This window comes from Zeugodacus cucurbitae, chromosome 3 (genome assembly GCF_028554725.1).
Source record: "Zeugodacus cucurbitae isolate PBARC_wt_2022May chromosome 3, idZeuCucr1.2, whole genome shotgun sequence".
Taxonomy (NCBI): Eukaryota; Metazoa; Arthropoda; class Insecta; order Diptera; family Tephritidae; genus Zeugodacus; species Zeugodacus cucurbitae.
Window position 1 is genome coordinate 44,815,668 of NC_071668.1, and position 72,089 is coordinate 44,887,756.

The window sequence follows — 72,089 nt, forward strand, 5'->3', positions numbered from 1 at the left end:
AGACGCTAAGTGTGTAGGGTAGATATGTACATATGTATATGTTGTGTGCATCTACATATGTACATTAAATACATATTAAAAATTATTTGATGTGAATTTTTGATCATATTGTTTTAGAAATTGTGGTCCTGAAAAGGACCGTTTTGGGTATTTATTTGATTTAATACAATTAAGCACGTTCTCCACGAATACGTCTGGCCAATTGGATATCTTTTGGCATAATTGTTACACGTTTTGCATGAATGGCACACAAATTGGTATCCTCAAACAGTCCAACCAAATATGCTTCACTAGCTTCTTGTAGAGCCATAACAGCTGAACTTTGGAAACGTAAATCAGTTTTGAAATCTTGAGCAATTTCTCGAACTAATCGTTGGAATGGCAATTTGCGGATTAATAATTCGGTACTTTTTTGATAACGACGAATTTCACGCAATGCCACTGTACCAGGACGATAACGATGAGGCTTCTTAACACCACCAGTTGCCGGAGCACTCTTACGTGCTGCTTTTGTTGCCAATTGTTTACGAGGTGCTTTACCACCGGTCGACTTACGGGCTGTTTGCTTTGTACGAGCCATTTTTCTCACTGCACTATATTTTACTATTTAACACTCACTTTACTACACTATTCACTGCACTTATATTTCCATGCAAAATAAACGCTTAAGTAAGAAAATGCCTAAAATTGTTCCATAAGTTCATAAAATCGTGGTGTGTGTTAGAAAGAGATAAAAATCATTGATTGCTGTAGATTTTTTGTATAAATACACGTGCGTTCGCTAGAGCACAACACAGTGAATAGTGAACAGTGAGTGAGTGAACATACTTGGTGCAAACAAAAAAATAAGTGAATAAAAATGACTGGTCGCGGCAAAGGTGGAAAAGGCTTGGGTAAAGGTGGTGCTAAGCGTCATCGTAAGGTTTTACGTGATAACATCCAGGGTATCACTAAACCAGCTATTCGGCGTTTGGCACGTCGTGGAGGTGTAAAACGTATATCTGGCTTGATATATGAAGAAACTCGTGGTGTTTTAAAAGTATTTTTGGAGAATGTTATTCGTGATGCAGTTACTTATACTGAACACGCCAAAAGGAAAACAGTTACAGCAATGGATGTTGTATATGCTTTGAAGAGACAGGGACGTACCTTGTATGGATTCGGCGGTTAAACAATTTTTACTAACATATGTATGTACGTGTACAGCATAAACAAAACGGTCCTTTTCAGGACCACGATATACATTCAACGAAGATTCAAAATAATTTTGATTTAACATATATGTATTATATATATATATATATAATTTAAAAATTTTTGCGTATACTTATGTAATATTATATCTTTAAAATTCTTAATTTGACAGTAATTGACATTCAATCAAATGATAAATATTAATTTTTAACGATATTCTATTTTAATATATATTTCTATTTTATTATACTTTAATAATTTAAAATAATGAATGACGGAAAAAAACCAAAACCACTATATTAAGTACGTATATGCACATATAAGATGGGGTTAAATTTTTTCATGCGCCAGTAATTAGCATTATATCCAATTGAATATTAGTTATTAAATATGTAAATACTCGAATACGTTAATCATTTTCATAATTTTTCGTCGTTTATACCTAACCTAACCCTGATTATACGAAATTAGGTTTCAAATTAATGAAATATTAGTTGATATACAAATTTCATCATATATACACACATGCATATGTATGTATGTATGTATATATGTATTTAATAATTTACTATAAATATATTATTTTGGTATACATTTATGCAATAATATATATATAAATTGTATATTTAACTAGTAATCATTATAGTCTTATTATTATTTTCATTTTGTGTTGAAAATTTGAGTCTATCGACTGTATACACTTCATAGTTAATGAATAACAGCAAAATGGCCCCAGTGATATTTATTTCTTAAAAAAATCTTGTTGTAACTTGTTTAGATCATTAATTATATGAATTATTTATAATTTGTAAAATAATATTAGGAATTAATTTGAAAATTCTTGAGAAAATCGAAATTTAAGAGGAAATTTTTGACTTTTAGAGCACAAAGTTTGGACAAAATCTCATTTTACATGAAAAATATATATTGCAAAGAAAAATGTGTAATAGATTATCAAAGCAACACATTTAGGCTATATAATTACATTTAAAACATTTTGATAAATTCAATATTCGATTTTTAGTCAATTAAATAAACTTCAAAGTTTGTCATATTGAGATGTTAATTTGCACTGGATCAGAAATTTTTGTCACACATCTTTTCTACTGGCGTCTCAAATTTTAAAGGGATAACAATTTTAAGATGTACATGGAAATTTTAGTGCTTAAAGTGTGTATATTATTATAACATCAATATCAATAAAGTGAAAATGTCTGATACAATTGCTGTTGCGAGTGTTGGTTCTCCGGTAGCGGGCTCCTCTGCTATTTCTGAGAAAAAAGTTCCTGCCAAAAAGGTAGTTAAGCCAAAAAAGCCTTCCGTTGCTCCTACTCATCCGCCGACACAACAAATGGTCGATGCATCAATTAAGAACTTAAAGGAACGTGGTGGCTCATCACTTTTGGCAATTAAGAAATACATCAGTGCTACATACAAATGTGATGCCCAAAAATTAGCACCATTCATCAAGCGGTATTTGAAGTCGGCTGTTACTAGTGGTAAATTGATTCAAACTAAAGGAAAGGGCGCATCCGGTTCTTTCAAACTATCAGTGGCGGCTAGTAAATCCAGTAAATCTGGAGAAGGTAAATCAAAGGCACAACAGAAAGCAGTGAAATCCACCGAGAAGAAGCCCAAAAAGAAATTGGCGAAATCGGCAGATGGTGTGGTGTCAAAGAAGAAGGCAGCGGTTGGTGGTAAGAAAGTTAGTGGCGAGAAAAAAGTGAAGAAAGCTGTTGCCAGTAAGAAAACAGCGGAGAAGAAGAAAAGTGAAAAGGTTAAAGCGAAAGATGCGAAAAAGACTGGATCAGTTAAAGCCAAACCAGCTAAAGCTAAATCGACTCCAAGCAAATCAAAGGCATTAAAAGCGAAAACGCCTAGTGTGAAAACCAAGAAAGCCGCGGCCAATAAAAAACCAGTCGCCAAGAAAGCGCCAGCTAAAAAGTAAACTATACAAAACAAAACTAAAGTGGCGTATAAGAAGTAAATAAGCCCTTTTCAGGGCTACAAAAAACCTTAACATATCGATCAAAAAATTATATTTAACAAAATCATTCGAAAAATTATATATATTTTAGAAATCCAATTAATTCATAATGTTCAAATTGTATTTTGCGCTCTCCACATATCACATCACCTATATATATGTACATATATGTATATTATATGTTATTAAATTATATCGCTATACGTAACAGTCATTCCATTCATTCATAATATGTACATATATAGGTATTGTATAATAAATTAGCTATATCTCTTTGTTGATTTATATATTGTGGCCCTGAAAAGGGCCTTTTTGCCATTCGTTACAAAATCTTTTGGATAAATTACTTGGAACTTGTGTATTTAGTGACAGCTTTGGTGCCTTCGCTCACAGCATGCTTGGCCAATTCACCGGGCAAAAGTAGACGTACAGCTGTTTGGATTTCCCGACTAGTGATAGTTGAACGTTTGTTGTAGTGAGCTAAACGCGATGCTTCGGCAGCAATACGTTCAAAAATATCATTTACGAAACTGTTCATGATACTCATGGCTTTTGATGAAATACCAGTATCGGGATGTACTTGCTTCAATACTTTATAAATGTAAATTGCATAACTTTCCTTCCTCTTGCGCTTCTTCTTCTTGTCATTTTTGGTAATATTCTTCTGGGCCTTACCAGCCTTCTTCGCTGCTTTTCCACTAGTTTTAGGAGGCATTTTTTTTTTCACTATTTATTTTCCTTCACTTTGCACACTTCACACTTCACACTTCACTTGATTATAATATAGTGTAAAAGTGACACGCTTAAGTACTATTTTGCTGGCAAAGAGTTCGTTTATTCGGTCAATTAGGCACGAAGCGCCATCGGCCCGAGTGTGCGCAGCTGTCTGTACAACAAAAAAGTATATATACAGCGACTGTGTTAGCATGAATGGCATATAGTGCTAGTGTGCAGTGCAGTTCATAGTGTAATATTCTTTGTGTGAAATAATAATTGTGCTAAATCAAAAATGTCCGGTCGCGGTAAAGGTGGTAAAGTGAAGGGAAAGGCAAAGTCGCGGTCAAACCGTGCTGGTCTTCAATTTCCCGTCGGTCGTATACACCGTTTGTTGCGCAAAGGCAATTATGCCGAACGTGTTGGTGCCGGTGCTCCAGTATATTTAGCTGCTGTTATGGAATATTTGGCAGCTGAAGTTTTGGAATTGGCCGGTAATGCTGCCCGCGATAACAAAAAAACAAGAATTATTCCTCGTCACTTACAATTGGCCATCCGAAATGACGAAGAATTAAATAAATTATTGTCGGGAGTGACCATTGCTCAAGGTGGTGTTTTGCCCAACATTCAAGCTGTACTTTTACCAAAGAAGACGGAGAAGAAAGCATAAATACATATACATACACAGTATACATCGCTAAAGTAAAAAAGTGTAAATCGACAAAACCGTCCTTTTCAGGACGACAAAAGTTCCCATACAAAGAGGTTAATAATATTATTTTGTTAAAAATTTACAAAAATAAATATTTATTTGATGCATTATTAATACACAATATATATATGTATATATGTATATGTATGTGGGTTCCATACGTTTATATGTATGCAGATATGTATATATGTATAGAGGATACATATGAATGTACATGTATACTAGAAACAGTCATCTACGTACAGTACAGTTTGTAGACGCTAAGTGTGTAGGGTAGATATGTACATATGTATATGTTGTGTGCATCTACATATGTACATTAAATACATATTAAAAATTATTTGATGTGAATTTTTGATCATATTGTTTTAGAAATTGTGGTCCTGAAAAGGACCGTTTTGGGTATTTATTTGATTTAATACAATTAAGCACGTTCTCCACGAATACGTCTGGCCAATTGGATATCTTTTGGCATAATTGTTACACGTTTTGCATGAATGGCACACAAATTGGTATCCTCAAACAGTCCAACCAAATATGCTTCACTAGCTTCTTGTAGAGCCATAACAGCTGAACTTTGGAAACGTAAATCAGTTTTGAAATCTTGAGCAATTTCTCGAACTAATCGTTGGAATGGCAATTTGCGGATTAATAATTCGGTACTTTTTTGATAACGACGAATTTCACGCAATGCCACTGTACCAGGACGATAACGATGAGGCTTCTTAACACCACCAGTTGCCGGAGCACTCTTACGTGCTGCTTTTGTTGCCAATTGTTTACGAGGTGCTTTACCACCGGTCGACTTACGGGCTGTTTGCTTTGTACGAGCCATTTTTCTCACTGCACTATATTTTACTATTTAACACTCACTGTACTACACTATTCACTGCACTAATATTTCCATGCAAAATAAACGCTTAAGTAAGAAAATGCCTAAAATTGTTCCATAAGTTCATAAAATCGGGGTGTGTGTTAGAAAGAGATAAAAATCATTGATTGCTGTAGATTTTTTGTATAAATACACGTGCGTTCGCTAGAGCACAACACAGTGAATAGTGAACAGTGAGTGAGTGAACATACTTGGTGCAAACAAAAAAATAAGTGAATAAAAATGACTGGTCGCGGCAAAGGTGGAAAAGGCTTGGGTAAAGGTGGTGCTAAGCGTCATCGTAAGGTTTTACGTGATAACATCCAGGGTATCACTAAACCAGCTATTCGGCGTTTGGCACGTCGTGGAGGTGTAAAACGTATATCTGGCTTGATATATGAAGAAACTCGTGGTGTTTTAAAAGTACTTTTGGAGAATGTTATTCGTGATGCAGTTACTTATACTGAACACGCCAAAAGGAAAACAGTTACAGCAATGGATGTTGTATATGCTTTGAAGAGACAGGGACGTACCTTGTATGGATTCGGTGGTTAAACAATTTTTACTAACATATGTATGTACGTGTACAGCATAAACAAAACGGTCCTTTTCAGGACCACGATATACATTCAACGAAGATTCAAAATAATTTTGATTTAACATATATGTATTATATATATATATATATAATTTAAAAATTTTTGCGTATACTTATGTAATATTATATCTTTAAAATTCTTAATTTGACAGTAATTGACATTCAATCAAATGATAAATATTAATTTTTAACGATATTCTATTTTAATATATATTTCTATTTTATTATACTTTAATAATTTAAAATAATGAATGACGGAAAAAAACCAAAACCACTATATTAAGTACGTATATGCACATATAAGATGGGGTTAAATTTTTTCATGCGCCAGTAATTAGCATTATATCCAATTGAATATTAGTTATTAAATATGTAAATACTCGAATACGTTAATCATTTTCATAATTTTTCGTCGTTTATACCTAACCTAACCCTGATTATACGAAATTAGGTTTCAAATTAATGAAATATTAGTTGATATACAAATTTCATCATATATACACACATGCATATGTATGTATGTATGTATATATGTATTTAATAATTTACTATAAATATATTATTTTGGTATACATTTATGCAATAATATATATATAAATTGTATATTTAACTAGTAATCATTATAGTCTTATTATTATTTTCATTTTGTGTTGAAAATTTGAGTCTATCGACTGTATACACTTCATAGTTAATGAATAACAGCAAAATGGCCCCAGTGATAACCACTAGAAATTTATTAAATTTTATTTTTATTTATTTCTTAAAAAAATCTTGTTGTAACTTGTTTAGATCATTAATTATATGAATTATTTATAATTTGTAAAATAATATTAGGAATTAATTTGAAAATTCTTGAGAAAATCGAAATTTAAGAGGAAATTTTTGACTTTTAGAGCACAAAGTTTGGACAAAATCTCATTTTACATGAAAAATATATATTGCAAAGAAAAATGTGTAATAGATTATCAAAGCAACACATTTAGGCTATATAATTACATTTAAAACATTTTGATAAATTCAATATTCGATTTTTAGTCAATTAAATAAACTTCAAAGTTTGTCATATTGAGATGTTAATTTGCACTGGATCAGAAATTTTTGTCACACATCTTTTCTACTGGCGTCTCAAATTTTAAAGGGATAACAATTTTAAGATGTACATGGAAATTTTAGTGCTTAAAGTGTGTATATTATTATAACATCAATATCAATAAAGTGAAAATGTCTGATACAATTGCTGTTGCGAGTGTTGGTTCTCCGGTAGCGGGCTCCTCTGCTATTTCTGAGAAAAAAGTTCCTGCCAAAAAGGTAGTTAAGCCAAAAAAGCCTTCCGTTGCTCCTACTCATCCGCCGACACAACAAATGGTCGATGCATCAATTAAGAACTTAAAGGAACGTGGTGGCTCATCACTTTTGGCAATTAAGAAATACATCAGTGCTACATACAAATGTGATGCCCAAAAATTAGCACCATTCATCAAGCGGTATTTGAAGTCGGCTGTTACTAGTGGTAAATTGATTCAAACTAAAGGAAAGGGCGCATCCGGTTCTTTCAAACTATCAGTGGCGGCTAGTAAATCCAGTAAATCTGGAGAAGGTAAATCAAAGGCACAACAGAAAGCAGTGAAATCCACCGAGAAGAAGCCCAAAAAGAAATTGGCGAAATCGGCAGATGGTGTGGTGTCAAAGAAGAAGGCAGCGGTTGGTGGTAAGAAAGTTAGTGGCGAGAAAAAAGTGAAGAAAGCTGTTGCCAGTAAGAAAACAGCGGAGAAGAAGAAAAGTGAAAAGGTTAAAGCGAAAGATGCGAAAAAGACTGGATCAGTTAAAGCCAAACCAGCTAAAGCTAAATCGACTCCAAGCAAATCAAAGGCATTAAAAGCGAAAACGCCTAGTGTGAAAACCAAGAAAGCCGCGGCCAATAAAAAACCAGTCGCCAAGAAAGCGCCAGCTAAAAAGTAAACTATACAAAACAAAACTAAAGTGGCGTATAAGAAGTAAATAAGCCCTTTTCAGGGCTACAAAAAACCTTAACATATCGATCAAAAAATTATATTTAACAAAATCATTCGAAAAATTATATATATTTTAGAAATCCAATTAATTCATAATGTTCAAATTGTATTTTGCGCTCTCCACATATCACATCACCTATATATATGTACATATATGTATATTATATGTTATTAAATTATATCGCTATACGTAACAGTCATTCCATTCATTCATAATATGCACATATATAGGTATTGTATAATAAATTAGCTATATCTCTTTGTTGATTTATATATTGTGGCCCTGAAAAGGGCCTTTTTGCCATTCGTTACAAAATCTTTTGGATAAATTACTTGGAACTTGTGTATTTAGTGACAGCTTTGGTGCCTTCGCTCACAGCATGCTTGGCCAATTCACCGGGCAAAAGTAGACGTACAGCTGTTTGGATTTCCCGACTAGTGATAGTTGAACGTTTGTTGTAGTGAGCTAAACGCGATGCTTCGGCAGCAATACGTTCAAAAATATCATTTACGAAACTGTTCATGATACTCATGGCTTTTGATGAAATACCAGTATCGGGATGTACTTGCTTCAATACTTTATAAATGTAAATTGCATAACTTTCCTTCCTCTTGCGCTTCTTCTTCTTGTCATTTTTGGTAATATTCTTCTGGGCCTTACCAGCCTTCTTCGCTGCTTTTCCACTAGTTTTAGGAGGCATTTTTTTTTTCACTATTTATTTTCCTTCACTTTGCACACTTCACACTTCACTTGATTATAATATAGTGTAAAAGTGACACGCTTAAGTACTATTTTGCTGGCAAAGAGTTCGTTTATTCGGTCAATTAGGCACGAAGCGCCATCGGCCCGAGTGTGCGCAGCTGTCTGTACAACAAAAAAGTATATATACAGCGACTGTGTTAGCATGAATGGCATATAGTGCTAGTGTGCAGTGCAGTTCATAGTGTAATATTCTTTGTGTGAAATAATAATTGTGCTAAATCAAAAATGTCCGGTCGCGGTAAAGGTGGTAAAGTGAAGGGAAAGGCAAAGTCGCGGTCAAACCGTGCTGGTCTTCAATTTCCCGTCGGTCGTATACACCGTTTGTTGCGCAAAGGCAATTATGCCGAACGTGTTGGTGCCGGTGCTCCAGTATATTTAGCTGCTGTTATGGAATATTTGGCAGCTGAAGTTTTGGAATTGGCCGGTACCGGTCGTCACTTACAATTGGCCATCCGAAATGACGAAGAATTAAATAAATTATTGTCGGGAGTGACCATTGCTCAAGGTGGTGTTTTGCCCAACATTCAAGCTGTACTTTTACCAAAGAAGACTGAGAAGAAAGCATAAATACATATACATACACAGTATACATCGCTAAAGTAAAAAAGTGTAAATCGACAAAACCGTCCTTTTCAGGACGACAAAATTCCCATACAAAGAGGTTAATAATATTATTTTGTTAAAAATTTACAAAAATAAATATTTATTTGATGCATTATTAATACACAATATATATATGTATATATGTATATGTATGTGGGTTCCATACGTTTATATGTATGCAGATATGTATATATGTATAGAGGATACATATGAATGTACATGTATACTAGAAACAGTCATCTACGTACAGTACAGTTTGTAGACGCTAAGTGTGTAGGGTAGATATGTACATATGTATATGTTGTGTGCATCTACATATGTACATTAAATACATATTAAAAATTATTTGATGTGAATTTTTGATCATATTGTTTTAGAAATTGTGGTCCTGAAAAGGACCGTTTTGGGTATTTATTTGATTTAATACAATTAAGCACGTTCTCCACGAATACGTCTGGCCAATTGGATATCTTTTGGCATAATTGTTACACGTTTTGCATGAATGGCACACAAATTGGTATCCTCAAACAGTCCAACCAAATATGCTTCACTAGCTTCTTGTAGAGCCATAACAGCTGAACTTTGGAAACGTAAATCAGTTTTGAAATCTTGAGCAATTTCTCGAACTAATCGTTGGAATGGCAATTTGCGGATTAATAATTCGGTACTTTTTTGATAACGACGAATTTCACGCAATGCCACTGTACCAGGACGATAACGATGAGGCTTCTTAACACCACCAGTTGCCGGAGCACTCTTACGTGCTGCTTTTGTTGCCAATTGTTTACGAGGTGCTTTACCACCGGTCGACTTACGGGCTGTTTGCTTTGTACGAGCCATTTTTATATTTCCATGCAAAATAAACGCTTAAGTAAGAAAATGCCTAAAATTGTTCCATAAGTTCATAAAATCGGGGTGTGTGTTAGAAAGAGATAAAAATCATTGATTGCTGTAGATTTTTTGTATAAATACACGTGCGTTCGCTAGAGCACAACACAGTGAATAGTGAACAGTGAGTGAGTGAACATACTTGGTGCAAACAAAAAAATAAGTGAATAAAAATGACTGGTCGCGGCAAAGGTGGAAAAGGCTTGGGTAAAGGTGGTGCTAAGCGTCATCGTAAGGTTTTACGTGATAACATCCAGGGTATCACTAAACCAGCTATTCGGCGTTTGGCACGTCGTGGAGGTGTAAAACGTATATCTGGCTTGATATATGAAGAAACTCGTGGTGTTTTAAAAGTACTTTTGGAGAATGTTATTCGTGATGCAGTTACTTATACTGAACACGCCAAAAGGAAAACAGTTACAGCAATGGATGTTGTATATGCTTTGAAGAGACAGGGACGTACCTTGTATGGATTCGGTGGTTAAACAATTTTTACTAACATATGTATGTACGTGTACAGCATAAACAAAACGGTCCTTTTCAGGACCACGATATACATTCAACGAAGATTCAAAATAATTTTGATTTAACATATATGTATTATATATATATATATATAATTTAAAAATTTTTGCGTATACTTATGTAATATTATATCTTTAAAATTCTTAATTTGACAGTAATTGACATTCAATCAAATGATAAATATTAATTTTTAACGATATTCTATTTTAATATATATTTCTATTTTATTATACTTTAATAATTTAAAATAATGAATGACGGAAAAAAACCAAAACCACTATATTAAGTACGTATATGCACATATAAGATGGGGTTAAATTTTTTCATGCGCCAGTAATTAGCATTATATCCAATTGAATATTAGTTATTAAATATGTAAATACTCGAATACGTTAATCATTTTCATAATTTTTCGTCGTTTATACCTAACCTAACCCTGATTATACGAAATTAGGTTTCAAATTAATGAAATATTAGTTGATATACAAATTTCATCATATATACACACATGCATATGTATGTATGTATGTATATATGTATTTAATAATTTACTATAAATATATTATTTTGGTATACATTTATGCAATAATATATATATAAATTGTATATTTAACTAGTAATCATTATAGTCTTATTATTATTTTCATTTTGTGTTGAAAATTTGAGTCTATCGACTGTATACACTTCATAGTTAATGAATAACAGCAAAATGGCCCCAGTGATAACCACTAGAAATTTATTAAATTTTATTTTTATTTATTTCTTAAAAAAATCTTGTTGTAACTTGTTTAGATCATTAATTATATGAATTATTTATAATTTGTAAAATAATATTAGGAATTAATTTGAAAATTCTTGAGAAAATCGAAATTTAAGAGGAAATTTTTGACTTTTAGAGCACAAAGTTTGGACAAAATCTCATTTTACATGAAAAATATATATTGCAAAGAAAAATGTGTAATAGATTATCAAAGCAACACATTTAGGCTATATAATTACATTTAAAACATTTTGATAAATTCAATATTCGATTTTTAGTCAATTAAATAAACTTCAAAGTTTGTCATATTGAGATGTTAATTTGCACTGGATCAGAAATTTTTGTCACACATCTTTTCTACTGGCGTCTCAAATTTTAAAGGGATAACAATTTTAAGATGTACATGGAAATTTTAGTGCTTAAAGTGTGTATATTATTATAACATCAATATCAATAAAGTGAAAATGTCTGATACAATTGCTGTTGCGAGTGTTGGTTCTCCGGTAGCGGGCTCCTCTGCTATTTCTGAGAAAAAAGTTCCTGCCAAAAAGGTAGTTAAGCCAAAAAAGCCTTCCGTTGCTCCTACTCATCCGCCGACACAACAAATGGTCGATGCATCAATTAAGAACTTAAAGGAACGTGGTGGCTCATCACTTTTGGCAATTAAGAAATACATCAGTGCTACATACAAATGTGATGCCCAAAAATTAGCACCATTCATCAAGCGGTATTTGAAGTCGGCTGTTACTAGTGGTAAATTGATTCAAACTAAAGGAAAGGGCGCATCCGGTTCTTTCAAACTATCAGTGGCGGCTAGTAAATCCAGTAAATCTGGAGAAGGTAAATCAAAGGCACAACAGAAAGCAGTGAAATCCACCGAGAAGAAGCCCAAAAAGAAATTGGCGAAATCGGCAGATGGTGTGGTGTCAAAGAAGAAGGCAGCGGTTGGTGGTAAGAAAGTTAGTGGCGAGAAAAAAGTGAAGAAAGCTGTTGCCAGTAAGAAAACAGCGGAGAAGAAGAAAAGTGAAAAGGTTAAAGCGAAAGATGCGAAAAAGACTGGATCAGTTAAAGCCAAACCAGCTAAAGCTAAATCGACTCCAAGCAAATCAAAGGCATTAAAAGCGAAAACGCCTAGTGTGAAAACCAAGAAAGCCGCGGCCAATAAAAAACCAGTCGCCAAGAAAGCGCCAGCTAAAAAGTAAACTATACAAAACAAAACTAAAGTGGCGTATAAGAAGTAAATAAGCCCTTTTCAGGGCTACAAAAAACCTTAACATATCGATCAAAAAATTATATTTAACAAAATCATTCGAAAAATTATATATATTTTAGAAATCCAATTAATTCATAATGTTCAAATTGTATTTTGCGCTCTCCACATATCACATCACCTATATATATGTACATATATGTATATTATATGTTATTAAATTATATCGCTATACGTAACAGTCATTCCATTCATTCATAATATGCACATATATAGGTATTGTATAATAAATTAGCTATATCTCTTTGTTGATTTATATATTGTGGCCCTGAAAAGGGCCTTTTTGCCATTCGTTACAAAATCTTTTGGATAAATTACTTGGAACTTGTGTATTTAGTGACAGCTTTGGTGCCTTCGCTCACAGCATGCTTGGCCAATTCACCGGGCAAAAGTAGACGTACAGCTGTTTGGATTTCCCGACTAGTGATAGTTGAACGTTTGTTGTAGTGAGCTAAACGCGATGCTTCGGCAGCAATACGTTCAAAAATATCATTTACGAAACTGTTCATGATACTCATGGCTTTTGATGAAATACCAGTATCGGGATGTACTTGCTTCAATACTTTATAAATGTAAATTGCATAACTTTCCTTCCTCTTGCGCTTCTTCTTCTTGTCATTTTTGGTAATATTCTTCTGGGCCTTACCAGCCTTCTTCGCTGCTTTTCCACTAGTTTTAGGAGGCATTTTTTTTTTCACTATTTATTTTCCTTCACTTTGCACACTTCACACTTCACACTTCACTTGATTATAATATAGTGTAAAAGTGACACGCTTAAGTACTATTTTGCTGGCAAAGAGTTCGTTTATTCGGTCAATTAGGCACGAAGCGCCATCGGCCCGAGTGTGCGCAGCTGTCTGTACAACAAAAAAGTATATATACAGCGACTGTGTTAGCATGAATGGCATATAGTGCTAGTGTGCAGTGCAGTTCATAGTGTAATATTCTTTGTGTGAAATAATAATTGTGCTAAATCAAAAATGTCCGGTCGCGGTAAAGGTGGTAAAGTGAAGGGAAAGGCAAAGTCGCGGTCAAACCGTGCTGGTCTTCAATTTCCCGTCGGTCGTATACACCGTTTGTTGCGCAAAGGCAATTATGCCGAACGTGTTGGTGCCGGTGCTCCAGTATATTTAGCTGCTGTTATGGAATATTTGGCAGCTGAAGTTTTGGAATTGGCCGGTACCGGTCGTCACTTACAATTGGCCATCCGAAATGACGAAGAATTAAATAAATTATTGTCGGGAGTGACCATTGCTCAAGGTGGTGTTTTGCCCAACATTCAAGCTGTACTTTTACCAAAGAAGACTGAGAAGAAAGCATAAATACATATACATACACAGTATACATCGCTAAAGTAAAAAAGTGTAAATCGACAAAACCGTCCTTTTCAGGACGACAAAATTCCCATACAAAGAGGTTAATAATATTATTTTGTTAAAAATTTACAAAAATAAATATTTATTTGATGCATTATTAATACACAATATATATATGTATATATGTATATGTATGTGGGTTCCATACGTTTATATGTATGCAGATATGTATATATGTATAGAGGATACATATGAATGTACATGTATACTAGAAACAGTCATCTACGTACAGTACAGTTTGTAGACGCTAAGTGTGTAGGGTAGATATGTACATATGTATATGTTGTGTGCATCTACATATGTACATTAAATACATATTAAAAATTATTTGATGTGAATTTTTGATCATATTGTTTTAGAAATTGTGGTCCTGAAAAGGACCGTTTTGGGTATTTATTTGATTTAATACAATTAAGCACGTTCTCCACGAATACGTCTGGCCAATTGGATATCTTTTGGCATAATTGTTACACGTTTTGCATGAATGGCACACAAATTGGTATCCTCAAACAGTCCAACCAAATATGCTTCACTAGCTTCTTGTAGAGCCATAACAGCTGAACTTTGGAAACGTAAATCAGTTTTGAAATCTTGAGCAATTTCTCGAACTAATCGTTGGAATGGCAATTTGCGGATTAATAATTCGGTACTTTTTTGATAACGACGAATTTCACGCAATGCCACTGTACCAGGACGATAACGATGAGGCTTCTTAACACCACCAGTTGCCGGAGCACTCTTACGTGCTGCTTTTGTTGCCAATTGTTTACGAGGTGCTTTACCACCGGTCGACTTACGGGCTGTTTGCTTTGTACGAGCCATTTTTATATTTCCATGCAAAATAAACGCTTAAGTAAGAAAATGCCTAAAATTGTTCCATAAGTTCATAAAATCGGGGTGTGTGTTAGAAAGAGATAAAAATCATTGATTGCTGTAGATTTTTTGTATAAATACACGTGCGTTCGCTAGAGCACAACACAGTGAATAGTGAACAGTGAGTGAGTGAACATACTTGGTGCAAACAAAAAAATAAGTGAATAAAAATGACTGGTCGCGGCAAAGGTGGAAAAGGCTTGGGTAAAGGTGGTGCTAAGCGTCATCGTAAGGTTTTACGTGATAACATCCAGGGTATCACTAAACCAGCTATTCGGCGTTTGGCACGTCGTGGAGGTGTAAAACGTATATCTGGCTTGATATATGAAGAAACTCGTGGTGTTTTAAAAGTATTTTTGGAGAATGTTATTCGTGATGCAGTTACTTATACTGAACACGCCAAAAGGAAAACAGTTACAGCAATGGATGTTGTATATGCTTTGAAGAGACAGGGACGTACCTTGTATGGATTCGGTGGTTAAACAATTTTTACTAACATATGTATGTACGTGTACAGCATAAACAAAACGGTCCTTTTCAGGACCACGATATACATTCAACGAAGATTCAAAATAATTTTGATTTAACATATATGTATTATATATATATATATATAATTTAAAAATTTTTGCGTATACTTATGTAATATTATATCTTTAAAATTCTTAATTTGACAGTAATTGACATTCAATCAAATGATAAATATTAATTTTTAACGATATTCTATTTTAATATATATTTCTATTTTATTATACTTTAATAATTTAAAATAATGAATGACGGAAAAAAAACCAAAACCACTATATTAAGTACGTATATGCACATATAAGATGGGGTTAAATTTTTTCATGCGCCAGTAATTAGCATTATATCCAATTGAATATTAGTTATTAAATATGTAAATACTCGAATACGTTAATCATTTTCATAATTTTTCGTCGTTTATACCTAACCTAACCCTGATTATACGAAATTAGGTTTCAAATTAATGAAATATTAGTTGATATACAAATTTCATCATATATACACACATGCATATGTATGTATGTATGTATATATGTATTTAATAATTTACTATAAATATATTATTTTGGTATACATTTATGCAATAATATATATATAAATTGTATATTTAACTAGTAATCATTATAGTCTTATTATTATTTTCATTTTGTGTTGAAAATTTGACTCTATCGACTGTATACACTTCATAGTTAATGAATAACAGCAAAATGGCCCCAGTGATAACCACTAGAAATTTATTAAATTTTATTTTTATTTATTTCTTAAAAAAATCTTGTTGTAACTTGTTTAGATCATTAATTATATGAATTATTTATAATTTGTAAAATAATATTAGGAATTAATTTGAAAATTCTTGAGAAAATCGAAATTTAAGAGGAAATTTTTGACTTTTAGAGCACAAAGTTTGGACAAAATCTCATTTTACATGAAAAATATATATTGCAAAGAAAAATGTGTAATAGATTATCAAAGCAACACATTTAGGCTATATAATTACATTTAAAACATTTTGATAAATTCAATATTCGATTTTTAGTCAATTAAATAAACTTCAAAGTTTGTCATATTGAGATGTTAATTTGCACTGGATCAGAAATTTTTGTCACACATCTTTTCTACTGGCGTCTCAAATTTTAAAGGGATAACAATTTTAAGATGTACATGGAAATTTTAGTGCTTAAAGTGTGTATATTATTATAACATCAATATCAATAAAGTGAAAATGTCTGATACAATTGCTGTTGCGAGTGTTGGTTCTCCGGTAGCGGGCTCCTCTGCTATTTCTGAGAAAAAAGTTCCTGCCAAAAAGGTAGTTAAGCCAAAAAAGCCTTCCGTTGCTCCTACTCATCCGCCGACACAACAAATGGTCGATGCATCAATTAAGAACTTAAAGGAACGTGGTGGCTCATCACTTTTGGCAATTAAGAAATACATCAGTGCTACATACAAATGTGATGCCCAAAAATTAGCACCATTCATCAAGCGGTATTTGAAGTCGGCTGTTACTAGTGGTAAATTGATTCAAACTAAAGGAAAGGGCGCATCCGGTTCTTTCAAACTATCAGTGGCGGCTAGTAAATCCAGTAAATCTGGAGAAGGTAAATCAAAGGCACAACAGAAAGCAGTGAAATCCACCGAGAAGAAGCCCAAAAAGAAATTGGCGAAATCGGCAGATGGTGTGGTGTCAAAGAAGAAGGCAGCGGTTGGTGGTAAGAAAGTTAGTGGCGAGAAAAAAGTGAAGAAAGCTGTTGCCAGTAAGAAAACAGCGGAGAAGAAGAAAAGTGAAAAGGTTAAAGCGAAAGATGCGAAAAAGACTGGATCAGTTAAAGCCAAACCAGCTAAAGCTAAATCGACTCCAAGCAAATCAAAGGCATTAAAAGCGAAAACGCCTAGTGTGAAAACCAAGAAAGCCGCGGCCAATAAAAAACCAGTCGCCAAGAAAGCGCCAGCTAAAAAGTAAACTATACAAAACAAAACTAAAGTGGCGTATAAGAAGTAAATAAGCCCTTTTCAGGGCTACAAAAAACCTTAACATATCGATCAAAAAATTATATTTAACAAAATCATTCGAAAAATTATATATATTTTAGAAATCCAATTAATTCATAATGTTCAAATTGTATTTTGCGCTCTCCACATATCACATCACCTATATATATGTATATTATATGTTATTAAATTATATCGCTATACGTAACAGTCATTCCATTCATTCATAATATGTACATATATAGGTATTGTATAATAAATTAGCTATATCTCTTTGTTGATTTATATATTGTGGCCCTGAAAAGGGCCTTTTTGCCATTCGTTACAAAATCTTTTGGATAAATTACTTGGAACTTGTGTATTTAGTGACAGCTTTGGTGCCTTCGCTCACAGCATGCTTGGCCAATTCACCGGGCAAAAGTAGACGTACAGCTGTTTGGATTTCCCGACTAGTGATAGTTGAACGTTTGTTGTAGTGAGCTAAACGCGATGCTTCGGCAGCAATACGTTCAAAAATATCATTTACGAAACTGTTCATGATACTCATGGCTTTTGATGAAATACCAGTATCGGGATGTACTTGCTTCAATACTTTATAAATGTAAATTGCATAACTTTCCTTCCTCTTGCGCTTCTTCTTCTTGTCATTTTTGGTAATATTCTTCTGGGCCTTACCAGCCTTCTTCGCTGCTTTTCCACTAGTTTTAGGAGGCATTTTTTTTTTCACTATTTATTTTCCTTCACTTTGCACACTTCACTTGATTATAATATAGTGTAAAAGTGACACGCTTAAGTACTATTTTGCTGGCAAAGAGTTCGTTTATTCGGTCAATTAGGCACGAAGCGCCATCGGCCCGAGTGTGCGCAGCTGTCTGTACAACAAAAAAGTATATATACAGCGACTGTGTTAGCATGAATGGCATATAGTGCTAGTGTGCAGTGCAGTTCATAGTGTAATATTCTTTGTGTGAAATAATAATTGTGCTAAATCAAAAATGTCCGGTCGCGGTAAAGGTGGTAAAGTGAAGGGAAAGGCAAAGTCGCGGTCAAACCGTGCTGGTCTTCAATTTCCCGTCGGTCGTATACACCGTTTGTTGCGCAAAGGCAATTATGCCGAACGTGTTGGTGCCGGTGCTCCAGTATATTTAGCTGCTGTTATGGAATATTTGGCAGCTGAAGTTTTGGAATTGGCCGGTAATGCTGCCCGCGATAACAAAAAAACAAGAATTATTCCTCGTCACTTACAATTGGCCATCCGAAATGACGAAGAATTAAATAAATTATTGTCGGGAGTGACCATTGCTCAAGGTGGTGTTTTGCCCAACATTCAAGCTGTACTTTTACCAAAGAAGACGGAGAAGAAAGCATAAATACATATACATACACAGTATACATCGCTAAAGTAAAAAAGTGTAAATCGACAAAACCGTCCTTTTCAGGACGACAAAATTCCCATACAAAGAGGTTAATAATATTATTTTGTTAAAAATTTACAAAAATAAATATTTATTTGATGCATTATTAATACACAATATATATATGTATATATGTATATGTATGTGGGTTCCATACGTTTATATGTATGCAGATATGTATATATGTATAGAGGATACATATGAATGTACATGTATACTAGAAACAGTCATCTACGTACAGTACAGTTTGTAGACGCTAAGTGTGTAGGGTAGATATGTACATATGTATATGTTGTGTGCATCTACATATGTACATTAAATACATATTAAAAATTATTTGATGTGAATTTTTGATCATATTGTTTTAGAAATTGTGGTCCTGAAAAGGACCGTTTTGGGTATTTATTTGATTTAATACAATTAAGCACGTTCTCCACGAATACGTCTGGCCAATTGGATATCTTTTGGCATAATTGTTACACGTTTTGCATGAATGGCACACAAATTGGTATCCTCAAACAGTCCAACCAAATATGCTTCACTAGCTTCTTGTAGAGCCATAACAGCTGAACTTTGGAAACGTAAATCAGTTTTGAAATCTTGAGCAATTTCTCGAACTAATCGTTGGAATGGCAATTTGCGGATTAATAATTCGGTACTTTTTTGATAACGACGAATTTCACGCAATGCCACTGTACCAGGACGATAACGATGAGGCTTCTTAACACCACCAGTTGCCGGAGCACTCTTACGTGCTGCTTTTGTTGCCAATTGTTTACGAGGTGCTTTACCACCGGTCGACTTACGGGCTGTTTGCTTTGTACGAGCCATTTTTCTCACTGCACTATATTTTACTATTTAACACTCACTGTACTACACTATTCACTGCACTTATATTTCCATGCAAAATAAACGCTTAAGTAAGAAAATGCCTAAAATTGTTCCATAAGTTCATAAAATCGGGGTGTGTGTTAGAAAGAGATAAAAATCATTGATTGCTGTAGATTTTTTGTATAAATACACGTGCGTTCGCTAGAGCACAACACAGTGAATAGTGAACAGTGAGTGAGTGAACATACTTGGTGCAAACAAAAAAATAAGTGAATAAAAATGACTGGTCGCGGCAAAGGTGGAAAAGGCTTGGGTAAAGGTGGTGCTAAGCGTCATCGTAAGGTTTTACGTGATAACATCCAGGGTATCACTAAACCAGCTATTCGGCGTTTGGCACGTCGTGGAGGTGTAAAACGTATATCTGGCTTGATATATGAAGAAACTCGTGGTGTTTTAAAAGTATTTTTGGAGAATGTTATTCGTGATGCAGTTACTTATACTGAACACGCCAAAAGGAAAACAGTTACAGCAATGGATGTTGTATATGCTTTGAAGAGACAGGGACGTACCTTGTATGGATTCGGTGGTTAAACAATTTTTACTAACATATGTATGTACGTGTACAGCATAAACAAAACGGTCCTTTTCAGGACCACGATATACATTCAACGAAGATTCAAAATAATTTTGATTTAACATATATGTATTATATATATATATATATAATTTAAAAATTTTTGCGTATACTTATGTAATATTATATCTTTAAAATTCTTAATTTGACAGTAATTGACATTCAATCAAATGATAAATATTAATTTTTAACGATATTCTATTTTAATATATATTTCTATTTTATTATACTTTAATAATTTAAAATAATGAATGACGGAAAAAAAACCAAAACCACTATATTAAGTACGTATATGCACATATAAGATGGGGTTAAATTTTTTCATGCGCCAGTAATTAGCATTATATCCAATTGAATATTAGTTATTAAATATGTAAATACTCGAATACGTTAATCATTTTCATAATTTTTCGTCGTTTATACCTAACCTAACCCTGATTATACGAAATTAGGTTTCAAATTAATGAAATATTAGTTGATATACAAATTTCATCATATATACACACATGCATATGTATGTATGTATGTATATATGTATTTAATAATTTACTATAAATATATTATTTTGGTATACATTTATGCAATAATATATATATAAATTGTATATTTAACTAGTAATCATTATAGTCTTATTATTATTTTCATTTTGTGTTGAAAATTTGAGTCTATCGACTGTATACACTTCATAGTTAATGAATAACAGCAAAATGGCCCCAGTGATAACCACTAGAAATTTATTAAATTTTATTTTTATTTATTTCTTAAAAAAATCTTGTTGTAACTTGTTTAGATCATTAATTATATGAATTATTTATAATTTGTAAAATAATATTAGGAATTAATTTGAAAATTCTTGAGAAAATCGAAATTTAAGAGGAAATTTTTGACTTTTAGAGCACAAAGTTTGGACAAAATCTCATTTTACATGAAAAATATATATTGCAAAGAAAAATGTGTAATAGATTATCAAAGCAACACATTTAGGCTATATAATTACATTTAAAACATTTTGATAAATTCAATATTCGATTTTTAGTCAATTAAATAAACTTCAAAGTTTGTCATATTGAGATGTTAATTTGCACTGGATCAGAAATTTTTGTCACACATCTTTTCTACTGGCGTCTCAAATTTTAAAGGGATAACAATTTTAAGATGTACATGGAAATTTTAGTGCTTAAAGTGTGTATATTATTATAACATCAATATCAATAAAGTGAAAATGTCTGATACAATTGCTGTTGCGAGTGTTGGTTCTCCGGTAGCGGGCTCCTCTGCTATTTCTGAGAAAAAAGTTCCTGCCAAAAAGGTAGTTAAGCCAAAAAAGCCTTCCGTTGCTCCTACTCATCCGCCGACACAACAAATGGTCGATGCATCAATTAAGAACTTAAAGGAACGTGGTGGCTCATCACTTTTGGCAATTAAGAAATACATCAGTGCTACATACAAATGTGATGCCCAAAAATTAGCACCATTCATCAAGCGGTATTTGAAGTCGGCTGTTACTAGTGGTAAATTGATTCAAACTAAAGGAAAGGGCGCATCCGGTTCTTTCAAACTATCAGTGGCGGCTAGTAAATCCAGTAAATCTGGAGAAGGTAAATCAAAGGCACAACAGAAAGCAGTGAAATCCACCGAGAAGAAGCCCAAAAAGAAATTGGCGAAATCGGCAGATGGTGTGGTGTCAAAGAAGAAGGCAGCGGTTGGTGGTAAGAAAGTTAGTGGCGAGAAAAAAGTGAAGAAAGCTGTTGCCAGTAAGAAAACAGCGGAGAAGAAGAAAAGTGAAAAGGTTAAAGCGAAAGATGCGAAAAAGACTGGATCAGTTAAAGCCAAACCAGCTAAAGCTAAATCGACTCCAAGCAAATCAAAGGCATTAAAAGCGAAAACGCCTAGTGTGAAAACCAAGAAAGCCGCGGCCAATAAAAAACCAGTCGCCAAGAAAGCGCCAGCTAAAAAGTAAACTATACAAAACAAAACTAAAGTGGCGTATAAGAAGTAAATAAGCCCTTTTCAGGGCTACAAAAAACCTTAACATATCGATCAAAAAATTATATTTAACAAAATCATTCGAAAAATTATATATATTTTAGAAATCCAATTAATTCATAATGTTCAAATTGTATTTTGCGCTCTCCACATATCACATCACCTATATATATGTACATATATGTATATTATATGTTATTAAATTATATCGCTATACGTAACAGTCATTCCATTCATTCATAATATGCACATATATAGGTATTGTATAATAAATTAGCTATATCTCTTTGTTGATTTATATATTGTGGCCCTGAAAAGGGCCTTTTTGCCATTCGTTACAAAATCTTTTGGATAAATTACTTGGAACTTGTGTATTTAGTGACAGCTTTGGTGCCTTCGCTCACAGCATGCTTGGCCAATTCACCGGGCAAAAGTAGACGTACAGCTGTTTGGATTTCCCGACTAGTGATAGTTGAACGTTTGTTGTAGTGAGCTAAACGCGATGCTTCGGCAGCAATACGTTCAAAAATATCATTTACGAAACTGTTCATGATACTCATGGCTTTTGATGAAATACCAGTATCGGGATGTACTTGCTTCAATACTTTATAAATGTAAATTGCATAACTTTCCTTCCTCTTGCGCTTCTTCTTCTTGTCATTTTTGGTAATATTCTTCTGGGCCTTACCAGCCTTCTTCGCTGCTTTTCCACTAGTTTTAGGAGGCATTTTTTTTTTCACTATTTATTTTCCTTCACTTTGCACACTTCACACTTCACACTTCACTTGATTATAATATAGTGTAAAAGTGACACGCTTAAGTACTATTTTGCTGGCAAAGAGTTCGTTTATTCGGTCAATTAGGCACGAAGCGCCATCGGCCCGAGTGTGCGCAGCTGTCTGTACAACAAAAAAGTATATATACAGCGACTGTGTTAGCATGAATGGCATATAGTGCTAGTGTGCAGTGCAGTTCATAGTGTAATATTCTTTGTGTGAAATAATAATTGTGCTAAATCAAAAATGTCCGGTCGCGGTAAAGGTGGTAAAGTGAAGGGAAAGGCAAAGTCGCGGTCAAACCGTGCTGGTCTTCAATTTCCCGTCGGTCGTATACACCGTTTGTTGCGCAAAGGCAATTATGCCGAACGTGTTGGTGCCGGTGCTCCAGTATATTTAGCTGCTGTTATGGAATATTTGGCAGCTGAAGTTTTGGAATTGGCCGGTACCGGTCGTCACTTACAATTGGCCATCCGAAATGACGAAGAATTAAATAAATTATTGTCGGGAGTGACCATTGCTCAAGGTGGTGTTTTGCCCAACATTCAAGCTGTACTTTTACCAAAGAAGACTGAGAAGAAAGCATAAATACATATACATACACAGTATACATCGCTAAAGTAAAAAAGTGTAAATCGACAAAACCGTCCTTTTCAGGACGACAAAATTCCCATACAAAGAGGTTAATAATATTATTTTGTTAAAAATTTACAAAAATAAATATTTATTTGATGCATTATTAATACACAATATATATATGTATATATGTATATGTATGTGGGTTCCATACGTTTATATGTATGCAGATATGTATATATGTATAGAGGATACATATGAATGTACATGTATACTAGAAACAGTCATCTACGTACAGTACAGTTTGTAGACGCTAAGTGTGTAGGGTAGATATGTACATATGTATATGTTGTGTGCATCTACATATGTACATTAAATACATATTAAAAATTATTTGATGTGAATTTTTGATCATATTGTTTTAGAAATTGTGGTCCTGAAAAGGACCGTTTTGGGTATTTATTTGATTTAATACAATTAAGCACGTTCTCCACGAATACGTCTGGCCAATTGGATATCTTTTGGCATAATTGTTACACGTTTTGCATGAATGGCACACAAATTGGTATCCTCAAACAGTCCAACCAAATATGCTTCACTAGCTTCTTGTAGAGCCATAACAGCTGAACTTTGGAAACGTAAATCAGTTTTGAAATCTTGAGCAATTTCTCGAACTAATCGTTGGAATGGCAATTTGCGGATTAATAATTCGGTACTTTTTTGATAACGACGAATTTCACGCAATGCCACTGTACCAGGACGATAACGATGAGGCTTCTTAACACCACCAGTTGCCGGAGCACTCTTACGTGCTGCTTTTGTTGCCAATTGTTTACGAGGTGCTTTACCACCGGTCGACTTACGGGCTGTTTGCTTTGTACGAGCCATTTTTATATTTCCATGCAAAATAAACGCTTAAGTAAGAAAATGCCTAAAATTGTTCCATAAGTTCATAAAATCGGGGTGTGTGTTAGAAAGAGATAAAAATCATTGATTGCTGTAGATTTTTTGTATAAATACACGTGCGTTCGCTAGAGCACAACACAGTGAATAGTGAACAGTGAGTGAGTGAACATACTTGGTGCAAACAAAAAAATAAGTGAATAAAAATGACTGGTCGCGGCAAAGGTGGAAAAGGCTTGGGTAAAGGTGGTGCTAAGCGTCATCGTAAGGTTTTACGTGATAACATCCAGGGTATCACTAAACCAGCTATTCGGCGTTTGGCACGTCGTGGAGGTGTAAAACGTATATCTGGCTTGATATATGAAGAAACTCGTGGTGTTTTAAAAGTATTTTTGGAGAATGTTATTCGTGATGCAGTTACTTATACTGAACACGCCAAAAGGAAAACAGTTACAGCAATGGATGTTGTATATGCTTTGAAGAGACAGGGACGTACCTTGTATGGATTCGGTGGTTAAACAATTTTTACTAACATATGTATGTACGTGTACAGCATAAACAAAACGGTCCTTTTCAGGACCACGATATACATTCAACGAAGATTCAAAATAATTTTGATTTAACATATATGTATTATATATATATATATATAATTTAAAAATTTTTGCGTATACTTATGTAATATTATATCTTTAAAATTCTTAATTTGACAGTAATTGACATTCAATCAAATGATAAATATTAATTTTTAACGATATTCTATTTTAATATATATTTCTATTTTATTATACTTTAATAATTTAAAATAATGAATGACGGAAAAAAAACCAAAACCACTATATTAAGTACGTATATGCACATATAAGATGGGGTTAAATTTTTTCATGCGCCAGTAATTAGCATTATATCCAATTGAATATTAGTTATTAAATATGTAAATACTCGAATACGTTAATCATTTTCATAATTTTTCGTCGTTTATACCTAACCTAACCCTGATTATACGAAATTAGGTTTCAAATTAATGAAATATTAGTTGATATACAAATTTCATCATATATACACACATGCATATGTATGTATGTATGTATATATGTATTTAATAATTTACTATAAATATATTATTTTGGTATACATTTATGCAATAATATATATATAAATTGTATATTTAACTAGTAATCATTATAGTCTTATTATTATTTTCATTTTGTGTTGAAAATTTGACTCTATCGACTGTATACACTTCATAGTTAATGAATAACAGCAAAATGGCCCCAGTGATAACCACTAGAAATTTATTAAATTTTATTTTTATTTATTTCTTAAAAAAATCTTGTTGTAACTTGTTTAGATCATTAATTATATGAATTATTTATAATTTGTAAAATAATATTAGGAATTAATTTGAAAATTCTTGAGAAAATCGAAATTTAAGAGGAAATTTTTGACTTTTAGAGCACAAAGTTTGGACAAAATCTCATTTTACATGAAAAATATATATTGCAAAGAAAAATGTGTAATAGATTATCAAAGCAACACATTTAGGCTATATAATTACATTTAAAACATTTTGATAAATTCAATATTCGATTTTTAGTCAATTAAATAAACTTCAAAGTTTGTCATATTGAGATGTTAATTTGCACTGGATCAGAAATTTTTGTCACACATCTTTTCTACTGGCGTCTCAAATTTTAAAGGGATAACAATTTTAAGATGTACATGGAAATTTTAGTGCTTAAAGTGTGTATATTATTATAACATCAATATCAATAAAGTGAAAATGTCTGATACAATTGCTGTTGCGAGTGTTGGTTCTCCGGTAGCGGGCTCCTCTGCTATTTCTGAGAAAAAAGTTCCTGCCAAAAAGGTAGTTAAGCCAAAAAAGCCTTCCGTTGCTCCTACTCATCCGCCGACACAACAAATGGTCGATGCATCAATTAAGAACTTAAAGGAACGTGGTGGCTCATCACTTTTGGCAATTAAGAAATACATCAGTGCTACATACAAATGTGATGCCCAAAAATTAGCACCATTCATCAAGCGGTATTTGAAGTCGGCTGTTACTAGTGGTAAATTGATTCAAACTAAAGGAAAGGGCGCATCCGGTTCTTTCAAACTATCAGTGGCGGCTAGTAAATCCAGTAAATCTGGAGAAGGTAAATCAAAGGCACAACAGAAAGCAGTGAAATCCACCGAGAAGAAGCCCAAAAAGAAATTGGCGAAATCGGCAGATGGTGTGGTGTCAAAGAAGAAGGCAGCGGTTGGTGGTAAGAAAGTTAGTGGCGAGAAAAAAGTGAAGAAAGCTGTTGCCAGTAAGAAAACAGCGGAGAAGAAGAAAAGTGAAAAGGTTAAAGCGAAAGATGCGAAAAAGACTGGATCAGTTAAAGCCAAACCAGCTAAAGCTAAATCGACTCCAAGCAAATCAAAGGCATTAAAAGCGAAAACGCCTAGTGTGAAAACCAAGAAAGCCGCGGCCAATAAAAAACCAGTCGCCAAGAAAGCGCCAGCTAAAAAGTAAACTATACAAAACAAAACTAAAGTGGCGTATAAGAAGTAAATAAGCCCTTTTCAGGGCTACAAAAAACCTTAACATATCGATCAAAAAATTATATTTAACAAAATCATTCGAAAAATTATATATATTTTAGAAATCCAATTAATTCATAATGTTCAAATTGTATTTTGCGCTCTCCACATATCACATCACCTATATATATGTATATTATATGTTATTAAATTATATCGCTATACGTAACAGTCATTCCATTCATTCATAATATGTACATATATAGGTATTGTATAATAAATTAGCTATATCTCTTTGTTGATTTATATATTGTGGCCCTGAAAAGGGCCTTTTTGCCATTCGTTACAAAATCTTTTGGATAAATTACTTGGAACTTGTGTATTTAGTGACAGCTTTGGTGCCTTCGCTCACAGCATGCTTGGCCAATTCACCGGGCAAAAGTAGACGTACAGCTGTTTGGATTTCCCGACTAGTGATAGTTGAACGTTTGTTGTAGTGAGCTAAACGCGATGCTTCGGCAGCAATACGTTCAAAAATATCATTTACGAAACTGTTCATGATACTCATGGCTTTTGATGAAATACCAGTATCGGGATGTACTTGCTTCAATACTTTATAAATGTAAATTGCATAACTTTCCTTCCTCTTGCGCTTCTTCTTCTTGTCATTTTTGGTAATATTCTTCTGGGCCTTACCAGCCTTCTTCGCTGCTTTTCCACTAGTTTTAGGAGGCATTTTTTTTTTCACTATTTATTTTCCTTCACTTTGCACACTTCACTTGATTATAATATAGTGTAAAAGTGACACGCTTAAGTACTATTTTGCTGGCAAAGAGTTCGTTTATTCGGTCAATTAGGCACGAAGCGCCATCGGCCCGAGTGTGCGCAGCTGTCTGTACAACAAAAAAGTATATATACAGCGACTGTGTTAGCATGAATGGCATATAGTGCTAGTGTGCAGTGCAGTTCATAGTGTAATATTCTTTGTGTGAAATAATAATTGTGCTAAATCAAAAATGTCCGGTCGCGGTAAAGGTGGTAAAGTGAAGGGAAAGGCAAAGTCGCGGTCAAACCGTGCTGGTCTTCAATTTCCCGTCGGTCGTATACACCGTTTGTTGCGCAAAGGCAATTATGCCGAACGTGTTGGTGCCGGTGCTCCAGTATATTTAGCTGCTGTTATGGAATATTTGGCAGCTGAAGTTTTGGAATTGGCCGGTAATGCTGCCCGCGATAACAAAAAAACAAGAATTATTCCTCGTCACTTACAATTGGCCATCCGAAATGACGAAGAATTAAATAAATTATTGTCGGGAGTGACCATTGCTCAAGGTGGTGTTTTGCCCAACATTCAAGCTGTACTTTTACCAAAGAAGACGGAGAAGAAAGCATAAATACATATACATACACAGTATACATCGCTAAAGTAAAAAAGTGTAAATCGACAAAACCGTCCTTTTCAGGACGACAAAATTCCCATACAAAGAGGTTAATAATATTATTTTGTTAAAAATTTACAAAAATAAATATTTATTTGATGCATTATTAATACACAATATATATATGTATATATGTATATGTATGTGGGTTCCATACGTTTATATGTATGCAGATATGTATATATGTATAGAGGATACATATGAATGTACATGTATACTAGAAACAGTCATCTACGTACAGTACAGTTTGTAGACGCTAAGTGTGTAGGGTAGATATGTACATATGTATATGTTGTGTGCATCTACATATGTACATTAAATACATATTAAAAATTATTTGATGTGAATTTTTGATCATATTGTTTTAGAAATTGTGGTCCTGAAAAGGACCGTTTTGGGTATTTATTTGATTTAATACAATTAAGCACGTTCTCCACGAATACGTCTGGCCAATTGGATATCTTTTGGCATAATTGTTACACGTTTTGCATGAATGGCACACAAATTGGTATCCTCAAACAGTCCAACCAAATATGCTTCACTAGCTTCTTGTAGAGCCATAACAGCTGAACTTTGGAAACGTAAATCAGTTTTGAAATCTTGAGCAATTTCTCGAACTAATCGTTGGAATGGCAATTTGCGGATTAATAATTCGGTACTTTTTTGATAACGACGAATTTCACGCAATGCCACTGTACCAGGACGATAACGATGAGGCTTCTTAACACCACCAGTTGCCGGAGCACTCTTACGTGCTGCTTTTGTTGCCAATTGTTTACGAGGTGCTTTACCACCGGTCGACTTACGGGCTGTTTGCTTTGTACGAGCCATTTTTATATTTCCATGCAAAATAAACGCTTAAGTAAGAAAATGCCTAAAATTGTTCCATAAGTTCATAAAATCGGGGTGTGTGTTAGAAAGAGATAAAAATCATTGATTGCTGTAGATTTTTTGTATAAATACACGTGCGTTCGCTAGAGCACAACACAGTGAATAGTGAACAGTGAGTGAGTGAACATACTTGGTGCAAACAAAAAAATAAGTGAATAAAAATGACTGGTCGCGGCAAAGGTGGAAAAGGCTTGGGTAAAGGTGGTGCTAAGCGTCATCGTAAGGTTTTACGTGATAACATCCAGGGTATCACTAAACCAGCTATTCGGCGTTTGGCACGTCGTGGAGGTGTAAAACGTATATCTGGCTTGATATATGAAGAAACTCGTGGTGTTTTAAAAGTATTTTTGGAGAATGTTATTCGTGATGCAGTTACTTATACTGAACACGCCAAAAGGAAAACAGTTACAGCAATGGATGTTGTATATGCTTTGAAGAGACAGGGACGTACCTTGTATGGATTCGGTGGTTAAACAATTTTTACTAACATATGTATGTACGTGTACAGCATAAACAAAACGGTCCTTTTCAGGACCACGATATACATTCAACGAAGATTCAAAATAATTTTGATTTAACATATATGTATTATATATATATATATATAATTTAAAAATTTTTGCGTATACTTATGTAATATTATATCTTTAAAATTCTTAATTTGACAGTAATTGACATTCAATCAAATGATAAATATTAATTTTTAACGATATTCTATTTTAATATATATTTCTATTTTATTATACTTTAATAATTTAAAATAATGAATGACGGAAAAAAAACCAAAACCACTATATTAAGTACGTATATGCACATATAAGATGGGGTTAAATTTTTTCATGCGCCAGTAATTAGCATTATATCCAATTGAATATTAGTTATTAAATATGTAAATACTCGAATACGTTAATCATTTTCATAATTTTTCGTCGTTTATACCTAACCTAACCCTGATTATACGAAATTAGGTTTCAAATTAATGAAATATTAGTTGATATACAAATTTCATCATATATACACACATGCATATGTATGTATGTATGTATATATGTATTTAATAATTTACTATAAATATATTATTTTGGTATACATTTATGCAATAATATATATATAAATTGTATATTTAACTAGTAATCATTATAGTCTTATTATTATTTTCATTTTGTGTTGAAAATTTGACTCTATCGACTGTATACACTTCATAGTTAATGAATAACAGCAAAATGGCCCCAGTGATAACCACTAGAAATTTATTAAATTTTATTTTTATTTATTTCTTAAAAAAATCTTGTTGTAACTTGTTTAGATCATTAATTATATGAATTATTTATAATTTGTAAAATAATATTAGGAATTAATTTGAAAATTCTTGAGAAAATCGAAATTTAAGAGGAAATTTTTGACTTTTAGAGCACAAAGTTTGGACAAAATCTCATTTTACATGAAAAATATATATTGCAAAGAAAAATGTGTAATAGATTATCAAAGCAACACATTTAGGCTATATAATTACATTTAAAACATTTTGATAAATTCAATATTCGATTTTTAGTCAATTAAATAAACTTCAAAGTTTGTCATATTGAGATGTTAATTTGCACTGGATCAGAAATTTTTGTCACACATCTTTTCTACTGGCGTCTCAAATTTTAAAGGGATAACAATTTTAAGATGTACATGGAAATTTTAGTGCTTAAAGTGTGTATATTATTATAACATCAATATCAATAAAGTGAAAATGTCTGATACAATTGCTGTTGCGAGTGTTGGTTCTCCGGTAGCGGGCTCCTCTGCTATTTCTGAGAAAAAAGTTCCTGCCAAAAAGGTAGTTAAGCCAAAAAAGCCTTCCGTTGCTCCTACTCATCCGCCGACACAACAAATGGTCGATGCATCAATTAAGAACTTAAAGGAACGTGGTGGCTCATCACTTTTGGCAATTAAGAAATACATCAGTGCTACATACAAATGTGATGCCCAAAAATTAGCACCATTCATCAAGCGGTATTTGAAGTCGGCTGTTACTAGTGGTAAATTGATTCAAACTAAAGGAAAGGGCGCATCCGGTTCTTTCAAACTATCAGTGGCGGCTAGTAAATCCAGTAAATCTGGAGAAGGTAAATCAAAGGCACAACAGAAAGCAGTGAAATCCACCGAGAAGAAGCCCAAAAAGAAATTGGCGAAATCGGCAGATGGTGTGGTGTCAAAGAAGAAGGCAGCGGTTGGTGGTAAGAAAGTTAGTGGCGAGAAAAAAGTGAAGAAAGCTGTTGCCAGTAAGAAAACAGCGGAGAAGAAGAAAAGTGAAAAGGTTAAAGCGAAAGATGCGAAAAAGACTGGATCAGTTAAAGCCAAACCAGCTAAAGCTAAATCGACTCCAAGCAAATCAAAGGCATTAAAAGCGAAAACGCCTAGTGTGAAAACCAAGAAAGCCGCGGCCAATAAAAAACCAGTCGCCAAGAAAGCGCCAGCTAAAAAGTAAACTATACAAAACAAAACTAAAGTGGCGTATAAGAAGTAAATAAGCCCTTTTCAGGGCTACAAAAAACCTTAACATATCGATCAAAAAATTATATTTAACAAAATCATTCGAAAAATTATATATATTTTAGAAATCCAATTAATTCATAATGTTCAAATTGTATTTTGCGCTCTCCACATATCACATCACCTATATATATGTACATATATGTATATTATATGTTATTAAATTATATCGCTATACGTAACAGTCATTCCATTCATTCATAATATGTACATATATAGGTATTGTATAATAAATTAGCTATATCTCTTTGTTGATTTATATATTGTGGCCCTGAAAAGGGCCTTTTTGCCATTCGTTACAAAATCTTTTGGATAAATTACTTGGAACTTGTGTATTTAGTGACAGCTTTGGTGCCTTCGCTCACAGCATGCTTGGCCAATTCACCGGGCAAAAGTAGACGTACAGCTGTTTGGATTTCCCGACTAGTGATAGTTGAACGTTTGTTGTAGTGAGCTAAACGCGATGCTTCGGCAGCAATACGTTCAAAAATATCATTTACGAAACTGTTCATGATACTCATGGCTTTTGATGAAATACCAGTATCGGGATGTACTTGCTTCAATACTTTATAAATGTAAATTGCATAACTTTCCTTCCTCTTGCGCTTCTTCTTCTTGTCATTTTTGGTAATATTCTTCTGGGCCTTACCAGCCTTCTTCGCTGCTTTTCCACTAGTTTTAGGAGGCATTTTTTTTTTCACTATTTATTTTCCTTCACTTTGCACACTTCACTTGATTATAATATAGTGTAAAAGTGACACGCTTAAGTACTATTTTGCTGGCAAAGAGTTCGTTTATTCGGTCAATTAGGCACGAAGCGCCATCGGCCCGAGTGTGCGCAGCTGTCTGTACAACAAAAAAGTATATATACAGCGACTGTGTTAGCATGAATGGCATATAGTGCTAGTGTGCAGTGCAGTTCATAGTGTAATATTCTTTGTGTGAAATAATAATTGTGCTAAATCAAAAATGTCCGGTCGCGGTAAAGGTGGTAAAGTGAAGGGAAAGGCAAAGTCGCGGTCAAACCGTGCTGGTCTTCAATTTCCCGTCGGTCGTATACACCGTTTGTTGCGCAAAGGCAATTATGCCGAACGTGTTGGTGCCGGTGCTCCAGTATATTTAGCTGCTGTTATGGAATATTTGGCAGCTGAAGTTTTGGAATTGGCCGGTAATGCTGCCCGCGATAACAAAAAAACAAGAATTATTCCTCGTCACTTACAATTGGCCATCCGAAATGACGAAGAATTAAATAAATTATTGTCGGGAGTGACCATTGCTCAAGGTGGTGTTTTGCCCAACATTCAAGCTGTACTTTTACCAAAGAAGACGGAGAAGAAAGCATAAATACATATACATACACAGTATACATCGCTAAAGTAAAAAAGTGTAAATCGACAAAACCGTCCTTTTCAGGACGACAAAATTCCCATACAAAGAGGTTAATAATATTATTTTGTTAAAAATTTACAAAAATAAATATTTATTTGATGCATTATTAATACACAATATATATATGTATATATGTATATGTATGTGGGTTCCATACGTTTATATGTATGCAGATATGTATATATGTATAGAGGATACATATGAATGTACATGTATACTAGAAACAGTCATCTACGTACAGTACAGTTTGTAGACGCTAAGTGTGTAGGGTAGATATGTACATATGTATATGTTGTGTGCATCTACATATGTACATTAAATACATATTAAAAATTATTTGATGTGAATTTTTGATCATATTGTTTTAGAAATTGTGGTCCTGAAAAGGACCGTTTTGGGTATTTATTTGATTTAATACAATTAAGCACGTTCTCCACGAATACGTCTGGCCAATTGGATATCTTTTGGCATAATTGTTACACGTTTTGCATGAATGGCACACAAATTGGTATCCTCAAACAGTCCAACCAAATATGCTTCACTAGCTTCTTGTAGAGCCATAACAGCTGAACTTTGGAAACGTAAATCAGTTTTGAAATCTTGAGCAATTTCTCGAACTAATCGTTGGAATGGCAATTTGCGGATTAATAATTCGGTACTTTTTTGATAACGACGAATTTCACGCAATGCCACTGTACCAGGACGATAACGATGAGGCTTCTTAACACCACCAGTTGCCGGAGCACTCTTACGTGCTGCTTTTGTTGCCAATTGTTTACGAGGTGCTTTACCACCGGTCGACTTACGGGCTGTTTGCTTTGTACGAGCCATTTTTCTCACTGCACTATATTTTACTATTTAACACTCACTGTACTACACTATTCACTGCACTAATATTTCCATGCAAAATAAACGCTTAAGTAAGAAAATGCCTAAAATTGTTCCATAAGTTCATAAAATCGGGGTGTGTGTTAGAAAGAGATAAAAATCATTGATTGCTGTAGATTTTTTGTATAAATACACGTGCGTTCGCTAGAGCACAACACAGTGAATAGTGAACAGTGAGTGAGTGAACATACTTGGTGCAAACAAAAAAATAAGTGAATAAAAATGACTGGTCGCGGCAAAGGTGGAAAAGGCTTGGGTAAAGGTGGTGCTAAGCGTCATCGTAAGGTTTTACGTGATAACATCCAGGGTATCACTAAACCAGCTATTCGGCGTTTGGCACGTCGTGGAGGTGTAAAACGTATATCTGGCTTGATATATGAAGAAACTCGTGGTGTTTTAAAAGTATTTTTGGAGAATGTTATTCGTGATGCAGTTACTTATACTGAACACGCCAAAAGGAAAACAGTTACAGCAATGGATGTTGTATATGCTTTGAAGAGACAGGGACGTACCTTGTATGGATTCGGCGGTTAAACAATTTTTACTAACATATGTATGTACGTGTACAGCATAAACAAAACGGTCCTTTTCAGGACCACGATATACATTCAACGAAGATTCAAAATAATTTTGATTTAACATATATGTATTATATATATATATATATAATTTAAAAATTTTTGCGTATACTTATGTAATATTATATCTTTAAAATTCTTAATTTGACAGTAATTGACATTCAATCAAATGATAAATATTAATTTTTAACGATATTCTATTTTAATATATATTTCTATTTTATTATACTTTAATAATTTAAAATAATGAATGACGGAAAAAAACCAAAACCACTATATTAAGTACGTATATGCACATATAAGATGGGGTTAAATTTTTTCATGCGCCAGTAATTAGCATTATATCCAATTGAATATTAGTTATTAAATATGTAAATACTCGAATACGTTAATCATTTTCATAATTTTTCGTCGTTTATACCTAACCTAACCCTGATTATACGAAATTAGGTTTCAAATTAATGAAATATTAGTTGATATACAAATTTCATCATATATACACACATGCATATGTATGTATGTATGTATATATGTATTTAATACTTTACTATAAATATATTATTTTGGTATACATTTATGCAATAATATATATATAAATTGTATATTTAACTAGTAATCATTATAGTCTTATTATTATTTTCATTTTGTGTTGAAAATTTGAGTCTATCGACTGTATACACTTCATAGTTAATGAATAACAGCAAAATGGCCCCAGTGATAACCACTAGAAATTTATTAAATTTTATTTTTATTTATTTCTTAAAAAAATCTTGTTGTAACTTGTTTAGATCATTAATTATATGAATTATTTATAATTTGTAAAATAATATTAGGAATTAATTTGAAAATTCTTGAGAAAATCGAAATTTAAGAGGAAATTTTTGACTTTTAGAGCACAAAGTTTGGACAAAATCTCATTTTACATGAAAAATATATATTGCAAAGAAAAATGTGTAATAGATTATCAAAGCAACACATTTAGGCTATATAATTACATTTAAAACATTTTGATAAATTCAATATTCGATTTTTAGTCAATTAAATAAACTTCAAAGTTTGTCATATTGAGATGTTAATTTGCACTGGATCAGAAATTTTTGTCACACATCTTTTCTACTGGCGTCTCAAATTTTAAAGGGATAACAATTTTAAGATGTACATGGAAATTTTAGTGCTTAAAGTGTGTATATTATTATAACATCAATATCAATAAAGTGAAAATGTCTGATACAATTGCTGTTGCGAGTGTTGGTTCTCCGGTAGCGGGCTCCTCTGCTATTTCTGAGAAAAAAGTTCCTGCCAAAAAGGTAGTTAAGCCAAAAAAGCCTTCCGTTGCTCCTACTCATCCGCCGACACAACAAATGGTCGATGCATCAATTAAGAACTTAAAGGAACGTGGTGGCTCATCACTTTTGGCAATTAAGAAATACATCAGTGCTACATACAAATGTGATGCCCAAAAATTAGCACCATTCATCAAGCGGTATTTGAAGTCGGCTGTTACTAGTGGTAAATTGATTCAAACTAAAGGAAAGGGCGCATCCGGTTCTTTCAAACTATCAGTGGCGGCTAGTAAATCCAGTAAATCTGGAGAAGGTAAATCAAAGGCACAACAGAAAGCAGTGAAATCCACCGAGAAGAAGCCCAAAAAGAAATTGGCGAAATCGGCAGATGGTGTGGTGTCAAAGAAGAAGGCAGCGGTTGGTGGTAAGAAAGTTAGTGGCGAGAAAAAAGTGAAGAAAGCTGTTGCCAGTAAGAAAACAGCGGAGAAGAAGAAAAGTGAAAAGGTTAAAGCGAAAGATGCGAAAAAGACTGGATCAGTTAAAGCCAAACCAGCTAAAGCTAAATCGACTCCAAGCAAATCAAAGGCATTAAAAGCGAAAACGCCTAGTGTGAAAACCAAGAAAGCCGCGGCCAATAAAAAACCAGTCGCCAAGAAAGCGCCAGCTAAAAAGTAAACTATACAAAACAAAACTAAAGTGGCGTATAAGAAGTAAATAAGCCCTTTTCAGGGCTACAAAAAACCTTAACATATCGATCAAAAAATTATATTTAACAAAATCATTCGAAAAATTATATATATTTTAGAAATCCAATTAATTCATAATGTTCAAATTGTATTTTGCGCTCTCCACATATCACATCACCTATATATATGTACATATATGTATATTATATGTTATTAAATTATATCGCTATACGTAACAGTCATTCCATTCATTCATAATATGTACATATATAGGTATTGTATAATAAATTAGCTATATCTCTTTGTTGATTTATATATTGTGGCCCTGAAAAGGGCCTTTTTGCCATTCGTTACAAAATCTTTTGGATAAATTACTTGGAACTTGTGTATTTAGTGACAGCTTTGGTGCCTTCGCTCACAGCATGCTTGGCCAATTCACCGGGCAAAAGTAGACGTACAGCTGTTTGGATTTCCCGACTAGTGATAGTTGAACGTTTGTTGTAGTGAGCTAAACGCGATGCTTCGGCAGCAATACGTTCAAAAATATCATTTACGAAACTGTTCATGATACTCATGGCTTTTGATGAAATACCAGTATCGGGATGTACTTGCTTCAATACTTTATAAATGTAAATTGCATAACTTTCCTTCCTCTTGCGCTTCTTCTTCTTGTCATTTTTGGTAATATTCTTCTGGGCCTTACCAGCCTTCTTCGCTGCTTTTCCACTAGTTTTAGGAGGCATTTTTTTTTTCACTATTTATTTTCCTTCACTTTGCACACTTCACTTGATTATAATATAGTGTAAAAGTGACACGCTTAAGTACTATTTTGCTGGCAAAGAGTTCGTTTATTCGGTCAATTAGGCACGAAGCGCCATCGGCCCGAGTGTGCGCAGCTGTCTGTACAACAAAAAAGTATATATACAGCGACTGTGTTAGCATGAATGGCATATAGTGCTAGTGTGCAGTGCAGTTCATAGTGTAATATTCTTTGTGTGAAATAATAATTGTGCTAAATCAAAAATGTCCGGTCGCGGTAAAGGTGGTAAAGTGAAGGGAAAGGCAAAGTCGCGGTCAAACCGTGCTGGTCTTCAATTTCCCGTCGGTCGTATACACCGTTTGTTGCGCAAAGGCAATTATGCCGAACGTGTTGGTGCCGGTGCTCCAGTATATTTAGCTGCTGTTATGGAATATTTGGCAGCTGAAGTTTTGGAATTGGCCGGTAATGCTGCCCGCGATAACAAAAAAACAAGAATTATTCCTCGTCACTTACAATTGGCCATCCGAAATGACGAAGAATTAAATAAATTATTGTCGGGAGTGACCATTGCTCAAGGTGGTGTTTTGCCCAACATTCAAGCTGTACTTTTACCAAAGAAGACGGAGAAGAAAGCATAAATACATATACATACACAGTATACATCGCTAAAGTAAAAAAGTGTAAATCGACAAAACCGTCCTTTTCAGGACGACAAAATTCCCATACAAAGAGGTTAATAATATTATTTTGTTAAAAATTTACAAAAATAAATATTTATTTGATGCATTATTAATACACAATATATATATGTATATATGTATATGTATGTGGGTTCCATACGTTTATATGTATGCAGATATGTATATATGTATAGAGGATACATATGAATGTACATGTATACTAGAAACAGTCATCTACGTACAGTACAGTTTGTAGACGCTAAGTGTGTAGGGTAGATATGTACATATGTATATGTTGTGTGCATCTACATATGTACATTAAATACATATTAAAAATTATTTGATGTGAATTTTTGATCATATTGTTTTAGAAATTGTGGTCCTGAAAAGGACCGTTTTGGGTATTTATTTGATTTAATACAATTAAGCACGTTCTCCACGAATACGTCTGGCCAATTGGATATCTTTTGGCATAATTGTTACACGTTTTGCATGAATGGCACACAAATTGGTATCCTCAAACAGTCCAACCAAATATGCTTCACTAGCTTCTTGTAGAGCCATAACAGCTGAACTTTGGAAACGTAAATCAGTTTTGAAATCTTGAGCAATTTCTCGAACTAATCGTTGGAATGGCAATTTGCGGATTAATAATTCGGTACTTTTTTGATAACGACGAATTTCACGCAATGCCACTGTACCAGGACGATAACGATGAGGCTTCTTAACACCACCAGTTGCCGGAGCACTCTTACGTGCTGCTTTTGTTGCCAATTGTTTACGAGGTGCTTTACCACCGGTCGACTTACGGGCTGTTTGCTTTGTACGAGCCATTTTTCTCACTGCACTATATTTTACTATTTAACACTCACTGTACTACACTATTCACTGCACTAATATTTCCATGCAAAATAAACGCTTAAGTAAGAAAATGCCTAAAATTGTTCCATAAGTTCATAAAATCGGGGTGTGTGTTAGAAAGAGATAAAAATCATTGATTGCTGTAGATTTTTTGTATAAATACACGTGCGTTCGCTAGAGCACAACACAGTGAATAGTGAACAGTGAGTGAGTGAACATACTTGGTGCAAACAAAAAAATAAGTGAATAAAAATGACTGGTCGCGGCAAAGGTGGAAAAGGCTTGGGTAAAGGTGGTGCTAAGCGTCATCGTAAGGTTTTACGTGATAACATCCAGGGTATCACTAAACCAGCTATTCGGCGTTTGGCACGTCGTGGAGGTGTAAAACGTATATCTGGCTTGATATATGAAGAAACTCGTGGTGTTTTAAAAGTATTTTTGGAGAATGTTATTCGTGATGCAGTTACTTATACTGAACACGCCAAAAGGAAAACAGTTACAGCAATGGATGTTGTATATGCTTTGAAGAGACAGGGACGTACCTTGTATGGATTCGGCGGTTAAACAATTTTTACTAACATATGTATGTACGTGTACAGCATAAACAAAACGGTCCTTTTCAGGACCACGATATACATTCAACGAAGATTCAAAATAATTTTGATTTAACATATATGTATTATATATATATATATATAATTTAAAAATTTTTGCGTATACTTATGTAATATTATATCTTTAAAATTCTTAATTTGACAGTAATTGACATTCAATCAAATGATAAATATTAATTTTTAACGATATTCTATTTTAATATATATTTCTATTTTATTATACTTTAATAATTTAAAATAATGAATGACGGAAAAAAACCAAAACCACTATATTAAGTACGTATATGCACATATAAGATGGGGTTAAATTTTTTCATGCGCCAGTAATTAGCATTATATCCAATTGAATATTAGTTATTAAATATGTAAATACTCGAATACGTTAATCATTTTCATAATTTTTCGTCGTTTATACCTAACCTAACCCTGATTATACGAAATTAGGTTTCAAATTAATGAAATATTAGTTGATATACAAATTTCATCATATATACACACATGCATATGTATGTATGTATGTATATATGTATTTAATACTTTACTATAAATATATTATTTTGGTATACATTTATGCAATAATATATATATAAATTGTATATTTAACTAGTAATCATTATAGTCTTATTATTATTTTCATTTTGTGTTGAAAATTTGAGTCTATCGACTGTATACACTTCATAGTTAATGAATAACAGCAAAATGGCCCCAGTGATAACCACTAGAAATTTATTAAATTTTATTTTTATTTATTTCTTAAAAAAATCTTGTTGTAACTTGTTTAGATCATTAATTATATGAATTATTTATAATTTGTAAAATAATATTAGGAATTAATTTGAAAATTCTTGAGAAAATCGAAATTTAAGAGGAAATTTTTGACTTTTAGAGCACAAAGTTTGGACAAAATCTCATTTTACATGAAAAATATATATTGCAAAGAAAAATGTGTAATAGATTATCAAAGCAACACATTTAGGCTATATAATTACATTTAAAACATTTTGATAAATTCAATATTCGATTTTTAGTCAATTAAATAAACTTCAAAGTTTGTCATATTGAGATGTTAATTTGCACTGGATCAGAAATTTTTGTCACACATCTTTTCTACTGGCGTCTCAAATTTTAAAGGGATAACAATTTTAAGATGTACATGGAAATTTTAGTGCTTAAAGTGTGTATATTATTATAACATCAATATCAATAAAGTGAAAATGTCTGATACAATTGCTGTTGCGAGTGTTGGTTCTCCGGTAGCGGGCTCCTCTGCTATTTCTGAGAAAAAAGTTCCTGCCAAAAAGGTAGTTAAGCCAAAAAAGCCTTCCGTTGCTCCTACTCATCCGCCGACACAACAAATGGTCGATGCATCAATTAAGAACTTAAAGGAACGTGGTGGCTCATCACTTTTGGCAATTAAGAAATACATCAGTGCTACATACAAATGTGATGCCCAAAAATTAGCACCATTCATCAAGCGGTATTTGAAGTCGGCTGTTACTAGTGGTAAATTGATTCAAACTAAAGGAAAGGGCGCATCCGGTTCTTTCAAACTATCAGTGGCGGCTAGTAAATCCAGTAAATCTGGAGAAGGTAAATCAAAGGCACAACAGAAAGCAGTGAAATCCACCGAGAAGAAGCCCAAAAAGAAATTGGCGAAATCGGCAGATGGTGTGGTGTCAAAGAAGAAGGCAGCGGTTGGTGGTAAGAAAGTTAGTGGCGAGAAAAAAGTGAAGAAAGCTGTTGCCAGTAAGAAAACAGCGGAGAAGAAGAAAAGTGAAAAGGTTAAAGCGAAAGATGCGAAAAAGACTGGATCAGTTAAAGCCAAACCAGCTAAAGCTAAATCGACTCCAAGCAAATCAAAGGCATTAAAAGCGAAAACGCCTAGTGTGAAAACCAAGAAAGCCGCGGCCAATAAAAAACCAGTCGCCAAGAAAGCGCCAGCTAAAAAGTAAACTATACAAAACAAAACTAAAGTGGCGTATAAGAAGTAAATAAGCCCTTTTCAGGGCTACAAAAAACCTTAACATATCGATCAAAAAATTATATTTAACAAAATCATTCGAAAAATTATATATATTTTAGAAATCCAATTAATTCATAATGTTCAAATTGTATTTTGCGCTCTCCACATATCACATCTAGGGATGGCAAAAAAATTTTTTTAATCGATTAAATAATCAAATGATTAATTGCAAGATATAAAAAAATAATTGCAATTAATTGCAATTAATGTAAAAAAATCGATTAATCTATTAATTCCAATGATTTCAAATAATACTAAATTGCATAAAGACCACCACCAGTTTCAGCGCCGAATCTTCTATTATAATGCTCTATCACAGAGTCCCAGACATATCCAAAAAGAGAAAATGGCCTACATTTGAAGTTAAGTAGCACAATGCCATTAAATTTTTCAAAATATGCACAGAAATCTTAAAGTAAAATAATTGCCTCTTGCTTGAAATACTATGTTTTGCAACTTTGCGTAAAAATAAAACCAATAAAATATAGGAGACTATATTCTTATTTCAGACATTCAAATTGTGTTGGTATATACACAAAAACAAAAACGGAAATAAAATTCAAATATCGTATTAAAAATTCATTTGTCTTAGCATAAAGGAAAATATATTTATTGAAGTCAAGAAAATTTAGAAGTCTGTTCAACCAAGTTTGAAGAAAAAGCAATTTCGATAAACGTTTTGTTGTCAAAAGATTGCGTTTTTCGGTCGCAGTTGCACCCGCTTTTGATATTTGAGTTGATATTTAACGTAGTTATTGCTTATTTTATTAAAAAATGTCCATACTTCGCTTTTAACTGGCGCCATTGCACTTCAAACAACTGAACGTAAAATGCGTTTGACTTAACTGTAAATGCAGTGTTACCAGACTTTCATTTGTTGATATTAAACTACCATGACATATTAGAATTTAACTATGTTTACAACGTTTGCAGTCATTAATGACTGATGTGACCAATTTCGACCCTTGCAAGGTAACTTAGATGAACATAAAATGTATTATATTTCAAAATACTGTTTGCGATTATTTTGCAATTACTCGAGTAATAGTCGAGTAATTAGAAAAGGTGTTTCGATGCAATTAAATCGTAAATTGAATGAAAATAATCGATTAATTTAATCAAATGATTAATCGTTGCCATCCCTAATCACATCACCTATATATATGTACATATATGTATATTATATGTTATTAAATTATATCGCTATACGTAACAGTCATTCCATTCATTCATAATATGTACATATATAGGTATTGTATAATAAATTAGCTATATCTCTTTGTTGATTTATATATTGTGGCCCTGAAAAGGGCCTTTTTGCCATTCGTTACAAAATCTTTTGGATAAATTACTTGGAACTTGTGTATTTAGTGACAGCTTTGGTGCCTTCGCTCACAGCATGCTTGGCCAATTCACCGGGCAAAAGTAGACGTACAGCTGTTTGGATTTCCCGACTAGTGATAGTTGAACGTTTGTTGTAGTGAGCTAAACGCGATGCTTCGGCAGCAATACGTTCAAAAATATCATTTACGAAACTGTTCATGATACTCATGGCTTTTGATGAAATACCAGTATCGGGATGTACTTGCTTCAATACTTTATAAATGTAAATTGCATAACTTTCCTTCCTCTTGCGCTTCTTCTTCTTGTCATTTTTGGTAATATTCTTCTGGGCCTTACCAGCCTTCTTCGCTGCTTTTCCACTAGTTTTAGGAGGCATTTTTTTTTTCACTATTTATTTTCCTTCACTTTGCACACTTCACACTTCACACTTCACTTGATTATAATATAGTGTAAAAGTGACACGCTTAAGTACTATTTTGCTGGCAAAGAGTTCGTTTATTCGGTCAATTAGGCACGAAGCGCCATCGGCCCGAGTGTGCGCAGCTGTCTGTACAACAAAAAAGTATATATACAGCGACTGTGTTAGCATGAATGGCATATAGTGCTAGTGTGCAGTGCAGTTCATAGTGTAATATTCTTTGTGTGAAATAATAATTGTGCTAAATCAAAAATGTCCGGTCGCGGTAAAGGTGGTAAAGTGAAGGGAAAGGCAAAGTCGCGGTCAAACCGTGCTGGTCTTCAATTTCCCGTCGGTCGTATACACCGTTTGTTGCGCAAAGGCAATTATGCCGAACGTGTTGGTGCCGGTGCTCCAGTATATTTAGCTGCTGTTATGGAATATTTGGCAGCTGAAGTTTTGGAATTGGCCGGTAATGCTGCCCGCGATAACAAAAAAACAAGAATTATTCCTCGTCACTTACAATTGGCCATCCGAAATGACGAAGAATTAAATAAATTATTGTCGGGAGTGACCATTGCTCAAGGTGGTGTTTTGCCCAACATTCAAGCTGTACTTTTACCAAAGAAGACGGAGAAGAAAGCATAAATACATATACATACACAGTATACATCGCTAAAGTAAAAAAGTGTAAATCGACAAAACCGTCCTTTTCAGGACGACAAAATTCCCATACAAAGAGGTTAATAATATTATTTTGTTAAAAATTTACAAAAATAAATATTTATTTGATGCATTATTAATACACAATATATATATGTATATATGTATATGTATGTGGGTTCCATACGTTTATATGTATGCAGATATGTATATATGTATAGAGGATACATATGAATGTACATGTATACTAGAAACAGTCATCTACGTACAGTACAGTTTGTAGACGCTAAGTGTGTAGGGTAGATATGTACATATGTATATGTTGTGTGCATCTACATATGTACATTAAATACATATTAAAAATTATTTGATGTGAATTTTTGATCATATTGTTTTAGAAATTGTGGTCCTGAAAAGGACCGTTTTGGGTATTTATTTGATTTAATACAATTAAGCACGTTCTCCACGAATACGTCTGGCCAATTGGATATCTTTTGGCATAATTGTTACACGTTTTGCATGAATGGCACACAAATTGGTATCCTCAAACAGTCCAACCAAATATGCTTCACTAGCTTCTTGTAGAGCCATAACAGCTGAACTTTGGAAACGTAAATCAGTTTTGAAATCTTGAGCAATTTCTCGAACTAATCGTTGGAATGGCAATTTGCGGATTAATAATTCGGTACTTTTTTGATAACGACGAATTTCACGCAATGCCACTGTACCAGGACGATAACGATGAGGCTTCTTAACACCACCAGTTGCCGGAGCACTCTTACGTGCTGCTTTTGTTGCCAATTGTTTACGAGGTGCTTTACCACCGGTCGACTTACGGGCTGTTTGCTTTGTACGAGCCATTTTTCTCACTGCACTATATTTTACTATTTAACACTCACTGTACTACACTATTCACTGCACTAATATTTCCATGCAAAATAAACGCTTAAGTAAGAAAATGCCTAAAATTGTTCCATAAGTTCATAAAATCGGGGTGTGTGTTAGAAAGAGATAAAAATCATTGATTGCTGTAGATTTTTTGTATAAATACACGTGCGTTCGCTAGAGCACAACACAGTGAATAGTGAACAGTGAGTGAGTGAACATACTTGGTGCAAACAAAAAAATAAGTGAATAAAAATGACTGGTCGCGGCAAAGGTGGAAAAGGCTTGGGTAAAGGTGGTGCTAAGCGTCATCGTAAGGTTTTACGTGATAACATCCAGGGTATCACTAAACCAGCTATTCGGCGTTTGGCACGTCGTGGAGGTGTAAAACGTATATCTGGCTTGATATATGAAGAAACTCGTGGTGTTTTAAAAGTATTTTTGGAGAATGTTATTCGTGATGCAGTTACTTATACTGAACACGCCAAAAGGAAAACAGTTACAGCAATGGATGTTGTATATGCTTTGAAGAGACAGGGACGTACCTTGTATGGATTCGGCGGTTAAACAATTTTTACTAACATATGTATGTACGTGTACAGCATAAACAAAACGGTCCTTTTCAGGACCACGATATACATTCAACGAAGATTCAAAATAATTTTGATTTAACATATATGTATTATATATATATATATATAATTTAAAAATTTTTGCGTATACTTATGTAATATTATATCTTTAAAATTCTTAATTTGACAGTAATTGACATTCAATCAAATGATAAATATTAATTTTTAACGATATTCTATTTTAATATATATTTCTATTTTATTATACTTTAATAATTTAAAATAATGAATGACGGAAAAAAACCAAAACCACTATATTAAGTACGTATATGCACATATAAGATGGGGTTAAATTTTTTCATGCGCCAGTAATTAGCATTATATCCAATTGAATATTAGTTATTAAATATGTAAATACTCGAATACGTTAATCATTTTCATAATTTTTCGTCGTTTATACCTAACCTAACCCTGATTATACGAAATTAGGTTTCAAATTAATGAAATATTAGTTGATATACAAATTTCATCATATATACACACATGCATATGTATGTATGTATGTATATATGTATTTAATACTTTACTATAAATATATTATTTTGGTATACATTTATGCAATAATATATATATAAATTGTATATTTAACTAGTAATCATTATAGTCTTATTATTATTTTCATTTTGTGTTGAAAATTTGAGTCTATCGACTGTATACACTTCATAGTTAATGAATAACAGCAAAATGGCCCCAGTGATAACCACTAGAAATTTATTAAATTTTATTTTTATTTATTTCTTAAAAAAATCTTGTTGTAACTTGTTTAGATCATTAATTATATGAATTATTTATAATTTGTAAAATAATATTAGGAATTAATTTGAAAATTCTTGAGAAAATCGAAATTTAAGAGGAAATTTTTGACTTTTAGAGCACAAAGTTTGGACAAAATCTCATTTTACATGAAAAATATATATTGCAAAGAAAAATGTGTAATAGATTATCAAAGCAACACATTTAGGCTATATAATTACATTTAAAACATTTTGATAAATTCAATATTCGATTTTTAGTCAATTAAATAAACTTCAAAGTTTGTCATATTGAGATGTTAATTTGCACTGGATCAGAAATTTTTGTCACACATCTTTTCTACTGGCGTCTCAAATTTTAAAGGGATAACAATTTTAAGATGTACATGGAAATTTTAGTGCTTAAAGTGTGTATATTATTATAACATCAATATCAATAAAGTGAAAATGTCTGATACAATTGCTGTTGCGAGTGTTGGTTCTCCGGTAGCGGGCTCCTCTGCTATTTCTGAGAAAAAAGTTCCTGCCAAAAAGGTAGTTAAGCCAAAAAAGCCTTCCGTTGCTCCTACTCATCCGCCGACACAACAAATGGTCGATGCATCAATTAAGAACTTAAAGGAACGTGGTGGCTCATCACTTTTGGCAATTAAGAAATACATCAGTGCTACATACAAATGTGATGCCCAAAAATTAGCACCATTCATCAAGCGGTATTTGAAGTCGGCTGTTACTAGTGGTAAATTGATTCAAACTAAAGGAAAGGGCGCATCCGGTTCTTTCAAACTATCAGTGGCGGCTAGTAAATCCAGTAAATCTGGAGAAGGTAAATCAAAGGCACAACAGAAAGCAGTGAAATCCACCGAGAAGAAGCCCAAAAAGAAATTGGCGAAATCGGCAGATGGTGTGGTGTCAAAGAAGAAGGCAGCGGTTGGTGGTAAGAAAGTTAGTGGCGAGAAAAAAGTGAAGAAAGCTGTTGCCAGTAAGAAAACAGCGGAGAAGAAGAAAAGTGAAGAGGTTAAAGCGAAAGATGCGAAAAAGACTGGATCAGTTAAAGCCAAACCAGCTAAAGCTAAATCGACTCCAAGCAAATCAAAGGCATTAAAAGCGAAAACGCCTAGTGTGAAAACCAAGAAAGCCGCGGCCAATAAAAAACCAGTCGCCAAGAAAGCGCCAGCTAAAAAGTAAACTATACAAAACAAAACTAAAGTGGCGTATAAGAAGTAAATAAGCCCTTTTCAGGGCTACAAAAAACCTTAACATATCGATCAAAAAATTATATTTAACAAAATCATTCGAAAAATTATATATATTTTAGAAATCCAATTAATTCATAATGTTCAAATTGTATTTTGCGCTCTCCACATATCACATCTAGGGATGGCAAAAAAATTTTTTTAATCGATTAAATAATCAAATGATTAATTGCAAGATATAAAAAAATAATTGCAATTAATTGCAATTAATGTAAAAAAATCGATTAATCTATTAATTCCAATGATTTCAAATAATACTAAATTGCATAAAGACCACCACCAGTTTCAGCGCCGAATCTTCTATTATAATGCTCTATCACAGAGTCCCAGACATATCCAAAAAGAGAAAATGGCCTACATTTGAAGTTAAGTAGCACAATGCCATTAAATTTTTCAAAATATGCACAGAAATCTTAAAGTAAAATAATTGCCTCTTGCTTGAAATACTATGTTTTGCAACTTTGCGTAAAAATAAAACCAATAAAATATAGGAGACTATATTCTTATTTCAGACATTCAAATTGTGTTGGTATATACACAAAAACAAAAACGGAAATAAAATTCAAATATCGTATTAAAAATTCATTTGTCTTAGCATAAAGGAAAATATATTTATTGAAGTCAAGAAAATTTAGAAGTCTGTTCAACCAAGTTTGAAGAAAAAGCAATTTCGATAAACGTTTTGTTGTCAAAAGATTGCGTTTTTCGGTCGCAGTTGCACCCGCTTTTGATATTTGAGTTGATATTTAACGTAGTTATTGCTTATTTTATTAAAAAATGTCCATACTTCGCTTTTAACTGGCGCCATTGCACTTCAAACAACTGAACGTAAAATGCGTTTGACTTAACTGTAAATGCAGTGTTACCAGACTTTCATTTGTTGATATTAAACTACCATGACATATTAGAATTTAACTATGTTTACAACGTTTGCAGTCATTAATGACTGATGTGACCAATTTCGACCCTTGCAAGGTAACTTAGATGAACATAAAATGTATTATATTTCAAAATACTGTTTGCGATTATTTTGCAATTACTCGAGTAATAGTCGAGTAATTAGAAAAGGTGTTTCGATGCAATTAAATCGTAAATTGAATGAAAATAATCGATTAATTTAATCAAATGATTAATCGTTGCCATCCCTAATCACATCACCTATATATATGTACATATATGTATATTATATGTTATTAAATTATATCGCTATACGTAACAGTCATTCCATTCATTCATAATATGTACATATATAGGTATTGTATAATAAATTAGCTATATCTCTTTGTTGATTTATATATTGTGGCCCTGAAAAGGGCCTTTTTGCCATTCGTTACAAAATCTTTTGGATAAATTACTTGGAACTTGTGTATTTAGTGACAGCTTTGGTGCCTTCGCTCACAGCATGCTTGGCCAATTCACCGGGCAAAAGTAGACGTACAGCTGTTTGGATTTCCCGACTAGTGATAGTTGAACGTTTGTTGTAGTGAGCTAAACGCGATGCTTCGGCAGCAATACGTTCAAAAATATCATTTACGAAACTGTTCATGATACTCATGGCTTTTGATGAAATACCAGTATCGGGATGTACTTGCTTCAATACTTTATAAATGTAAATTGCATAACTTTCCTTCCTCTTGCGCTTCTTCTTCTTGTCATTTTTGGTAATATTCTTCTGGGCCTTACCAGCCTTCTTCGCTGCTTTTCCACTAGTTTTAGGAGGCATTTTTTTTTTCACTATTTATTTTCCTTCACTTTGCACACTTCACACTTCACACTTCACTTGATTATAATATAGTGTAAAAGTGACACGCTTAAGTACTATTTTGCTGGCAAAGAGTTCGTTTATTCGGTCAATTAGGCACGAAGCGCCATCGGCCCGAGTGTGCGCAGCTGTCTGTACAACAAAAAAGTATATATACAGCGACTGTGTTAGCATGAATGGCATATAGTGCTAGTGTGCAGTGCAGTTCATAGTGTAATATTCTTTGTGTGAAATAATAATTGTGCTAAATCAAAAATGTCCGGTCGCGGTAAAGGTGGTAAAGTGAAGGGAAAGGCAAAGTCGCGGTCAAACCGTGCTGGTCTTCAATTTCCCGTCGGTCGTATACACCGTTTGTTGCGCAAAGGCAATTATGCCGAACGTGTTGGTGCCGGTGCTCCAGTATATTTAGCTGCTGTTATGGAATATTTGGCAGCTGAAGTTTTGGAATTGGCCGGTAATGCTGCCCGCGATAACAAAAAAACAAGAATTATTCCTCGTCACTTACAATTGGCCATCCGAAATGACGAAGAATTAAATAAATTATTGTCGGGAGTGACCATTGCTCAAGGTGGTGTTTTGCCCAACATTCAAGCTGTACTTTTACCAAAGAAGACGGAGAAGAAAGCATAAATACATATACATACACAGTATACATCGCTAAAGTAAAAAAGTGTAAATCGACAAAACCGTCCTTTTCAGGACGACAAAATTCCCATACAAAGAGGTTAATAATATTATTTTGTTAAAAATTTACAAAAATAAATATTTATTTGATGCATTATTAATACACAATATATATATGTATATATGTATATGTATGTGGGTTCCATACGTTTATATGTATGCAGATATGTATATATGTATAGAGGATACATATGAATGTACATGTATACTAGAAACAGTCATCTACGTACAGTACAGTTTGTAGACGCTAAGTGTGTAGGGTAGATATGTACATATGTATATGTTGTGTGCATCTACATATGTACATTAAATACATATTAAAAATTATTTGATGTGAATTTTTGATCATATTGTTTTAGAAATTGTGGTCCTGAAAAGGACCGTTTTGGGTATTTATTTGATTTAATACAATTAAGCACGTTCTCCACGAATACGTCTGGCCAATTGGATATCTTTTGGCATAATTGTTACACGTTTTGCATGAATGGCACACAAATTGGTATCCTCAAACAGTCCAACCAAATATGCTTCACTAGCTTCTTGTAGAGCCATAACAGCTGAACTTTGGAAACGTAAATCAGTTTTGAAATCTTGAGCAATTTCTCGAACTAATCGTTGGAATGGCAATTTGCGGATTAATAATTCGGTACTTTTTTGATAACGACGAATTTCACGCAATGCCACTGTACCAGGACGATAACGATGAGGCTTCTTAACACCACCAGTTGCCGGAGCACTCTTACGTGCTGCTTTTGTTGCCAATTGTTTACGAGGTGCTTTACCACCGGTCGACTTACGGGCTGTTTGCTTTGTACGAGCCATTTTTCTCACTGCACTATATTTTACTATTTAACACTCACTGTACTACACTATTCACTGCACTAATATTTCCATGCAAAATAAACGCTTAAGTAAGAAAATGCCTAAAATTGTTCCATAAGTTCATAAAATCGGGGTGTGTGTTAGAAAGAGATAAAAATCATTGATTGCTGTAGATTTTTTGTATAAATACACGTGCGTTCGCTAGAGCACAACACAGTGAATAGTGAACAGTGAGTGAGTGAACATACTTGGTGCAAACAAAAAAATAAGTGAATAAAAATGACTGGTCGCGGCAAAGGTGGAAAAGGCTTGGGTAAAGGTGGTGCTAAGCGTCATCGTAAGGTTTTACGTGATAACATCCAGGGTATCACTAAACCAGCTATTCGGCGTTTGGCACGTCGTGGAGGTGTAAAACGTATATCTGGCTTGATATATGAAGAAACTCGTGGTGTTTTAAAAGTATTTTTGGAGAATGTTATTCGTGATGCAGTTACTTATACTGAACACGCCAAAAGGAAAACAGTTACAGCAATGGATGTTGTATATGCTTTGAAGAGACAGGGACGTACCTTGTATGGATTCGGCGGTTAAACAATTTTTACTAACATATGTATGTACGTGTACAGCATAAACAAAACGGTCCTTTTCAGGACCACGATATACATTCAACGAAGATTCAAAATAATTTTGATTTAACATATATGTATTATATATATATATATATAATTTAAAAATTTTTGCGTATACTTATGTAATATTATATCTTTAAAATTCTTAATTTGACAGTAATTGACATTCAATCAAATGATAAATATTAATTTTTAACGATATTCTATTTTAATATATATTTCTATTTTATTATACTTTAATAATTTAAAATAATGAATGACGGAAAAAAACCAAAACCACTATATTAAGTACGTATATGCACATATAAGATGGGGTTAAATTTTTTCATGCGCCAGTAATTAGCATTATATCCAATTGAATATTAGTTATTAAATATGTAAATACTCGAATACGTTAATCATTTTCATAATTTTTCGTCGTTTATACCTAACCTAACCCTGATTATACGAAATTAGGTTTCAAATTAATGAAATATTAGTTGATATACAAATTTCATCATATATACACACATGCATATGTATGTATGTATGTATATATGTATTTAATAATTTACTATAAATATATTATTTTGGTATACATTTATGCAATAATATATATATAAATTGTATATTTAACTAGTAATCATTATAGTCTTATTATTATTTTCATTTTGTGTTGAAAATTTGAGTCTATCGACTGTATACACTTCATAGTTAATGAATAACAGCAAAATGGCCCCAGTGATAACCACTAGAAATTTATTAAATTTTATTTTTATTTATTTCTTAAAAAAATCTTGTTGTAACTTGTTTAGATCATTAATTATATGAATTATTTATAATTTGTAAAATAATATTAGGAATTAATTTGAAAATTCTTGAGAAAATCGAAATTTAAGAGGAAATTTTTGACTTTTAGAGCACAAAGTTTGGACAAAATCTCATTTTACATGAAAAATATATATTGCAAAGAAAAATGTGTAATAGATTATCAAAGCAACACATTTAGGCTATATAATTACATTTAAAACATTTTGATAAATTCAATATTCGATTTTTAGTCAATTAAATAAACTTCAAAGTTTGTCATATTGAGATGTTAATTTGCACTGGATCAGAAATTTTTGTCACACATCTTTTCTACTGGCGTCTCAAATTTTAAAGGGATAACAATTTTAAGATGTACATGGAAATTTTAGTGCTTAAAGTGTGTATATTATTATAACATCAATATCAATAAAGTGAAAATGTCTGATACAATTGCTGTTGCGAGTGTTGGTTCTCCGGTAGCGGGCTCCTCTGCTATTTCTGAGAAAAAAGTTCCTGCCAAAAAGGTAGTTAAGCCAAAAAAGCCTTCCGTTGCTCCTACTCATCCGCCGACACAACAAATGGTCGATGCATCAATTAAGAACTTAAAGGAACGTGGTGGCTCATCACTTTTGGCAATTAAGAAATACATCAGTGCTACATACAAATGTGATGCCCAAAAATTAGCACCATTCATCAAGCGGTATTTGAAGTCGGCTGTTACTAGTGGTAAATTGATTCAAACTAAAGGAAAGGGCGCATCCGGTTCTTTCAAACTATCAGTGGCGGCTAGTAAATCCAGTAAATCTGGAGAAGGTAAATCAAAGGCACAACAGAAAGCAGTGAAATCCACCGAGAAGAAGCCCAAAAAGAAATTGGCGAAATCGGCAGATGGTGTGGTGTCAAAGAAGAAGGCAGCGGTTGGTGGTAAGAAAGTTAGTGGCGAGAAAAAAGTGAAGAAAGCTGTTGCCAGTAAGAAAACAGCGGAGAAGAAGAAAAGTGAAGAGGTTAAAGCGAAAGATGCGAAAAAGACTGGATCAGTTAAAGCCAAACCAGCTAAAGCTAAATCGACTCCAAGCAAATCAAAGGCATTAAAAGCGAAAACGCCTAGTGTGAAAACCAAGAAAGCCGCGGCCAATAAAAAACCAGTCGCCAAGAAAGCGCCAGCTAAAAAGTAAACTATACAAAACAAAACTAAAGTGGCGTATAAGAAGTAAATAAGCCCTTTTCAGGGCTACAAAAAACCTTAACATATCGATCAAAAAATTATATTTAACAAAATCATTCGAAAAATTATATATATTTTAGAAATCCAATTAATTCATAATGTTCAAATTGTATTTTGCGCTCTCCACATATCACATCTAGGGATGGCAAAAAAATTTTTTTAATCGATTAAATAATCAAATGATTAATTGCAAGATATAAAAAAATAATTGCAATTAATTGCAATTAATGTAAAAAAATCGATTAATCTATTAATTCCAATGATTTCAAATAATACTAAATTGCATAAAGACCACCACCAGTTTCAGCGCCGAATCTTCTATTATAATGCTCTATCACAGAGTCCCAGACATATCCAAAAAGAGAAAATGGCCTACATTTGAAGTTAAGTAGCACAATGCCATTAAATTTTTCAAAATATGCACAGAAATCTTAAAGTAAAATAATTGCCTCTTGCTTGAAATACTATGTTTTGCAACTTTGCGTAAAAATAAAACCAATAAAATATAGGAGACTATATTCTTATTTCAGACATTCAAATTGTGTTGGTATATACACAAAAACAAAAACGGAAATAAAATTCAAATATCGTATTAAAAATTCATTTGTCTTAGCATAAAGGAAAATATATTTATTGAAGTCAAGAAAATTTAGAAGTCTGTTCAACCAAGTTTGAAGAAAAAGCAATTTCGATAAACGTTTTGTTGTCAAAAGATTGCGTTTTTCGGTCGCAGTTGCACCCGCTTTTGATATTTGAGTTGATATTTAACGTAGTTATTGCTTATTTTATTAAAAAATGTCCATACTTCGCTTTTAACTGGCGCCATTGCACTTCAAACAACTGAACGTAAAATGCGTTTGACTTAACTGTAAATGCAGTGTTACCAGACTTTCATTTGTTGATATTAAACTACCATGACATATTAGAATTTAACTATGTTTACAACGTTTGCAGTCATTAATGACTGATGTGACCAATTTCGACCCTTGCAAGGTAACTTAGATGAACATAAAATGTATTATATTTCAAAATACTGTTTGCGATTATTTTGCAATTACTCGAGTAATAGTCGAGTAATTAGAAAAGGTGTTTCGATGCAATTAAATCGTAAATTGAATGAAAATAATCGATTAATTTAATCAAATGATTAATCGTTGCCATCCCTAATCACATCACCTATATATATGTACATATATGTATATTATATGTTATTAAATTATATCGCTATACGTAACAGTCATTCCATTCATTCATAATATGTACATATATAGGTATTGTATAATAAATTAGCTATATCTCTTTGTTGATTTATATATTGTGGCCCTGAAAAGGGCCTTTTTGCCATTCGTTACAAAATCTTTTGGATAAATTACTTGGAACTTGTGTATTTAGTGACAGCTTTGGTGCCTTCGCTCACAGCATGCTTGGCCAATTCACCGGGCAAAAGTAGACGTACAGCTGTTTGGATTTCCCGACTAGTGATAGTTGAACGTTTGTTGTAGTGAGCTAAACGCGATGCTTCGGCAGCAATACGTTCAAAAATATCATTTACGAAACTGTTCATGATACTCATGGCTTTTGATGAAATACCAGTATCGGGATGTACTTGCTTCAATACTTTATAAATGTAAATTGCATAACTTTCCTTCCTCTTGCGCTTCTTCTTCTTGTCATTTTTGGTAATATTCTTCTGGGCCTTACCAGCCTTCTTCGCTGCTTTTCCACTAGTTTTAGGAGGCATTTTTTTTTTCACTATTTATTTTCCTTCACTTTGCACACTTCACACTTCACACTTCACTTGATTATAATATAGTGTAAAAGTGACACGCTTAAGTACTATTTTGCTGGCAAAGAGTTCGTTTATTCGGTCAATTAGGCACGAAGCGCCATCGGCCCGAGTGTGCGCAGCTGTCTGTACAACAAAAAAGTATATATACAGCGACTGTGTTAGCATGAATGGCATATAGTGCTAGTGTGCAGTGCAGTTCATAGTGTAATATTCTTTGTGTGAAATAATAATTGTGCTAAATCAAAAATGTCCGGTCGCGGTAAAGGTGGTAAAGTGAAGGGAAAGGCAAAGTCGCGGTCAAACCGTGCTGGTCTTCAATTTCCCGTCGGTCGTATACACCGTTTGTTGCGCAAAGGCAATTATGCCGAACGTGTTGGTGCCGGTGCTCCAGTATATTTAGCTGCTGTTATGGAATATTTGGCAGCTGAAGTTTTGGAATTGGCCGGTAATGCTGCCCGCGATAACAAAAAAACAAGAATTATTCCTCGTCACTTACAATTGGCCATCCGAAATGACGAAGAATTAAATAAATTATTGTCGGGAGTGACCATTGCTCAAGGTGGTGTTTTGCCCAACATTCAAGCTGTACTTTTACCAAAGAAGACGGAGAAGAAAGCATAAATACATATACATACACAGTATACATCGCTAAAGTAAAAAAGTGTAAATCGACAAAACCGTCCTTTTCAGGACGACAAAATTCCCATACAAAGAGGTTAATAATATTATTTTGTTAAAAATTTACAAAAATAAATATTTATTTGATGCATTATTAATACACAATATATATATGTATATATGTATATGTATGTGGGTTCCATACGTTTATATGTATGCAGATATGTATATATGTATAGAGGATACATATGAATGTACATGTATACTAGAAACAGTCATCTACGTACAGTACAGTTTGTAGACGCTAAGTGTGTAGGGTAGATATGTACATATGTATATGTTGTGTGCATCTACATATGTACATTAAATACATATTAAAAATTATTTGATGTGAATTTTTGATCATATTGTTTTAGAAATTGTGGTCCTGAAAAGGACCGTTTTGGGTATTTATTTGATTTAATACAATTAAGCACGTTCTCCACGAATACGTCTGGCCAATTGGATATCTTTTGGCATAATTGTTACACGTTTTGCATGAATGGCACACAAATTGGTATCCTCAAACAGTCCAACCAAATATGCTTCACTAGCTTCTTGTAGAGCCATAACAGCTGAACTTTGGAAACGTAAATCAGTTTTGAAATCTTGAGCAATTTCTCGAACTAATCGTTGGAATGGCAATTTGCGGATTAATAATTCGGTACTTTTTTGATAACGACGAATTTCACGCAATGCCACTGTACCAGGACGATAACGATGAGGCTTCTTAACACCACCAGTTGCCGGAGCACTCTTACGTGCTGCTTTTGTTGCCAATTGTTTACGAGGTGCTTTACCACCGGTCGACTTACGGGCTGTTTGCTTTGTACGAGCCATTTTTCTCACTGCACTATATTTTACTATTTAACACTCACTGTACTACACTATTCACTGCACTAATATTTCCATGCAAAATAAACGCTTAAGTAAGAAAATGCCTAAAATTGTTCCATAAGTTCATAAAATCGGGGTGTGTGTTAGAAAGAGATAAAAATCATTGATTGCTGTAGATTTTTTGTATAAATACACGTGCGTTCGCTAGAGCACAACACAGTGAATAGTGAACAGTGAGTGAGTGAACATACTTGGTGCAAACAAAAAAATAAGTGAATAAAAATGACTGGTCGCGGCAAAGGTGGAAAAGGCTTGGGTAAAGGTGGTGCTAAGCGTCATCGTAAGGTTTTACGTGATAACATCCAGGGTATCACTGAACCAGCTATTCGGCGTTTGGCACGTCGTGGAGGTGTAAAACGTATATCTGGCTTGATATATGAAGAAACTCGTGGTGTTTTAAAAGTATTTTTGGAGAATGTTATTCGTGATGCAGTTACTTATACTGAACACGCCAAAAGGAAAACAGTTACAGCAATGGATGTTGTATATGCTTTGAAGAGACAGGGACGTACCTTGTATGGATTCGGCGGTTAAACAATTTTTACTAACATATGTATGTACGTGTACAGCATAAACAAAACGGTCCTTTTCAGGACCACGATATACATTCAACGAAGATTCAAAATAATTTTGATTTAACATATATGTATTATATATATATATATATAATTTAAAAATTTTTGCGTATACTTATGTAATATTATATCTTTAAAATTCTTAATTTGACAGTAATTGACATTCAATCAAATGATAAATATTAATTTTTAACGATATTCTATTTTAATATATATTTCTATTTTATTATACTTTAATAATTTAAAATAATGAATGACGGAAAAAAACCAAAACCACTATATTAAGTACGTATATGCACATATAAGATGGGGTTAAATTTTTTCATGCGCCAGTAATTAGCATTATATCCAATTGAATATTAGTTATTAAATATGTAAATACTCGAATACGTTAATCATTTTCATAATTTTTCGTCGTTTATACCTAACCTAACCCTGATTATACGAAATTAGGTTTCAAATTAATGAAATATTAGTTGATATACAAATTTCATCATATATACACACATGCATATGTATGTATGTATGTATATATGTATTTAATAATTTACTATAAATATATTATTTTGGTATACATTTATGCAATAATATATATATAAATTGTATATTTAACTAGTAATCATTATAGTCTTATTATTATTTTCATTTTGTGTTGAAAATTTGAGTCTATCGACTGTATACACTTCATAGTTAATGAATAACAGCAAAATGGCCCCAGTGATAACCACTAGAAATTTATTAAATTTTATTTTTATTTATTTCTTAAAAAAATCTTGTTGTAACTTGTTTAGATCATTAATTATATGAATTATTTATAATTTGTAAAATAATATTAGGAATTAATTTGAAAATTCTTGAGAAAATCGAAATTTAAGAGGAAATTTTTGACTTTTAGAGCACAAAGTTTGGACAAAATCTCATTTTACATGAAAAATATATATTGCAAAGAAAAATGTGTAATAGATTATCAAAGCAACACATTTAGGCTATATAATTACATTTAAAACATTTTGATAAATTCAATATTCGATTTTTAGTCAATTAAATAAACTTCAAAGTTTGTCATATTGAGATGTTAATTTGCACTGGATCAGAAATTTTTGTCACACATCTTTTCTACTGGCGTCTCAAATTTTAAAGGGATAACAATTTTAAGATGTACATGGAAATTTTAGTGCTTAAAGTGTGTATATTATTATAACATCAATATCAATAAAGTGAAAATGTCTGATACAATTGCTGTTGCGAGTGTTGGTTCTCCGGTAGCGGGCTCCTCTGCTATTTCTGAGAAAAAAGTTCCTGCCAAAAAGGTAGTTAAGCCAAAAAAGCCTTCCGTTGCTCCTACTCATCCGCCGACACAACAAATGGTCGATGCATCAATTAAGAACTTAAAGGAACGTGGTGGCTCATCACTTTTGGCAATTAAGAAATACATCAGTGCTACATACAAATGTGATGCCCAAAAATTAGCACCATTCATCAAGCGGTATTTGAAGTCGGCTGTTACTAGTGGTAAATTGATTCAAACTAAAGGAAAGGGCGCATCCGGTTCTTTCAAACTATCAGTGGCGGCTAGTAAATCCAGTAAATCTGGAGAAGGTAAATCAAAGGCACAACAGAAAGCAGTGAAATCCACCGAGAAGAAGCCCAAAAAGAAATTGGCGAAATCGGCAGATGGTGTGGTGTCAAAGAAGAAGGCAGCGGTTGGTGGTAAGAAAGTTAGTGGCGAGAAAAAAGTGAAGAAAGCTGTTATCAGTAAGAAAACAGCGGAGAAGAAGAAAAGTGAAAAGGTTAAAGCGAAAGATGCGAAAAAGACTGGAACAGTTAAAGCCAAACCAGCTAAAGCTAAATCGACTCCAAGCAAATCAAAGGCATTAAAAGCGAAAACGCCTAGTGTGAAAACCAAGAAAGCCGCGGCCAATAAAAAACCAGTCGCCAAGAAAGCGCCAGCTAAAAAGTAAACTATACAAAACAAAACTAAAGTGGCGTATAAGAAGTAAATAAGCCCTTTTCAGGGCTACAAAAAACCTTAACATATCGATCAAAAAATTATATTTAACAAAATCATTCGAAAAATTATATATATTTTAGAAATCCAATTAATTCATAATGTTCAAATTGTATTTTGCGCTCTCCACATATCACATCTAGGGATGGCAAAAAAATTTTTTTAATCGATTAAATAATCAAATGATTAATTGCAAGATATAAAAAAATAATTGCAATTAATTGCAATTAATGTAAAAAATCGATTAATCTATTAATTCCAATGATTTCAAATAATACTAAATTGCATAAAGACCACCACCAGTTTCAGCGCCGAATCTTCTATTATAATGCTCTATCACAGAGTCCCAGACATATCCAAAAAGAGAAAATGGCCTACATTTGAAGTTAAGTAGCACAATGCCATTAAATTTTTCAAAATATGCACAGAAATCTTAAAGTAAAATAATTGCCTCTTGCTTGAAATACTATGTTTTGCAACTTTGCGTAAAAATAAAACCAATAAAATATAGGAGACTATATTCTTATTTCAGACATTCAAATTGTGTTGGTATATACACAAAAACAAAAACGGAAATAAAATTCAAATATCGTATTAAAAATTCATTTGTCTTAGCATAAAGGAAAATATATTTATTGAAGTCAAGAAAATTTAGAAGTCTGTTCAACCAAGTTTGAAGAAAAAGCAATTTCGATAAACGTTTTGTTGTCAAAAGATTGCGTTTTTCGGTCGCAGTTGCACCCGCTTTTGATATTTGAGTTGATATTTAACGTAGTTATTGCTTATTTTATTAAAAAATGTCCATACTTCGCTTTTAACTGGCGCCATTGCACTTCAAACAACTGAACGTAAAATGCGTTTGACTTAACTGTAAATGCAGTGTTACCAGACTTTCATTTGTTGATATTAAACTACCATGACATATTAGAATTTAACTATGTTTACAACGTTTGCAGTCATTAATGACTGATGTGACCAATTTCGACCCTTGCAAGGTAACTTAGATGAACATAAAATGTATTATATTTCAAAATACTGTTTGCGATTATTTTGCAATTACTCGAGTAATAGTCGAGTAATTAGAAAAGGTGTTTCGATGCAATTAAATCGTAAATTGAATGAAAATAATCGATTAATTTAATCAAATGATTAATCGTTGCCATCCCTAATCACATCACCTATATATATGTACATATATGTATATTATATGTTATTAAATTATATCGCTATACGTAACAGTCATTCCATTCATTCATAATATGTACATATATAGGTATTGTATAATAAATTAGCTATATCTCTTTGTTGATTTATATATTGTGGCCCTGAAAAGGGCCTTTTTGCCATTCGTTACAAAATCTTTTGGATAAATTACTTGGAACTTGTGTATTTAGTGACAGCTTTGGTGCCTTCGCTCACAGCATGCTTGGCCAATTCACCGGGCAAAAGTAGACGTACAGCTGTTTGGATTTCCCGACTAGTGATAGTTGAACGTTTGTTGTAGTGAGCTAAACGCGATGCTTCGGCAGCAATACGTTCAAAAATATCATTTACGAAACTGTTCATGATACTCATGGCTTTTGATGAAATACCAGTATCGGGATGTACTTGCTTCAATACTTTATAAATGTAAATTGCATAACTTTCCTTCCTCTTGCGCTTCTTCTTCTTGTCATTTTTGGTAATATTCTTCTGGGCCTTACCAGCCTTCTTCGCTGCTTTTCCACTAGTTTTAGGAGGCATTTTTTTTTTCACTATTTATTTTCCTTCACTTTGCACACTTCACACTTCACACTTCACTTGATTATAATATAGTGTAAAAGTGACACGCTTAAGTACTATTTTGCTGGCAAAGAGTTCGTTTATTCGGTCAATTAGGCACGAAGCGCCATCGGCCCGAGTGTGCGCAGCTGTCTGTACAACAAAAAAGTATATATACAGCGACTGTGTTAGCATGAATGGCATATAGTGCTAGTGTGCAGTGCAGTTCATAGTGTAATATTCTTTGTGTGAAATAATAATTGTGCTAAATCAAAAATGTCCGGTCGCGGTAAAGGTGGTAAAGTGAAGGGAAAGGCAAAGTCGCGGTCAAACCGTGCTGGTCTTCAATTTCCCGTCGGTCGTATACACCGTTTGTTGCGCAAAGGCAATTATGCCGAACGTGTTGGTGCCGGTGCTCCAGTATATTTAGCTGCTGTTATGGAATATTTGGCAGCTGAAGTTTTGGAATTGGCCGGTAATGCTGCCCGCGATAACAAAAAAACAAGAATTATTCCTCGTCACTTACAATTGGCCATCCGAAATGACGAAGAATTAAATAAATTATTGTCGGGAGTGACCATTGCTCAAGGTGGTGTTTTGCCCAACATTCAAGCTGTACTTTTACCAAAGAAGACGGAGAAGAAAGCATAAATACATATACATACACAGTATACATCGCTAAAGTAAAAAAGTGTAAATCGACAAAACCGTCCTTTTCAGGACGACAAAATTCCCATACAAAGAGGTTAATAATATTATTTTGTTAAAAATTTACAAAAATAAATATTTATTTGATGCATTATTAATACACAATATATATATGTATATATGTATATGTATGTGGGTTCCATACGTTTATATGTATGCAGATATGTATATATGTATAGAGGATACATATGAATGTACATGTATACTAGAAACAGTCATCTACGTACAGTACAGTTTGTAGACGCTAAGTGTGTAGGGTAGATATGTACATATGTATATGTTGTGTGCATCTACATATGTACATTAAATACATATTAAAAATTATTTGATGTGAATTTTTGATCATATTGTTTTAGAAATTGTGGTCCTGAAAAGGACCGTTTTGGGTATTTATTTGATTTAATACAATTAAGCACGTTCTCCACGAATACGTCTGGCCAATTGGATATCTTTTGGCATAATTGTTACACGTTTTGCATGAATGGCACACAAATTGGTATCCTCAAACAGTCCAACCAAATATGCTTCACTAGCTTCTTGTAGAGCCATAACAGCTGAACTTTGGAAACGTAAATCAGTTTTGAAATCTTGAGCAATTTCTCGAACTAATCGTTGGAATGGCAATTTGCGGATTAATAATTCGGTACTTTTTTGATAACGACGAATTTCACGCAATGCCACTGTACCAGGACGATAACGATGAGGCTTCTTAACACCACCAGTTGCCGGAGCACTCTTACGTGCTGCTTTTGTTGCCAATTGTTTACGAGGTGCTTTACCACCGGTCGACTTACGGGCTGTTTGCTTTGTACGAGCCATTTTTCTCACTGCACTATATTTTACTATTTAACACTCACTGTACTACACTATTCACTGCACTAATATTTCCATGCAAAATAAACGCTTAAGTAAGAAAATGCCTAAAATTGTTCCATAAGTTCATAAAATCGGGGTGTGTGTTAGAAAGAGATAAAAATCATTGATTGCTGTAGATTTTTTGTATAAATACACGTGCGTTCGCTAGAGCACAACACAGTGAATAGTGAACAGTGAGTGAGTGAACATACTTGGTGCAAACAAAAAAATAAGTGAATAAAAATGACTGGTCGCGGCAAAGGTGGAAAAGGCTTGGGTAAAGGTGGTGCTAAGCGTCATCGTAAGGTTTTACGTGATAACATCCAGGGTATCACTAAACCAGCTATTCGGCGTTTGGCACGTCGTGGAGGTGTAAAACGTATATCTGGCTTGATATATGAAGAAACTCGTGGTGTTTTAAAAGTATTTTTGGAGAATGTTATTCGTGATGCAGTTACTTATACTGAACACGCCAAAAGGAAAACAGTTACAGCAATGGATGTTGTATATGCTTTGAAGAGACAGGGACGTACCTTGTATGGATTCGGCGGTTAAACAATTTTTACTAACATATGTATGTACGTGTACAGCATAAACAAAACGGTCCTTTTCAGGACCACGATATACATTCAACGAAGATTCAAAATAATTTTGATTTAACATATATGTATTATATATATATATATATAATTTAAAAATTTTTGCGTATACTTATGTAATATTATATCTTTAAAATTCTTAATTTGACAGTAATTGACATTCAATCAAATGATAAATATTAATTTTTAACGATATTCTATTTTAATATATATTTCTATTTTATTATACTTTAATAATTTAAAATAATGAATGACGGAAAAAAACCAAAACCACTATATTAAGTACGTATATGCACATATAAGATGGGGTTAAATTTTTTCATGCGCCAGTAATTAGCATTATATCCAATTGAATATTAGTTATTAAATATGTAAATACTCGAATACGTTAATCATTTTCATAATTTTTCGTCGTTTATACCTAACCTAACCCTGATTATACGAAATTAGGTTTCAAATTAATGAAATATTAGTTGATATACAAATTTCATCATATATACACACATGCATATGTATGTATGTATGTATATATGTATTTAATAATTTACTATAAATATATTATTTTGGTATACATTTATGCAATAATATATATATAAATTGTATATTTAACTAGTAATCATTATAGTCTTATTATTATTTTCATTTTGTGTTGAAAATTTGAGTCTATCGACTGTATACACTTCATAGTTAATGAATAACAGCAAAATGGCCCCAGTGATAACCACTAGAAATTTATTAAATTTTATTTTTATTTATTTCTTAAAAAAATCTTGTTGTAACTTGTTTAGATCATTAATTATATGAATTATTTATAATTTGTAAAATAATATTAGGAATTAATTTGAAAATTCTTGAGAAAATCGAAATTTAAGAGGAAATTTTTGACTTTTAGAGCACAAAGTTTGGACAAAATCTCATTTTACATGAAAAATATATATTGCAAAGAAAAATGTGTAATAGATTATCAAAGCAACACATTTAGGCTATATAATTACATTTAAAACATTTTGATAAATTCAATATTCGATTTTTAGTCAATTAAATAAACTTCAAAGTTTGTCATATTGAGATGTTAATTTGCACTGGATCAGAAATTTTTGTCACACATCTTTTCTACTGGCGTCTCAAATTTTAAAGGGATAACAATTTTAAGATGTACATGGAAATTTTAGTGCTTAAAGTGTGTATATTATTATAACATCAATATCAATAAAGTGAAAATGTCTGATACAATTGCTGTTGCGAGTGTTGGTTCTCCGGTAGCGGGCTCCTCTGCTATTTCTGAGAAAAAAGTTCCTGCCAAAAAGGTAGTTAAGCCAAAAAAGCCTTCCGTTGCTCCTACTCATCCGCCGACACAACAAATGGTCGATGCATCAATTAAGAACTTAAAGGAACGTGGTGGCTCATCACTTTTGGCAATTAAGAAATACATCAGTGCTACATACAAATGTGATGCCCAAAAATTAGCACCATTCATCAAGCGGTATTTGAAGTCGGCTGTTACTAGTGGTAAATTGATTCAAACTAAAGGAAAGGGCGCATCCGGTTCTTTCAAACTATCAGTGGCGGCTAGTAAATCCAGTAAATCTGGAGAAGGTAAATCAAAGGCACAACAGAAAGCAGTGAAATCCACCGAGAAGAAGCCCAAAAAGAAATTGGCGAAATCGGCAGATGGTGTGGTGTCAAAGAAGAAGGCAGCGGTTGGTGGTAAGAAAGTTAGTGGCGAGAAAAAAGTGAAGAAAGCTGTTGCCAGTAAGAAAACAGCGGAGAAGAAGAAAAGTGAAAAGGTTAAAGCGAAAGATGCGAAAAAGACTGGATCAGTTAAAGCCAAACCAGCTAAAGCTAAATCGACTCCAAGCAAATCAAAGGCATTAAAAGCGAAAACGCCTAGTGTGAAAACCAAGAAAGCCGCGGCCAATAAAAAACCAGTCGCCAAGAAAGCGCCAGCTAAAAAGTAAACTATACAAAACAAAACTAAAGTGGCGTATAAGAAGTAAATAAGCCCTTTTCAGGGCTACAAAAAACCTTAACATATCGATCAAAAAATTATATTTAACAAAATCATTCGAAAAATTATATATATTTTAGAAATCCAATTAATTCATAATGTTCAAATTGTATTTTGCGCTCTCCACATATCACATCACCTATATATATGTACATATATGTATATTATATGTTATTAAATTATATCGCTATACGTAACAGTCATTCCATTCATTCATAATATGTACATATATAGGTATTGTATAATAAATTAGCTATATCTCTTTGTTGATTTATATATTGTGGCCCTGAAAAGGGCCTTTTTGCCATTCGTTACAAAATCTTTTGGATAAATTACTTGGAACTTGTGTATTTAGTGACAGCTTTGGTGCCTTCGCTCACAGCATGCTTGGCCAATTCACCGGGCAAAAGTAGACGTACAGCTGTTTGGATTTCCCGACTAGTGATAGTTGAACGTTTGTTGTAGTGAGCTAAACGCGATGCTTCGGCAGCAATACGTTCAAAAATATCATTTACGAAACTGTTCATGATACTCATGGCTTTTGATGAAATACCAGTATCGGGATGTACTTGCTTCAATACTTTATAAATGTAAATTGCATAACTTTCCTTCCTCTTGCGCTTCTTCTTCTTGTCATTTTTGGTAATATTCTTCTGGGCCTTACCAGCCTTCTTCGCTGCTTTTCCACTAGTTTTAGGAGGCATTTTTTTTTTCACTATTTATTTTCCTTCACTTTGCACACTTCACACTTCACACTTCACTTGATTATAATATAGTGTAAAAGTGACACGCTTAAGTACTATTTTGCTGGCAAAGAGTTCGTTTATTCGGTCAATTAGGCACGAAGCGCCATCGGCCCGAGTGTGCGCAGCTGTCTGTACAACAAAAAAGTATATATACAGCGACTGTGTTAGCATGAATGGCATATAGTGCTAGTGTGCAGTGCAGTTCATAGTGTAATATTCTTTGTGTGAAATAATAATTGTGCTAAATCAAAAATGTCCGGTCGCGGTAAAGGTGGTAAAGTGAAGGGAAAGGCAAAGTCGCGGTCAAACCGTGCTGGTCTTCAATTTCCCGTCGGTCGTATACACCGTTTGTTGCGCAAAGGCAATTATGCCGAACGTGTTGGTGCCGGTGCTCCAGTATATTTAGCTGCTGTTATGGAATATTTGGCAGCTGAAGTTTTGGAATTGGCCGGTAATGCTGCCCGCGATAACAAAAAAACAAGAATTATTCCTCGTCACTTACAATTGGCCATCCGAAATGACGAAGAATTAAATAAATTATTGTCGGGAGTGACCATTGCTCAAGGTGGTGTTTTGCCCAACATTCAAGCTGTACTTTTACCAAAGAAGACGGAGAAGAAAGCATAAATACATATACATACACAGTATACATCGCTAAAGTAAAAAAGTGTAAATCGACAAAACCGTCCTTTTCAGGACGACAAAAGTTCCCATACAAAGAGGTTAATAATATTATTTTGTTAAAAATTTACAAAAATAAATATTTATTTGATGCATTATTAATACACAATATATATATGTATATATGTATATGTATGTGGGTTCCATACGTTTATATGTATGCAGATATGTATATATGTATAGAGGATACATATGAATGTACATGTATACTAGAAACAGTCATCTACGTACAGTACAGTTTGTAGACGCTAAGTGTGTAGGGTAGATATGTACAGATGTATATGTTGTGTGCATCTACATATGTACATTAAATACATATTAAAAATTATTTGATGTGAATTTTTGATCATATTGTTTTAGAAATTGTGGTCCTGAAAAGGACCGTTTTGGGTATTTATTTGATTTAATACAATTAAGCACGTTCTCCACGAATACGTCTGGCCAATTGGATATCTTTTGGCATAATTGTTACACGTTTTGCATGAATGGCACACAAATTGGTATCCTCAAACAGTCCAACCAAATATGCTTCACTAGCTTCTTGTAGAGCCATAACAGCTGAACTTTGGAAACGTAAATCAGTTTTGAAATCTTGAGCAATTTCTCGAACTAATCGTTGGAATGGCAATTTGCGGATTAATAATTCGGTACTTTTTTGATAACGACGAATTTCACGCAATGCCACTGTACCAGGACGATAACGATGAGGCTTCTTAACACCACCAGTTGCCGGAGCACTCTTACGTGCTGCTTTTGTTGCCAATTGTTTACGAGGTGCTTTACCACCGGTCGACTTACGGGCTGTTTGCTTTGTACGAGCCATTTTTCTCACTGCACTATATTTTACTATTTAACACTCACTGTACTACACTATTCACTGCACTTATATTTCCATGCAAAATAAACGCTTAAGTAAGAAAATGCCTAAAATTGTTCCATAAGTTCATAAAATCGGGGTGTGTGTTAGAAAGAGATAAAAATCATTGATTGCTGTAGATTTTTTGTATAAATACACGTGCGTTCGCTAGAGCACAACACAGTGAATAGTGAACAGTGAGTGAGTGAACATACTTGGTGCAAACAAAAAAATAAGTGAATAAAAATGACTGGTCGCGGCAAAGGTGGAAAAGGCTTGGGTAAAGGTGGTGCTAAGCGTCATCGTAAGGTTTTACGTGATAACATCCAGGGTATCACTAAACCAGCTATTCGGCGTTTGGCACGTCGTGGAGGTGTAAAACGTATATCTGGCTTGATATATGAAGAAACTCGTGGTGTTTTAAAAGTATTTTAGGAGAATGTTATTCGTGATGCAGTTACTTATACTGAACACGCCAAAAGGAAAACAGTTACAGCAATGGATGTTGTATATGCTTTGAAGAGACAGGGACGTACCTTGTATGGATTCGGCGGTTAAACAATTTTTACTAACATATGTATGTACGTGTACAGCATAAACAAAACGGTCCTTTTCAGGACCACGATATACATTCAACGAAGATTCAAAATAATTTTGATTTAACATATATGTATTATATATATATATATATAATTTAAAAATTTTTGCGTATACTTATGTAATGTTATATCTTTAAAATTCTTAATTTGACAGTACTTGACATTCAATCAAATGATAAATATTAATTTTTAACGATATTCTATTTTAATATATATTTCTATTTTATTATACTTTAATAATTTAAAATAATGAATGACGGAAAAAAACCAAAACCACTATATTAAGTACGTATATGCACATATAAGATGGGGTTAAATTTTTTCATGCGCCAGTAATTAGCATTATATCCAATTGAATATTAGTTATTAAATATGTAAATACTCGAATACGTTAATCATTTTCATAATTTTTCGTCGTTTATACCTAACCTAACCCTGATTATACGAAATTAGGTTTCAAATTAATGAAATATTAGTTGATATACAAATTTCATCATATATACACACATGCATATGTATGTATGTATGTATATATGTATTTAATAATTTACTATAAATATATTATTTTGGTATACATTTATGCAATAATATATATATAAATTGTATATTTAACTAGTAATCATTATAGTCTTATTATTATTTTCATTTTGTGTTGAAAATTTGAGTCTATCGCCTGTATACACTTCATAGTTAATGAATAACAGCAAAATGGCCCCAGTGATAACCACTAGAAATTTATTAAATTTTATTTTTATTTATTTCTTAAAAAAATCTTGTTGTAACTTGTTTAGATCATTAATTATATGAATTATTTATAATTTGTAAAATAATATTAGTAATTAATTTGAAAATTCTTGAGAAAATCGAAATTTAAGAGGAAATTTTTGACTTTTAGAGCACAAAGTTTGGACAAAATCTCATTTTACATGAAAAATATATATTGCAAAGAAAAATGTGTAATAGATTATCAAAGCAACACATTTAGGCTATATAATTACATTTAAAACATTTTGATAAATTCAATATTCGATTTTTAGTCAATTAAATAAACTTCAAAGTTTGTCATATTGAGATGTTAATTTGCACTGGATCAGAAATTTTTGTCACACATCTTTTCTACTGGCGTCTCAAATTTTAAAGGGATAACAATTTTAAGATGTACATGGAAATTTTAGTGCTTAAAGTGTGTATATTATTATAACATCAATATCAATAAAGTGAAAATGTCTGATACAATTGCTGTTGCGAGTGTTGGTTCTCCGGTAGCGGGCTCCTCTGCTATTTCTGAGAAAAAAGTTCCTGCCAAAAAGGTAGTTAAGCCAAAAAAGCCTTCCGTTGCTCCTACTCATCCGCCAACACAACAAATGGTCGATGCATCAATTAAGAACTTAAAGGAACGTGGTGGCTCATCACTTTTGGCAATTAAGAAATACATCAGTGCTACATACAAATGTGATGCCCAAAAATTAGCACCATTCATCAAGCGGTATTTGAAGTCGGCTGTTACTAGTGGTAAATTGATTCAAACTAAAGGAAAGGGCGCATCCGGTTCTTTCAAACTATCAGTGGCGGCTAGTAAATCCAGTAAATCTGGAGAAGGTAAATCAAAGGCACAACAGAAAGCAGTGAAATCCACCGAGAAGAAGCCCAAAAAGAAATTGGCGAAATCGGCAGATGGTGTGGTGTCAAAGAAGAAGGCAGCGGTTGGTGGTAAGAAAGTTAGTGGCGAGAAAAAAGTGAAGAAAGCTGTTATCAGTAAGAAAACAGCGGAGAAGAAGAAAAGTGAAAAGGTTAAAGCGAAAGATGCGAAAAAGACTGGAACAGTTAAAGCCAAACCAGCTAAAGCTAAATCGACTCCAAGCAAATCAAAGGCATTAAAAGCGAAAACGCCTAGTGTGAAAACCAAGAAAGCCGCGGCCAATAAAAAACCAGTCGCCAAGAAAGCGCCAGCTAAAAAGTAAACTATACAAAACAAAACTAAAGTGGCGTATAAGAAGTAAATAAGCCCTTTTCAGGGCTACAAAAAACCTTAACATATCGATCAAAAAATTATATTTAACAAAATCATTCGAAAAATTATATATATTTTAGAAATCCAATTAATTCATAATGTTCAAATTGTATTTTGCGCTCTCCACATATCACATCACCTATATATATGTATATTATATGTTATTAAATTATATCGCTATACGTAACAGTCATTCCATTCATTCATAATATGTACATATATAGGTATTGTATAATAAATTAGCTATATCTCTTTGTTGATTTATATATTGTGGCCCTGAAAAGGGCCTTTTTGCCATTCGTTACAAAATCTTTTGGATAAATTATTTGGAACTTGTGTATTTAGTGACAGCTTTGGTGCCTTCGCTCACAGCATGCTTGGCCAATTCACCGGGCAAAAGTAGACGTACAGCTGTTTGGATTTCCCGACTAGTGATAGTTGAACGTTTGTTGTAGTGAGCTAAACGCGATGCTTCGGCAGCAATACGTTCAAAAATATCATTTACGAAACTGTTCATGATACTCATGGCTTTTGATGAAATACCAGTATCGGGATGTACTTGCTTCAATACTTTATAAATGTAAATTGCATAACTTTCCTTCCTCTTGCGCTTCTTCTTCTTGTCATTTTTGGTAATATTCTTCTGGGCCTTACCAGCCTTCTTCGCTGCTTTTCCACTAGTTTTAGGAGGCATTTTTTTTTCACTATTTATTTTCCTTCACTTTGCACACTTCACACTTCACACTTCACTTGATTATAATATAGTGTAAAAGTGACACGCTTAAGTACTATTTTGCTGGCAAAGAGTTCGTTTATTCGGTCAATTAGGCACGAAGCGCCATCGGCCCGAGTGTGCGCAGCTGTCTGTACAACAAAAAAGTATATATACAGCGACTGTGTTAGCATGAATGGCATATAGTGCTAGTGTGCAGTGCAGTTCATAGTGTAATATTCTTTGTGTGAAATAATAATTGTGCTAAATCAAAAATGTCCGGTCGCGGTAAAGGTGGTAAAGTGAAGGGAAAGGCAAAGTCGCGGTCAAACCGTGCTGGTCTTCAATTTCCCGTCGGTCGTATACACCGTTTGTTGCGCAAAGGCAATTATGCCGAACGTGTTGGTGCCGGTGCTCCAGTATATTTAGCTGCTGTTATGGAATATTTGGCAGCTGAAGTTTTGGAATTGGCCGGTAATGCTGCCCGCGATAACAAAAAAACAAGAATTATTCCTCGTCACTTACAATTGGCCATCCGAAATGACGAAGAATTAAATAAATTATTGTCGGGAGTGACCATTGCTCAAGGTGGTGTTTTGCCCAACATTCAAGCTGTACTTTTACCAAAGAAGACGGAGAAGAAAGCATAAATACATATACGTACACAGTATACATCGCTAAAGTAAAAAAGTGTAAATCGACAAAACCGTCCTTTTCAGGACGACAAAATTCCCATACAAAGAGGTTAATAATATTATTTTGTTAAAAATTTACAAAAATAAATATTTATTTGATGCATTATTAATACACAATATATATATGTATATATGTATATGTATGTGGGTTCCAT